Genomic DNA, 72,089 nt, shown 5'->3' on the forward strand with positions numbered 1-72,089 from the left:
TGTTGGCCCAGACAGATCAAATAATCAGATCAAACACACAAACAAACGAACGAACACGATATATTGGGGTGACAACCCGCGACTCTTTTCATATAACCAAACGAACTTATCAAACGAACATCACGAACATAACAAACTTACATGGAGAAGAGATTTCTTGACTCACACACATAAAACTAATAATCTAGACCCTATTTATAGACCTACTAAACTTGCTCTCCAAACCAAACCTAACTTGGAAAACAAGGCAATCTTATTCTAGAAAAATCCATAATATTCTTACCATACTAAACAAATATAAATATCAAACTTAACAAAACAAACCCTCAACTTTATTCACTTAACAAATCAAGATTAATTCTTCAAGGGTGACTCAACATTTTTGGATGTCCAAAGCGAGTTCTAAAATCTTGTCCTTTCCGTAGCACCAAATGTATTAATCAAATCTAAGTTGCAGATGATATTGTTGTAAGCAAACAACATCTGCGTATGCTGAGATTGTCTTTGTTAAATCGTGGAGACCTATATGTACATGTTTAATAATCATTAAGGCATTTTACCAAACACCTGGTGGGCATTCATTCAAAACATATGCAGACCATTCTGAGGATTGATTTGCAAGCGAACGTAATGCTGGTAGATTTCTCTGTGCATGAATGAGCTGTACCGAACTATCCTTGGCTTGATTTGCTGCTGATTGTGTACAAGTGTTGAAAGATTGAGGTGGCAAGATTGGTTTTCTAAGATGAGTGAGTTGAGGGTAGAATCAGAGATGACAAGGAAACATATGGGACAGGTATGGAATTGGGTGATATGCCCGTTTACTCGACCGGATTATGCGATAACACATACATGTTTTTCTTTTATACCACTAATATTCCTAGTTCCTAACAACCAGATTTATGCCAGTATTATATATCTGGTTGTTAGGAACTAGGAATATTACTGGTATAAAATAAAATAGCGTCAAATATAAAATTGTTTTGTCCATTACATTTCATTACTGTGTATGGATAGAAAATAGATTAGACCCGTGAATATACCAACTCCTAGGTAAGAAGTAAGAGCCGGAGTACACGGTGTAATTTTGTTTGTCAAGTAAAATTATAGTCTTTCAGTTAGAAACTTCTCTTTCAGGAAACTAACAAGTAAAACTCATGTCAGCCTGGTAAAAGTAGCAGCACCTATGCTGTATAACTTTATTTACCAAGTAAAGTTATATATTTTGTAGTTACAAACTTCTCTTTTTCAGGTAACAAACAATCATACCATCCTATTAGAAGTGTTAAAATTGAAAAACGTTGGAAACAATTAAAAATCATAAATATACCATGGGATAAGAAGTACGTTGCAAATGCATGTATACATACTCACGACATACAAGGCACAAAATATATATATATATATGTGTTACAAATATATAATCCTAAAAGAAGTGTTAAACTTGAAAAACGAGCAATGATAACATATAGGTGAATTACTTGCATTTAAGTGTTTCTATGTGGCTTCTCTTCCTCTCTTAGTCTTCTTAACTCTTACCATGACTGCACTGGCCACCTAGCTTGCCCATGGTCTCCTCAACAAACATGAATATCTTATGTCTCCACTTCTTCTTCAACACCAAAACTACAATAACACCCCAAAACCCTGTTGTAAAACCACATGTTATGCCCCAAAAAAACCATACCTTGTTTGACTCATCGGCTGCTTCATATTTGTTCTTCGCCATTGCAGTTGGGTCTTCATGGTTGGAGCAATTCGTTGGCAACGGATCGAGCTCCACATAGATCTTTGTTCCCACCATATATTGATGGATCGATGAGGGTTTGCAACTGATGTCCTGTTGGAATTCGCCCTGACAAGTAGTTGTCTGACAGGTTTAAGCTACTCAAGAAAGTCAAAGCAGCAATGCTTGGAGGGATCAACCCGCTCAACTTGTTTTCCTGAGAGATCGAGAGAATTTAATGCTTTCATGTCTCCAATGTTGCATGGAATGCCTCCACTAAGATGATTATTGGACAAATTGAGACCTATTAATCCATGTAGAGCAGTTAATTCTACAGGTATCTCTCCGACAAGTTTATTGCTTGAAAGATCCATGTTACTAAAATAATACCAATTGCTCGTATATTTAAGAAAATGCCTTTGATTATCTGAGTCAATGCCTCCTCAGTACCTTCACCAAAGTAAAAAAAGGTAACGATCGTTAACCATACCTTGCAATCCACCTAAGCAGTGAGGGATTGTTCCTCTTAAGTTGTTATGCGCAACATCCAAAATTTGAAGCTCTGAATTTGTGCACAAAGATCGAGGAATTTATCCTGTGAAGTTGTTGTTGTATAACCTAAAAACCTTCAATTCTTTGATTTTTTCTCCAATCCATTTGGGTATTATTCCATAGAACGCATTGCCACCAAGATCTAAGATAGCCAGGCTACTTAAATTCCAAATTCCTTTGGGAAGCTCACCACTAGAGTTATTATCATCTAAGTTTAAAGATAATAATGATGACATATTCCCTATAAAACTCGGAATAACACCGTGTAACTCATTTGAGCTTAATCTTAGGAACTGCAATTTTTGCAGATTCTTCAAACATTTGTGAATTTCCCCAGTTAACTTGTTATTGGAAAGATCAAGATAAAATAAATCTGTCCTCTTGCACAAGGGCCACGGAATCGACTCATTGAAAGTGTTATTTTGAAGAAATAAACTTGGTTGAATGAAATCTCCATCAGCATCAATATTAGGAACCCCACTAGGAAGGTTGGTTAAAGGCCCACTAAGGTTGTTGTGGGAGAGATCTAAGAAAGGAATGCTGGTCATCTTTTGCAACCATGTGGGCAGAGGTCCTGAAATGGTTGTATTAGACAATATTAATCTTTGAAGTTCCCTCTGACTTTGAAGCCACTGTGGAAGTCCATTTACAATCTGACAGGATGTGAGATCAATATGCATTAATAGGAATGGAGGAAGCCACTCATTTGAAACGTTGATTATCAACTTATTGTTAAAAGCTGCACTCAAGTCCTTTAACATCGAAAGGTTTGCAAAATGGGATTCGAAAACAACTCCCTCCAAAGAATTATGAGAGACATCAAGAGAACGGAGTTTAGAGAGTTGGCCAATAGAAACTGGAATTGAACCATTCAAGTCATTATAAGAAAGGTGAAGCTCAGTAAGTTTCTGAGGGAATGTCGGAACAGGACCTGTTAACTTGTTATACGATAGATCTAATACTTGTAATGATTTTAATTTTCTCACAGATCCTGGAATTGTACTTGTTAAGTTGTTTGAAGATAGATCTAAGTGCTGGATATTAGAAAGGGTTGTTAAATTATGAAGAATATGAGACAGATGTGTCTCTTGTTGGTTACAATATGACAAGTGGAGCTCTAATAAAGAAGGGATGATGTTTAGCAAGTTCGCAAAGTTTGATGCAAAGTTTCATGTTGCACTAAGAGGAAAGAATGAGAGATCTAGGGATTGTAGGGATGTCATGTTTTGAAAAAAGTGAGAGAGTGGACCTATGAAATAATTCCCACCAAGATCCAGGTGTTCCATGTTGGAAATTGTAGTGCTCAAATTATGAAGCAGGCCACGGTCGTCAATTACAAGACCACAATGTGACAAACTTAACACTTTTAATGATACAGTCTGATAAAGCACCATGTCAAGGATTTTCGTTTCATTAAGATTCACGTAACTTAAGTCAAGATGCTCAAGCGACGAAAGCCTGGAAAGATTTCAAATGTGATGAGAAATGATACCAGAAAAACTTGCATTGGAGAGACTGAGGTAGGTCAGTTGTTCAAAGGATCTAATGAACTCGGGGAATCGGTTTCCAACAAATAAATTCCAACTCAAGTCCATGTACTTTAAATGCCTCAAATCTTTTAAAGAAGTTCCTAGCTCTTTGCTAACCAAGTATTTTATGTCACCACCTCTGAGAGAGACTTTCAACATTTCCAGTTAGACTGCCACATGTGACTCTTTCCCAACGACATGTTGAAAAATAATTAAAATGTGTCACGTGTCTTTATTATTATTTTCATATTATGGTGTTTTAATTAGTTTGTTATGCTAAGTCATGTAATGCTATTCTTTAGGGATAGCTTAGAATAAGTCAGTAGGTTATGAAGTCCTGGTTTAGTGGGTTGTTTAGATCATGTGATCATGTGATAGTTGTTGAGTCGTGGGTCTTTGTTTGGCTGCTATTTAAGCAGTGCTTTTGTTATTGAATTATTCATTGAGTTTTCTAAGTATCTCTGCATATCTTTAACAGTGGTATCAGAGCCACATTGTGAGGAACGATCAAAAGAAAACGAGTGATTATGGTTGCTGCGAGTAACACCAATTCCCCTCAGCCCCTTCTTCCTGTCTTCAAGGGAGAAGGTTATGAGTTTTGGAGTATTTGAGTCAAGACGGTGTTGCGATCACATGATCTTTGGGAGTATGTGACATCGGTGTTTGATGCAAGAGATACCGATGCAGCTCGCCTTAGAGAGAATCAAAAGAAGGATGCCCGTGCTCTTGCCCTAATTCAGCAGGCAGTGCACGACAACATTTTTTCCAGAATTGTAGCGGCTGAAACAGCGAACCAAGCATGGATGGTGCTTGAAACTGAGTACAAAGGTGATTCGAAAGTTTTAACAATGAAACTGCAGGGGCTTCGGCGTGAGTTCAAAACCCTACAGATGAAGGATGATGAGGCAGTTTCAGATTTCTTATCAAGAGTGATGAGAATTGTGAATCAAAAAAGGGCATATGGTGAAAACGTCTCAGACCAGCTTGTAGTTGAGAAGGTACTACGAAGCCTGCCCACCAAGTGGGATCATGTTGTAACAGCTATCGAAGAGTCGAAGGATCTCTCTACCCTGTCGTTTGATCAACTCATGGGCTCGTTACAGTCCCATGAAGTACGTGTCAATCGAAGCGGGACAATTGTTGAAGAAGAAAGAGTCCTACAGGCTAGAGAAGTGGTCGGGTCAAGTTATCTCAGGGGAAGAGGGCGATCATGATTTCGTGGACGTGGTAGAGGCCGAGGTGGTCGACTTAATGGTCGAGGTAAGAGTGAGGTTCAATGTTTTAATTGTAATCAGATGGGTCATGTTCGTGCGGATTGTTGGTTTGAACCCCAAGTGAATGCGGCTGTTGAACAAGAAGATGAGTGTCGTTTGTTTATGGCGGTTAGTGAAGACACTCCGGCTCCTAGTGTTTGGTTTGTGGACAGCGGGTGCTCCAATCATATGACCGGGCAACGATCATTGTTCAAACGGTTGGATGAAACGAAGAAAGTGCAGGTTAAAATGGGGACTGGTAAGAGCATTCAGGTTGAAAGAAAAGGTGTGGTAGGACTGGTGACTCCCAATGGAGAGTCAAAAGTGTTGCATGATGTTCAATATGCTCCTGCACTTGGCTATAACTTGCTGAGTGTTGGGCAACTCATGAACACCGGGTACTCTCTCTTGTTTGATGATAATGCATGCGTGATCACACACAAACGTACCAATACAGTTGCCTATCGCGTTGATATGTCCTCTAACAAAGTGTTTCACTCAAACTGGTTTTGTTGCTAATACGGATGAGTCAAATTTGTGGCACCGCCGCTATGGTCATCTACATGAAGAAAGCCTTCAGCTTCTGAGCAATAAAGGGTTGGTTCGTGGGATGTCTCAGATTGGCCAAGTAACAGATTGCGAAGGGTGTGTACTTGGAAAGGCAACACAAAAACCATTTCCTCATAGCCTTTGGAGGACCACACTGTTGGGTTTGTGGAGGCTTGGGCTCGGGTTGGGCCCGGTTTACTTGAAGACAGATAAAATGGGTGTTATAAGATAGAAGACATGGGAGGTCTTGGGCCGGCCCTATATCTCTTTATTAGGACCCGTTTATGTTATCTTGTTCCCTAAGGTAGAAACCCTAACTAGTCTCTATATATTGTAATTATGTACTTGTAATTCCTCACGAGTGAGGCAGTAGCAATAATAAAATACCCTGGTTGCAGCCCGTGGACGTAGGTCAGTTTAGACTGAACCACGTAAATCTTGCGTGTTCTTTACTTTTCTATAGCTTGATTGTGTGTGTGTTTGTAAACCGATCATAACAAGTGGTATCAAGAGTCGAGATTACGTTACACACAGAAAACATTTGTGAGAAGAGTGTTGTTCGATCTAGGGTTTGGAAATTTTTGGCAGATTGAAGTCGTCAAAAGGGAGTCCTACCCAGCGATAGCAGGTTAAAAAAAATAAAAAGAGATATTTCTTCATCTTGTGTTTTTTGGTTTCTTTTGTTGGTGTTCGTGAGATCAACGGCCACCGCCCACTTTCCAATTGATAAAGTCAAATCATATTTGGGGCTTCTTTTGTCTTTTTTGTGGTTGTACCATCGGAGGAGCAGCACCTTTTTTTTTTTGGTCCTACTCATTGCACCAAAGACTAATAAAGATTAAGCACACTACAAAAAAAAGGCACCATTAGAAACTACACTTTTAGGGACTGATATATCAGTCTCAAATGCTTAGTATCTGAGACTGATTTATCTGTTACCATTACTATTGGGAACTGAATTTTTTACGACTGATGTTAGGGACTTCAGTCGCTTACATTATTTGAGACTAAATTTTAGTCACAAATAAATAATGAAAAATGGCACAAAAATTTGGTGACTAATCTTCAGTCTCTAACGTGAAAGGAACATATAAGAGACTGAAAATCAGTTCTTAAGATTTCTAATACATATCGAATTAGGAATTAATATTCAACATTTGACGTATTTTGTGTAAGAAAGGATCAAGGACTGATTCTTAGTCTCTATTTCTTAGGAGCAAATTCTACAATCTAAGGAAAAATGTTAGGGGCTAAGAATCAGTCTCAGAAATCATGTAATGTACCTTTTCCGAGACTGATTTTCAATCTCTAAATATATTTTTTGATGAATTAATTTGGGACTAATATATAGTCTCAAATAACCGCCAAATATTAGGGACTCATCTTCAGTTTTCCAAACATCATCGTCACTTCAATCATTTAGCGTCTAATCTTTTAGGAACTGCTATTTTAGTCTCAAGTAGATGGTATTTGGGACTGATTTATCATTTACTGATTAATTGGGCAATATTAGGTTTATGCGGGAAACTTATTGGAGACTGAATTTAAATCCCAAACCAGTGATGAAAAATTATTCGTATGGCAACTGATCTCCGGTCTCTAATATGATTTGAACATACAATATTCTACTATTTTGAGGTAATTATCAAAGACTAAAAATTAGTTCTAAGAATAGGAACTATTTCAACCACATTAGTTTTCACTAGTTATAATATAAAATATTGTTACGATTTCTACCACCTATATTTTTTTATTTAGATTTTATTACTAATGATTTAGTTCTATACAAGTCATGATTTCTATTCATAATTTATTTGAGATTTTTTTTTGTTACTGGCACACCCCAACTAGCACAATGCGGAAGCGTAAAACGGGAATGTAACAGACACCTCTAGTATCAACACATTGTTTACAAAGAAACATACAAACTAACTTACAAAATATTACAATTCATTGTTCTATCATTGTCTACAGTCTAGGTCATACAAACCAAACTAGTTCATTAACTATAAGATCTTACTACTAACGCCCTTGCTTCTATTCACATAGCATCAACCACACACCTTGAGCAAGTAACAGATCACCAAATCATTCTGATTTAGGTACACCTGAAAAGCAGTTTAAAACGGGTCAACTACCAGAGTTGGTGAGTTTCACGAGTTTCAAGAAAACAGTTATGAATATTCACAAGTTAACACTTGTAATCATGATATAAATATGTATGTATGTAAATGATGTAATTATGCTAAGCTACAGTGAAGCCTTAACTATTTGTGCTGCGTGCATCCATTTCCCACGTCCAATCAACCACTGTGGCCCCCTTTCCGCCCACAATATGCCCCAAGTAGCTATGTCTAACACTACATAGCGTGTTGTATAATTATGGTCATGTGCAAACGTGGTAAAGTTTCAGCAACACATGCCGGCTCCGTTTGGGTTTGTCAAACCAATAGTACTATTCACAAGCCATCGGCTCGAAGTTAATCAATGTGTTGGTGGGGACTTTCGTGTGTTAGCACTTAGATAATTCACATCAATACATGTTTCAGGTATGTATATGTAATCAAACATGCTTTTTACCCCAAAAGTTCGTAAAACAGTTTAGAAGTGGGGTCATGAAACTCACTGTTTAGTAGATAATCAGTAGCACGTCGGTTCGAGGTTTGTATAACTTCCAATCACGGTTTCCTATAATCAATATTATAATAATATTAATATTTTAATATTATTATAATCTCAATACTAAACTGGGCTGTATAACTAATCTGGGTATAGCTGGAACGCCCAAAAAATGGCAATAGGCTTAGGTTGTGATGTTGTTCAATGTCTAATACTTAAAACCGAACTTGACTCAGATTCCCGTTTTCCCAACTGGGCCAAGTTGTTCGTTTACACGTTCAAAAGACAGTTATGGGGAAATAAGATTAGGTAAATGTATTGGTTAATAAAATGATTAAGTTATAAAGAAAGATCAAATATTGGGGTCCCGGATTAGCTACGGGGCCCTTTTCGGTTTATTCAGTTTGATTTGAGAAGAAACACGCACAATCTATCCAAATTGTCCAGGTTTCTCAAGAAAAGTTCGTTTTTACTTACTTAACCCAAAAATATGATTTTTGACCACTTTTGGTGTTTTGATATTCCCGCAGGTTCGTTAGTCGCGAACTTGCCGGTTTTTATAAAAACTGAATTTGTTTAATCTTCAAATTAGCATAATTAATTAATCGTTAATCATTAAATTATGAAAATTTAGCCACTTATCAATTAAAATATGTAGATTTTTATAAAAATATTTCTAGAATTATTTACTGATTTATTAATTTATAAAAATTCATTTTATCAGCTATATTTCGCTTGAAAATCGTCCGTTTATCCCAAAATATTTCCAAAAATTCCACAAAAATTCTTGAATACTCAAATTATATCCCAAAACAACCTGTATCAATTCCAGAATGTAAAAAGCTCGTGCGATACTCTTTTCGGCCCAAATTCGGCTATAAAAACTCACACGAACGCATGTGCACAAAACACCCTAAAACTTTTCCAAATGATCCAAAAATTCATATATGATCAAATACATTAAATCTGAGTTCCTAGAAAAATTTCATAATTTTTGAAGCATTTTAACTAATTTTCCCCATTAAACGTCCCAATTCGGTAATAAATTCGCCAAATATTCTCGGATGGTCGAAAAATTACCAAATTTGAATAGAGACTCAATGACATGGTCCCTGATGTCTCTGAAAAATTTCAAGGCCTAATAATATGCACATCACAACCTTAACCTAAACATCCCGTAAGCGAGTGTTTCGGCATTACCTTAGCGGTTTTGGTTCATTTCCGCCTTTCTAATCAACTTTTCAAGCTCTTGTGCTCCTATGTAGGCTAGATACAAGTCCTATATCACAAAACAAGAAATTTTTCATCAACATAACACCCCTTAACTTAGGGTTTCGGCTAGTGCACAAAAACGAACTTTTGAACCGTAAAAACGCCGTTTCAACCCTTTAATCCGTGTTTATGGCCAAAAAAAACTATCAAACCAAGTTCCTTACCATGTGTATGATCAAAAAATGTTTATGGACCATTTTTAGGGTTTGTACATGGTTAGGAATGATTTTTGGCAATCAAACTATGTTTATATGGTATTAATCAAGTTTAAACGAGCCGAAATCGATTATTTATGACATTTTTACCTACTTTCTTGCTGGTTTTTGATTGAGAGCAGGTTGTGTCCAGATTATTCATGAAAATGATGTTAGAAAATATCTTATACTTAGTATATATTAATAGGAAAACTTAGGGGGGGGGGGGGTTTCCCCTATTGCGGCCGCCCCAAAAGGTGGGGTCCATGGGCCCCCCCCCCCTCATGCTCATTAATCTCGTTTCTCGTGCCCTTATGTGAAATCCCGACCCCAAATTTATTTTGGGTTCGTTTTTTGGCGCGAAAAACTTATCAGGTGCGACAAACAGCGCGAAAACGAGTGTTTTTCGGCTAGTTTTGTGTAAAATTATAAAAACATACTATATGTTTGTAAAAATCGAAAATATTTTCACAGATCGCTTAAAACATTTCAAATAACTGTTTGGTAAGTCTTTTTCGGCTTAACGGATGATACAATTCTTGGTTTATAGCTATTTTCGCGTTTAAATCCATAACTGGTAGTTAAACGAGCATGTTTTCGTTTAACTTGTTTGCTATCGAACTAAGGCCATATTACTAATATTTTAGCTTATATTAAACGTATAACACTTATAGATGGACCCCCGGAATATCTGGTTCTTAACCCCACCCGTTCGGTTAATCGTTCGATTGTTACACAAAAAGCGTTTATTTGCTTAATCGGTAAATACGTACTGAGGTGTACCTTGCTTTGGCTCAAATGTCACATTCTCCCCCCGTTAGAAGATTTTGTCCCCGAAATTTGATTATTCAACTTTGTCTTTATTTGGAAATAGGTGCGGGTATTTCTTTTTAAATTCGGATTTCCGCTCCCACATGAATTCGGGTCCCCGTTCTGAATTCCACCGTACTTTGACCAGAGAGATTTTGTTGTTGTCTTAATTGTTTTATTTTTCCCTCTAGTATTTCTCCCGGTTCTTCAACGAAATTTAGTTTTTCGTTTATGTTCAAGTCTTTTAGTGGCACGATTTCGGATTCGACACGATTTCAGGTTCGAAACATGAAAGACATCGTGAATGGAACTCAACTCCAAAGGTAATTTCAGTCGGTAGGCTACAGGATCGATCTTCGAAATTACTTCATACGGTCCAATGTATCGCGGAGCTAGTTTACCGGTTTTACCGAATCGAATGACGCCTTTCCACGGGGATACCTTGAGGAATACTTTATCGCCTATTTCAAAGGATAACGGTTTCCTACGAACATCAGCGTAGCTTTTCTGTCGATCTCGGGCGATTTTTAATTTGCTTGTGATTTTACGGATTTTGTCAGTGGTTTTTTGAATCAAGTCAGATCGTGTAATTTGGGTATCTCCCACCTCAGTCCAGCACAAGGGTGATCTACATTTTCTCCCGTACAACGCTTCATATGGTGCCGCTTGAATGCTACTGTGACAGCTATTGTTGTACGAAAATTCAACCAGTGGGAGATGTTGATCCCAGTTCCCACCGAAGTCTAGTACACAAGCACGAAGCAAATCTTCTAAGGTTTGAATGGTTCGCTCGGATTGACCGTCGGTTTGGGGATGGTAGGCGGTACTTAGGTCAATTCGGGTTCCCAAAGCTTCTTGTACGGCTTGCTAGAAACGAGAGGTGAAATGGCTATCACGATCAGAAATAATTGAAACGGGTACACCGTGTTGGGATACGATTTCATTTATGTACATGTGAGCAAGTTTTTCAGTTGTGTAAGTGGTTCGGATTGGAAGGAAGTGTGCGAATTTGGTTAGTCGGTCAACTATCACCCATATTGCATCGTTTCCTCGGGAAGTTTTAGGGAGGTGTGTTACAAAATCCATGGTAATTTGTTCCCATTTCCATTGCGGTATTTCCGATTGGTGCAACATTCCCGAAGGTTTTTGATATTCGGCCTTAACCCTCGCACAAGTTAAACACTTACTGACATACGTGGCTATATCCTTCTTAATACCGGGCCACCAATAATACTCCTTCAAGTCCTTGTACATCTTATCCATTGTATTTGGACTTATGGTCTTCGTCCATGATCAAGTCACGCAGATTGCTGAAAGTGGGAATCCAAACTCGGTTTTTGCAATATAAAATTCCGTCGGTTCTTTCTTCAAAATTTTGTTCGGTCCCATGTAAGTTTTCATCTTACAAGTGATCTCCTTTCAGAGCTTCGTTTTGAGCAATATGAATTTGTTCGGTGAGACTGGTTTGGACGATCATTCCAAGTGCTCGGACCCGTCGTGGGTTGATCCTGTCTTTTCTGCTCAAAGCATCCGCTACTATATTAGCCTTGCCCGGATGGTATCGAATCTCACAGTCATAATCGTTCAACAACTCTACCCATCTCCTTTGCCTCATGTTTAGCTCTTTCTGGTCGAAAATATGTTGTAGGCTCTTGTGATCGGTGTATACTGTACATTTGGTGCCATATAAGTAGTGCCTCCAGATCTTAAGTGCAAAGATAACTGTGCCCAGTTCCAAGTCATGGGTGGTATAATTCTTCTCGTGCACCTTTAATTGTCGAGAAGCGTAGGCTATGACTTTATTTCTTTGCATTAGTACGCATCCCAACCCTTTCCGTGACACGTCACAATAAACTACCAGATCATCAATTCCCTCTGGAAGACTTAGTATCGGGGCTTGGCATAGTTTCTGTTTTAGCAACTGAAAAGCCGCTTCTTGTTCCTCTCCCCAAGCATAAGCACGATCTTTTTGAGTCAAAAGAGTTAAAGGTTGGGCTATGCTGGAAAAATTAGCAATAAAGCGTCGGTAATACCCAGCTAATCCCAAAAATTGGCGGATCTCTTTCGGTGACTTTGGGGCTTGCCAATTTTTAATGGCTTCAATTTTGCTCAGGTCCACATGAATACCGTGTCGGTTAACAACATACCCTAGAAATTGTACCTCTTGTAGCCAGAATTCACATTTTGACAGCTTGGCATACAACTTTTCCTGCCTTAACAGCTCCAAAATGGTTCGTAAGTGCTGATCGTGGTCCTCCTTGGTTTTCGAATATATCAAAATCAATAAACACGATAACGAATTTGTCGAGGTACGGTTTACAAACTCGATTCATAAGATCCATGAAAACTGCGGGAGCATTAGTCAGTCCGAATGGCAAAACTAAGAATTCGTAGTGGCCATAACGAGTTCGGAACGCCGTTTTAGACACATCTTCCTCTTGAATTTTAACTTGGTGATAACCGGATCGGAGGTCAATTTTTGAGAAATAGTTTTCCCCTTGAAGTTGGTCAAATAAATCGTCTATTCGTGGAAGAGGGTATCGGTTTTTGATGGTAACTTTGTTTAATTCCCGGTAATCAATGCACATTCTAAAACTTCCATCTTTCTTCTTTACAAACAATACCGGTGCTCCCCAAGGAGAATAACTAGGACGAATGAAATCTTTATCTAACAAATCCTGTAACTGGTTAGATAAGTCTTGCATTTCTGAGGGTGCCAGTCGATAAAGTGCCTTAGCAATGGGGGAGGATCCTGGGATTAAGTCAATACGGAATTCAACCTGTCGGTTCGGTGGTAATTCAGGTAAATCGTAGGGAAAGACATCGGGGTATTCACGTACAACGGGAATCTCTTTTATGCATTTCTCATTAGGGTTCTTTATAGTCATGTTTGCAAAGAATGCCATACAACCTTGGCGTAAACATTTCAACACTTTGAGATGAGACACGAGAGGTAATATCAAACCGGACTTCTCTCCTTGTACCACAATCATCTCACCATTCGAAAAGGGAATTTTAACTGTCTTGTCGTTACACACAATCTCTACCTTATTCTTGGTTAACCAGTCCATGCCGACTATAACATCAAAACTTCCTAACTCTACCGGGAGTAGGTCAATAAGGAATAGGTGGTCATTAAGAATAATGGAACAGTTTTGGACTATTTGGTTGACAGTTATAGAGTTACCGTTAGTGAGTTCTATAGTATAGAGATTTGTTAGTTCACTAACTGGCATATTACCCAGGGATACAAAACTAGTGGAAATAAAGCTTCTATCGGCACCCATGTCAAATAATACAGAAGCATATTGATCAGAAACAACAAATGTACCTGTTACTACGTTCGGGTCTTGTCGTGCTTCTCCAGACCCGATAACGAACGCGCGTCCCCGAGGCGCCCCAGAAATCGATGCTTGGTTCCGACTGGTGACTGCTCCTTGATTCAACTTGGGCAGTCTTTTCTAAAATGCTCCGTTCTACCACATTCATAGCAAGCACGGCGGTTTGCTGGTGCTGTGATTTGTTGGATAGGTTGTTAACGAGCAGTTGCGGTCTAGGTGGTTGTGGACGACGAGGTTGAGTTGCTTGGGTTGGTCAGTCGACAATTCCCATACTGACTCTACAACTAGGGCCATTATGCCCCGTTCTCCCACACTTCTGACAAATTAACGGTCTGCACTCACCCACATGATGAAAACTACATTTATCACATTTTGGCCATGGTCCCTTGTACCTGTCTCGTTTCACCTCAGAACTGCTCATGACATAATTTTGTATTGTCGGGCGTGCACGCTTATTTGCTGGCCTTCCTTGTGATCCTGATCCATAATCGGTTCGCTTCATACCTGATGATTCCCCGGCCATTCTCAATACTCCACTTCTTACCAAGTCAAAAGTCACAATGCCAGCTTGAGTCACGGCATTCTCGAACGACGTGTGACCCACAGAGTTTACCAAACTCCTCACTTCTGGGGCTAAACCCCAAATATAACGTTCAATTCGTTTGTCTTCGGGAGTTACTAACCAGGGTACTAAACGAGCCAGTTCATTGAAGCGGTTCGTGTATCCCAAATGATCCGCTCCTTTCTTTTCCAGACTCCAGAGTTCGTGTTCTAACCTTTGTATTTTGTTCTTTGGACAGAAATGATCTAGCATTAATGTTTTGTGTTCAGCCCAAGTCATGCGGTTAACCGTATCTTGCCCTTTTATCTGAACTGTAGTGTTCCACCACATCAAAGCATGATCCGTAAAAGTAGAGGCAACATACTTGACAATGTTTTCGGGTGGACAATTGCTAATATTAAGAACAGATTTCGTCTTCTCTATCCATTTGATTAACCCATTTGGCCCTTCGATACCCTTGAATTCAATCGGTTTACAGGCCATAAAGTTTTTGATCGAATATTCCCTTCGAGGGGGATTAGGGTTGTTATTGTTATTATTTGGGTTCGATGGAGGATTATTGTTGTTGACATTATTTGTATCCGGTGGGGGATTATTGGCATTAGGAAGGGCATTTGTATTAGGTGGGGGATTATTATTTGTAACTGTTTCATTGTTGGTTGGGGGAGCATTATTGATTTGTTGATGGTTTGTTTGTATATTGGCATTAACACTTGCAGTTACTTGTGTTACAATAAGTGGTATTGCTGCCTGCATTTGCCGAGCAATCATCTCGGCCATTTCTGCCTTAGTCATAGCGGTTGCTTTCCTTGGGGCCATTCTATAATGATAAATAAATATAAGCCAATTAATACTAATTCCAGTCTACGGCACTGTGTAATAATAATCACAATAAATGTTGTATAGGTAAACCAGATAACATACTGACATTTCACAATTTGTTCTGTACATTGATAATAAAAGGTACATAGACTTAGCCTGATAAAGGCCAGTGCTTGCATGTATATATCAAAATCTGTCACTAAGTTACTGTTAGACTTAACCCTGCAAGGGTCAGTGCTTGTAATAATGTACAAAATTGTGCCCCATGTTAACATAACATACTACTATATACATGCATGGAGTACCAAAAGATCACATACACATATATGTAACATCCTGCATCTATCCATACAAACGATAGACTAACCACAAACATGAAAACAACAACACTGTAATCATCCAGTAACAATTCCACAGTCGAACTGTCACCCTATCCAAACACCAACGGTGGTAAGCATCTGACTGCTACAAGTTCAGTACTATCTGCTGTAACGTCGATAAGCACTGGGTCACGTCCCTTCTATCCTGGTTAATATTAGCTATGGCTATCGAGTGGTCTATCACACGGTCAGTCAGGACAGCCATCCAAGAGTTGTTTCCTGCATTTGGGAGGTCAGGGCGAGGAGTAGGTATACTCAATGAACGGGAAGATGAAGTATCCGCCCTAGGACGTGAAGGTCCTCCCCGGTAGTGGGTAGATCTAAATAGAATCGAGGTAGGGTCAATCGGGGTTACCCGAATACGGGCAGTCTGTCAAACTCGCTCAGTAACTGAAGTTGTCGGCGACAGGTGTATAGGTAGAGTGGGTGATCTGGCTACTCTAGCAGGTGAACGATACTGACTGTTAACTTCGTTTTGATCCATGCGTGGTGACCTGGGTGGATAACTATCGCATCTGTAGCCGGATAGATCAGGCACATTTCTGGGCAGCTCTCTACAAATAACTTCTTCTTCCATCTCTTCCTCATCCTCCTCCGGTTCCTCTTCTGGGTCCTCCTCCTCTGGATCCTCCTCCTCTGCAGAGATTACCGGTTCTTCTTCCGGTATGTAGTCGTTATTCCTTGACATGACTCTGCACAAAGGTTAGTTATAAGAATAATATCTATTGCTAGCGCTAATTATTGTCGAGGAGATTAATTAATTAAGCCAAATTTAATATTAATTATATTAGAATATAATATTAGTTTTATTAAAATTTTAATTTTATTATTATTAGAATTAATACTGAATATAAATGAATATAATAATCATAATAAAATTTACCGTCATTAACAGTATCGTACATACACGTATTTGTACACTTTGTTCCAAATAAGCACGTATGAGTGTTACATATATATATACTTACACATTACCTTTTATACACATATGTTGCCATTTTTACCTAACCACACGTTCCGCGACTTCTCCCCGAATTCCATCGTACAAGCAAGTCTGTTATTATGTTCTGGACCACAATAACTTACTTGCCCAACAAGTTCATCCCGACATCCATCGGTATATAATATTAAATTTATTATTTAGATATTTCCCAGAGTTAATCGAGCCTACGGTTATATTTTAGGTACCCTAAGGGATAACCTAATCCTTTATAACCAATGGCTCTGATACCAACTTCTGTCACACCCCGACTAGCACAATGCGGAAGCGTAAAACGGGAATGTAACAGACACCTCTAGTATCAACACATTTTTTATAAAGAAACATACAAACTAACTTACAAAATAGTACATTCCATTGTTCTATCATTGTTTACAGTCTAGGTCATACAAACCAAACTAGTTCATTAACTATAAGATCTTACTACTAACGCCCTTGCTTCTATTCACATAGCATCAACCACACACCTTGAGCAAGTAACAGATCACCAAATCATTCTAATTTAGGTACACCTGAAAAACAGTTTAAAACGGGTCAACTACTAGAGTTTGTGAGTTTCACGAGTTTCAAGAAAACAGTTATGAATATTCACAAGTTAACACTTGTAATCATTATATAAATATGTATGTATGTAAATGATGTAATTATGCTAAGCTACAGTGAAGCCTTGACTATTTGTGCTGCGTGCATCCATTTCCCACGCCCAATCAACCACTGTGGCCCCCTTTCCGCCCACAATATGCCCCAAGTAGCTATGTCTAACACTACATAACGTGTTGTATAATTATGGTCATGTGCAAACGGGGTAAAGTCTCAGCAACACATGCCGGCTCCGTTTGGGTTTGTCAAACCAATAGTAATATTCACAAGCCATCGGCTCGAAGTTAATCACTGTGTTAGTGGGGACTTTCGTGTGTTAGCACTTGGATAATTCACATCAATACATGTTTCAGGTATGTATATGTAATCAAACATGCTTTTTACCCCAAAATTTCGTAAAACAGTTTAGAAGTGGGGTCATGAAACTCACTGTTTAGTAGATAATCAGTAGCACGTCGGTTCGAGGTTTGTATAACTTCCAATCACGGTTTACTATAATCAATATTATAATAATATTAATATTTTAATAGTATTATAATCTCAATACTAAACTGGGCTGTATAACTAATCTGGGTATAGCTGGAACGCCCGGAAAGTGGCAATAGGCTTAGGTTGTGATGTTGTTCAATGTCTAATACTTAAAACCGAACTTGGCTCAGATTCCCGTTTTCCCAGCTGGGCCAAGTTGTTCGTTTACACGTTCAGAAAACAGTTATGGGGAAATAAGATTAGGTAAATGTATTGGTTAATAAAATGATTAAGTTATAAAGAAAGATCACATATTGGGGTCCCGGATTAGCTACGGGGCCCTTTTCGGTTTATTCAGTTTGATTTGAGAAGAAACACGCACAATCTATCCAAATTGTCCAGGTTTCTCAAGAAAAGTTCGTTTTTTACTTACTTAATCCAAAAATATGATTTTTGATCACTCTTGGTGTTTTGATATTCCCGCAAGTTCGTTAGTCGCGAACTTGCCGGTTTTTATAAAAACTAAATTTGTTTAATCTTTAAATTAGTATAATTAACTAAACCGTTAATCATTAAATTATGAAAATTTAGCCACTTATCAATTAAAATATGTAGATTTTTATAAAAATATTTACTGGAATTATTTACTGATTTATTAATTTATAAAAATTCATTTTATCAGCTATATTTCGCCTGAAAATCGTCCGTTTATCCCAAACAATTTCCAAAAATTCCACAAAAATTCCTGAATACTCAAATTATATCCCAAAATAACCTGTATCAATTCTGGCTATTGCGGCCGCCCCAAAAAGGTGGGGTCCATGGGCCCCCCCTCATGCTCATTTGTCTCGTTTCTCGTGTCCTTATGTGAAATTCCAACCCAAAATTTATTTCGGGTTCGGTTTTTGGCGCGAAAAACTTATCGAGTGCGACAAACAGCGCGAAAACGAGTGTTTTTCGGCTAGTTTTGTGTAAAATTATAAAAACATACAATATGTTTGTAAAAATCGAAAATATTTTCACAGATCGCTTAAAACATTTCAAATAAGTATTTGGTAAGTCTTTTTCGGCTTAACGGATGATACCATGCTTGGATTGTAGCTATTTTTCGCGTTTAAATCCATAGCGGGTAGTTAAACGAGCATGTTTTCGTTTAACTTGTTTGCTATCGAACTAAGACCATATTACTAATATTCTAGCTTATATTAAACGTATAACACTTATAGATGGCCCCCCCGGAATATCTGGGTCTTAACCCGACCCGTTCGGTTAATCGTTCGTTTGTTACGCAAAAAGTGTTTATTTGCTTAATCAGTAAATACGTACTGAGGTGTATCTTGTTTTGGCTCAAATGTCACAGTTACGAATATAGGGTGTAGTGAAAAAATATTTACCAAAATGGGGTATTTGGAACTTATTTAACAAAATAGGTGATTTTGTCTAGAGTTGTCTTTTCATATTATAATCTTATATCGGGTAAAAATCAATTCTATTAAAAATTTTCTCTTTGAGAAAGATAATAAAAAATAAATTAAAAAATAATGACATTTATATTTTTGTCTATCATCCTGATGAATTTCTTCGAAAATAATCCATTACGATTTTTGAATCAACTAATTATTTTTTTTCATGACCAACTTCAACTAATTATTTATATGTTTTTAATCAACTAGTTATTTTTTTAAAAAATAATGACATTTATATGTTTTTGAATCAACTAATTATTTTTTTTTTCATGATCAATTATAACATCTCGGGAATACCCTGTTCAATTTTGGGCCAAAAGTGACAATTCTGAAACTTATAGGGGTTAAAATGAAATTTTTGGTTTTTCAGACCCATCGCGCTACGTGATGGGTGAACAGATTAAATCATCGCGTTACGCGATGCCATTCCCAAGAAATTTTGAAAAAAGGGGGCGCCGCACTCTGCGATGGTCCAAGAACAAGTGGGCATCGCGCTACGCGATGACCGGGTTAAGTAATCAGGGCCACATGGCCAACCACGTGTCAACACGTGGCAACACCTCGTCAATTGCGGCGGCGCGCTACGTGATGGCCTAAGGAAAGGCCCATCGCGCTACGCGACGGTCCCCAAAACTTTGCTTGTAAAAGCGGGCTACGGGTTTGGAGCTCATTCTTCCCGCATTCACCATCACTTTCACATAGTTAACATTGGAGAACGTGCCCGAGTGTTGTGAAGTTCCGATGTCCCTTTTCTTGAAGTTCGTGCAAGTATTGGAGAAATAACGAGCCGTAGAGCAGTTAAGCGAAGTACTGCCAACTAAGCAATCATTCTGCCTTAGCATAAGTATTTCAAGCATTCACTAAGGTAGAATCTAAGTTTAATTATTGTTTATATTAAGCTTAGACTCAGTCAAGGCTATGGCCTTTAACCTTGAAAGTATTTTCAAAAGCATTCACATACAGTTTTCAATCAAACATTACTTTTATACAAACTATATTTTGATGGGCATGTAGTAACTGGAAAGGGAATATCATTAGTAGACTCTTCTTGCCCAAGGTAAGTAATTCGTACACATCCCCATTAGCCGTGGGACCTGTTTACTTACCTGGAGAAGTTTGCTAACATGATAGACTCTATTAGGCCAAAGCATGCTATACCAAACATCACACTAATACAATCATGATTTCAAAACATTCACAAACCTAATCAAGGTTAAAACCAGACTTAAGGTCTGCAGTCTAATCAAGAAGGTTTTTAAAGCAATCACACCAAAGATACATGTGAATACGTTAAACCTTTACAATCAGTCAAACATATTTATATGCTCTATACGAACATTTCGGTACCGTTACCGGTACCAACTATTTCCGATTTTCGGGATCGGTACCAGTCGGTACCGGTACAATTCCGAGTTCATCCCTGGTGGAGACTTGTATAATAATAATAATAATAATAATAATAATAGTTTAATAAAACTTTCAAAATTTCAATTGTAATCAACGATAATAATAATAAAGATAATAATAAATTATTATAATCATAATACAATAATAATCATAGTAATTTAGATGTTACAAGTAAAGATTTTTTTTTGTTTTTAATAGAATAGCTTTATCTATTTTAACCTAGAACATCAAAATTACCTTAAACTGCTCAACAACAAAATCGGGATGCCAATCCCTTCTATTCATCCCTTAATTACGCGCTCATTGAATTTGAAATCATCTGCTCTCCATTCCCCTCTTTGCTTTGAACTCTCTCCTTTCTGTGCGAAGAACAACAGGCGTAGTCAATCAATTGTCGGGCATATTTGAGGTACCAATTAAACTAATTTCTGGCTTTAATCAATAAATGCATCTTGTATATGTACATTTAGCCGATAATTTGAAAGTGGTTGTTAAATCCTAATTAGATTTTAGGTTAATTTTTTGATTCGTGTAAATACTGTTAGTCGGTCAATTCTGATTTCCTTAAGATTGTTATTAATTGATATTTGTGATTACTATTTTTGGATTTCCCCACTTTATTCAAAATGTGTGTTTGTGAACTGGATAAATATCGTTGAGGAAACTTGTCTTGTAGAAATAAATAACATTTTTTATCAACCTTTTGTCAAAAAATGGCATAATAATCCTTTTTTGTTAGTTTACGTTAATAATCGTTCGTAATATGCATTGGTAGAAATAAAATCCTTTATTTTGTTAGTTTACAGTAGTAGTCGTTTGTAATATGCATCTCGAACAAACATTAGAACTTGATGCAAAAATGAGCTTTACAGATGCACTAAGGTGTCAAATACAGCCGAGGCTAGATCTCTGGATAATTAGACAGCCTTAGAAATGCAAGTTCTGATCAAATGATTGAATGAAACCCAAAAAGCATAACAAAGTTAGTTTGACCGAATAAACAACAGAACAGACCATCTGCAACAACACAGGATATCCATATATTAAAGTTATGTAGACTACATGCTATTTGTGTTCTAGATTAGGGATGAGCTCTGGATGGTACCGGTACCGATCCCGAAATTCGGAAATAGTTGGTACCGGTACCGAAATGTTCGGTTTGGTATCGGTTCGGTACCGTATTTCGTGAAAAAATCGGGAAATACCGGTACCGTACCGAACCGACCGGTACCGGTACCGTACCGATACCGAAAACTCAAAACTTGGTACCGATTCGCTACCGACGGTACCAAATCGGTACCGAATTCGGTACTGGTACCGGTACTAATCGGTAACTGTACCGAAAACGCTCATCCCTATTCTAGATAGTACCCATATGGCCCTTTTTTATATTATATGATGGGGTCTTTTGGATTTTACATGGTATTTGCAGACTTTTTACAAAATGGTTTGATATTCGTCTTCGTAACGTCTTAAGTCTTGCCAAAGGCACACGCTTTTTGTCTGTTGCTGTAAGTTGCCAAATCTGTTATGCTTTGTTGCATGTTAATTGTTTTGTTCGGTATCGTCCATTAACCTTTTGATGGCTGGTTTTGCCCAAAAAAAACTTGTCTTCTTATCCCCTTTGTTGTATCTTTTGCTTCTCTGTGCCTACATCCGCCATTTACGAATATTATGAGACAAACTGCTTAAAATAAAAAAATACTCGAAAAATGGCGTTGGTAGATTGGACCGACTGTTTTGACCAGTGCTTAAAAGTACCGGTTCAACCAGTTACCCAGACATACATTTTCATGAAGTACCATAAATGGGAGTTGGTACCAAAAGATGTGAAAGATCAGATGTATGAAAAGTTACAAGTAAGTTGTTTATATCTTTACTTTCAATTATCTAGAAAATATTAAGATATTATATTATCATTTATATTATTAACGTATGTGTTTAATGTAGGTAAGATTCAATTTGTTGCGAGCAGATAAAGGTATTATGGAATATGTGGATGCTCGACTACATGCCCAATGGAAACGCACATGAGGTACTTTAAGTGACTACTGGAAGAGTAATGGAGGATACAACAATTTAGAACTAGCAAGATAAATGAAGCCTGGTTGTCGGAGTGAAGAAGATTGGACCCATATGTGCGATTATTTGGAGTTAGAATCAAATAATTCTTAGATCATTTATATATTATAGCTGTTCTAATAGTATACTTTATTTGGGCTCTTGGATTGCATTGTCGGGTTCCACGGTCTAGACTAGATTGCTTAGCTCAAATGCATCATAACTTTTTCTTAGGTTGTGAGTTTTAACATGTTTGTAAATATTGATTATATAGAAATACAATAAACAAATGGAAGTTAACAGAAGTAAACAAGTTATTACGATTAGAGGAGGCTCCCGCTCAATAGCTAATCATGTATTCCAGATGGTAAGATTTAAACCTTACAAGTTACAATTTTTTAAACTATCATGGGGTTGTATTCTCTATTATTACACTTTCTATTATTGTAGACAAATCACGAGACTCAAGTAGCGCCTACCCCATTTGAAGTTTATTACAACTTGCATTTCAACTCTAACAAAAAAGGATGGTTAAATGATCATGCACGTATTGAATATGTAAGTTACTCTCTTTTATGGTTATTTTGCTACTGTATGGGTTATCATTTGGTTTGTTCATAGTCTGGTTTCATTGTTTTTTTTTTGTCAAACTTTTAGTCAAACCGTTAGGAACGGTTTTTTATATTGGAAACCAAAACTAGACAATTGGGAATCAAAACCAAACTAGTCGAACCTTTACCAACAGTTCAATCAGGATTGGTTCGCGGTTTGAGCTTTATTGGGCTTTCATAACTGTTTTTCGTACTATCTCTTTTGCTAGGAAAACATTCTTCACCATAAAGACGAGGCTATGGCTAAGTTATCTTCAGAAGGAATGGTTATAACTGCTGATATGGAATGTGAGCTAGAGAAAGAGGCAATTAAAAGTGTTTGTGCTAAAAAGCAAACAATAAAATCTGCATGGGAGGTAGGCGTTGGACCGGTATTGAGGAAAAAGGATCATTGGATGATATCGGATTCGTCTCAACCACCTTCAAGTGAGACCGAAAAACTTCAAAATCAGGTTGTTGCACTCAAGAAGGAACTGAAACAGAACCAGGAGAAACTTAGACAAAGTAATTAGCTGTACGAAAAAATGTCAATGTTCATGAGTTCAAAGTTTCCAGATTTTGAGAATGTTGTAGCTGCATCTGCAAGTAATGGAGGAAATGGATCGAGTGGACAACTCAGTGAAAGTGGTAGCGAAGACCTGATCTAGCTAGCGTGTTAGTTAAGACTTATTCTTTATGGTTTGTTACTTGTTTTATTTACTAGCATATTAATGTTTGGAAACTAGCTTTTGTTTCTTTTTTATGTATAGCATTTCAAAGTTATGATATTGTTGGTTTAGCATTACAATGTTGTGATATTGACAGTCAAATGAAGATATATGGAAACTATTTTTAGTCCTAAAAGTAAATAAATTAAGACAATGCAAATACATATTAAGGACTGAATAAGATTTTATTGGAAACTATTTTCTAGTCTAAATTAGATTTAAAGATAATATCAAAGACTGATTTATAGTTACTGAAGGAGCGTATTAGAGATAGATTTTCAGAATCTGATTAAAAGTATTGGAGACTTGTAAATTTTGTTATTAGAGACTGATTTTTAGTCTATATAAAAAGATATTCGAGACTAAAATGACAATGCATTTGAGATTAATTTTCAGTCACTAAAAAAACATATTAAGGATTGAAATGACATGCTATTAGAGAACAATTTTTAGTTACTAAAACACTTTATTAGAGACTGAAATTTGCGATATTAGAGACTAAAAACTGGTCTCTAATATACCTTTTTAGGGACTGAACTGGTATAGAGCTACGAATATAATAAAACACATTAGAGACAAATAGACATGACTTAGAAGACTGATTTTTAGTCCTTAAAAAAATGCAATTGGGACTGAAATATGATAATACTAGAGACTGATTTTTACTCACAGAAGATATGTATTGGAGACTGAAATGACGTGGTATCATTGATCAGTTTAAGGACTAAATTTATGTGTATTGGACACTGAATATTAGTCCCTGTTGACGCCAAGCAATGGGGACTGATTTTCGGTTATTAAAACTACTATCTAGGACTAGGAATAGGGGACTGACTTGGGACTGGAAAAATCAGTCCTTGATAACCATTTGGGACTGATTCGTTAGTATCAGTGACTGATTTTTCAGTCCCAAATACCACTCTTTTTTGTAGTGGCAGGAGGCATTCTTTTTGTTGACCCCACCACTATTGGCATATTGAATTGTTTTTTATCAAGGAGAAAAGAAAAGGCAGAAGCCTTTTTTTTGTAGGATCTCTTGTTTGCATCGTCATCTTGCAACAGAAAAGTTCAGGCAATATTGGTTGTTATTGGTCAGTTTTGGAGCAACGGTTATCATATTTGTTTTTGGTTTGATTGAGTTTTTGGCATATTTATCGGGCAGTTTAGCCAGTTATTGTTATGGCAGAAGACGGAAAGGTTATGATATAGAAGTTTGATGGGTAGAAGTTTGGTTGGTGGAAGATGCAGATTGAAGCACTACTTTGTCAGAAAGATTTAGATGTAGTGCTAGATAAATGAAAAACCAGAAAAGATGTCAGAAGCAGATTGGAAGAAGTTAGACAAGAAGGCTAGGGCTTGCATTACTCTATCGTTATCGGAAGATGTGGCGTTTAACATCATGAAGGAAACCACAGCACGTGGTATGATGGATGCACTATCCAACATGTATGAGAAGCCATCGGCAGCAAATAAGGTCTATCTTATCCGAGAGCTAGTGACTACAAGAATGAAAGAGGGTGGGTCAGTTACAATGCATATTAATAATCTTAATTCGATCCTGTCTCGCTTAGTGTCGGTCGACATTAAGTTTGATGATGAAGTTCAAGGCCTTTTGTTATTATCCTCCTTGCCCGACAATTGGTCTCAAACAGTGACTGCAGCTTGTAGCTCGTCTACAAAAATTACTTTCGATGGGATTCGGGATCTGATTCTGAGAGAAGATTCAAGACGCAGAAGTTCAGGCGAATCTTCAGGTAATATGTTAGTCGCAGAAGGCAGGGGTAGAAGAAACGAATGAGGCAGTGGGAGCAGGAAGAGGAGTCAGTCTAAGACTCGTAAAGACATAGAATGTTGGGGTTGTAAAGAGATGGGACACTTCAGGAATCAGTGTCCGAATGGTAAGAAAGAAGTGAACGTTACAGAAGACGACATAGATGACGGGGTTACTAGTGATGAGGCTTTAGTTTGTAGTGTTGAGAGTAACGTTGATTCCTGGGTTATGGATTCTGGTGCATCGTTTCATGCCACTCACTGTAGTGAAACGATGAAGAATCTAAAATTTGGTGATTTTGGAAGGGTAAGACTTGTGAACGATGAAGTTCTTAACATTATGGGCATTGGTGACATTGAGTTGAAGACTTCAGCTGGTTTATGGACTTTGAGAGATGTCAGGGTTATTCCAGGTCTAAAGAGATTGTTGATTTCAGTTGGGAAATTGGATGATCAGGGGCATGAGGTTAAGTTTGGGAACGGACAGTGGAAGGTGGTTAAAGGTAATCTTGTCATGGCTCAAGGAAGAAAGAGAGGTTCGCTATACATGATCAGTTTACCATCTGAGGGAGTAACCACCCCAGTTTAGAAGAAAGTCAAAATCCGGTTCACAGAGTCTATTAGGCAGAAAAAGGTTTGTATTGCAGGAGATAAACCCAGAGCCACAGGTCAGATTCAGGTTGAACATGTATGGAAGAGTTCAAGAAAACCAGTTAAAGGTGTTCCTGACAGTGGGAGCACTGACAGTCAGTCAGTCAAAGCTTTAGTTACATCTACCAGACGACAGTGGGTTAATAGAACCAGTGTTCCATCTGATAAAGTCTCTCCAGAAGGTTACCTGCTACATATGGAGAGTATTGTTTGTTCTCGGGATATCTCAGGATCCGGCAGTTTATGTAAGTGGAAGCCGGTAGGGACAGAGAACGAGTTAGTGGCGGTTGTAGCCATGACTGATGTGTTGGAGCTCGGGGGAGCTTCAACGGGCCTTCAGGTTATATGATGAGAAGGCCGCTGCAACCAGGTGAGTCGAGGAGATTACTAGAGGTACAAGTATTTACAGCGGACGGCAGTTTGAAGTTCATCAAGCCTCCAAGTGGGAGATTGTTAGGTTTGTGGAGGCTTGGGCTTGGGTTTGGCCCGGTTTACTTGAAGACATATTAAATGGGTTTTATAAGATAGAAGACATGGGAGGTTTTGGGCCGGCCCTATATCTCTTTATCAGGGCCCGTTTATGTTATCTTGTTCCCTAAGCTAGAAACCCTAACTAGTCTCTAGATATTGTAATCATGTACTTGTAATTCCTCACGAGTGAGGCAGTAGCAATAATAAAATACCCTGGTTGCAGCCCGTGGACGTAGGTCAATTTAGACCGAACCACGTAAATCTTGCGTGTTCTTTACTTTTCTATAGCTTGATTGTGTGTGTGTTTGTAAACCGATCCTAACATACACATCTTTTGCAGCTTGTTCATGCTGATTTAGTTGGAGCAATGCCAACTACTTCCCTGGGAAGAAGTAACAAGTATTTTTTTCTATTAACTGATGACTATACACGTATGCTTTGGGTGTATTTTCTAAAAGAAAAATCAGATACCTTTGAGTACTTTAAACGATTTAAAGTGAAAGTTAGAAGGAAAGTGGAAGGCAGATTGTTAATCTGCGTACTGATCGTGGGGGAGAGTTTTTATCTAATGAGTTTATTGATTATTGTCAAGTTCATGGAATCAATCGTGATCTAACGGCTCCTTATACACCGGAGCAAAATGGGATAGCGGAGAGAAAGAACCGTACAGTGGGGGAGATGGCTAATTGTATGTTACAGGAGAAAGGTCTATCAAAGGTGTTTTGGGGTGAAGCAATCGCTACTGCAGTGTACGTGATCACCTTATGTTCAACGACAGCCTTAAACAATGCCACTCCTTATGGCTAATTGTATGTTACAGGAGAAAGGTCTATCAAAGGTGTTTTGGTGTGAAGCAATCGCTACTGCAGTGTACGTGATCACCTTATGTCCAACGACAGCCTTAAACAATGCCACTCCTTATGAAGTGTTGTATGGTTGCAAACCATCAGTAAGTCATTTTCGTGTCTTCGGTTGTATTGCTTATGCCTTAAAACCTGCTCAGTTAAGGAAGAAATTTGATGCAAAATCTGATAAATGTATTTTTATTGGATACCCTCCTACCTCAAAGGCTTACAGGCTTTATGACCCTATTAAAAAACGAGTTGTTATTAGTAGAGATGTTGTTTTTAACGAACAAGGCAGGTGGACGAGTGAAGACACAAATGACAATCCTCGTGAAGTTTTTGTTCCGAGTGGTGTATGGCCAAATGATGGGGATTGTTTTGCTCCCTCAAGTTCAGGTCCACGGCCCAACCAAAGTTCGAGCTACGGGTCTGAAACAAGTTCTGGTTCTGGTTCATCTTCTAGTCCAGACTCAGGTTCAAGTCCAGTTACACCACCACACTCAAGCGAACAAGTATCTTCCAACACAAGTGGTTCAAGTGTGAGTAGCGACTCTGCTCACAGAGTACGCTCTCTTGATGTCATTTATGAAGCCACCTCTCCTATGTCCGAGAATGATGAGGCATGTCAATTTGCCTTGTCATCCTTGGAACCGACTTCATATATTGGCGCCTTGGAAGTTGAAGAATGGATATTAGCTATGGAAGATGAGCTAGCATCATTAGAGAAACATCACACATGGACCTTGACCGATCTTCCTGAGAGCAAGAAGCCAATTGGTTTAAAATGGGTTTTCAAACTAAAAATGCAGGCTGATGGTCAGGTACAAAAGTATAAGGCCCGTTTAGTTGCCAAAGGGTACTCACAAGAAAGCGGGGTTGATTATGAAGAAACATTTTCGCCCGTGGCACGGTTCGAAACTATTCGTATTGTCTTAGCATTGGCGGCTCAAAAAGGGTGGACTGCATATCAGTTTGATGTGAAATCCGCATTTTTAAACGGAGTTCTCAAAGAAGATGTCTATGTAATGCAACCACCAGGGTTGGAAATTAAAGGAAAGGAAGAAAAGGTGTTCAAGCTCCATAAGGCATTGTATGGACTGAAACAAGCTCCACGGGCTTGGTACAGTCGGATTGACGGGTATTTGGTGCAACATGGTTATAAACGGAGTCAAAATGAGCCAACCTTATATGTGAAGCGAGGTACTAGAGCTGATTTTATTATTGTATGTGTTTATGTTGACGATATTGTGTACACTAGTTCATCAACTAAACTACTGTGTGAATTTAAAGAAAAGATGATCAAAGAATTTGAAATGACTGATATTGGGAAGCTGAGCTACTTCCTTGTGTTGGAAGTTCACCAAGGAAAAGATGGTACTGTTTTGTCACAAAAAAAGTATGCTAAAGATTTGCTTATGAGGTTTGGGATGGCTGGTTGTAAGGTTGCTGCAACACCAATGAACACTGCTAAGAAGTATCAATCTGATGATGGTGGAGAGCCAGCTGATGCCTATAAATTCAGAAGTGTAGTAGGAGGTTTGATTTATTTAACACATACACGTCCTGATATTGCTTTTGCTGTAAGTGTTATTTCTCGCTTTATGCACAAACCTTCAGTGTATTATTTTGGAGCTGCAAAACGAGTATTACGGTATGTTGCTGGTACTATAGGGTATGGATTATGGTATGGTAAAACAGAAAAGTTGCAGCTAACAGGTTATACGGGTAATGATTGGGCAAGCTCGGTTGATGATAGAAAAAGTACTTCTGGTAACATGTTCACGTTTGGAACTGGGGCTATTTCGTGGAGCTTTAAAAAGCAAGATGTGGTGGCACTTTCAACCACAGAGGCTGAGTATATTGCGGCAAGTGCAGCAGTGTGTCAAGCCTCATGGGTTAGAAAACTGTTAAGGGAATTGTTTCAAGAGCAGAATGAGGCTACACCAATTTTTTGTGATAATGTGTCTGCAGTGTTCCTGTCAAAGAATCAAGCATATCATGCAAGAAGCAAGCATATTGATATCAGGTTTCATTTCATTCGAAGTCTATAGAAAGCAAACAGATTGAATTGAAGTCATGCTACACACAAGAACAGGTGGCTAATGTGTTCACTAAAGCGCTGGGGCTGGAACAATTCGTTTACTTTCGAGAAAGGCTTGGAGTTGTGACACTTTGAATTATGGGGGAGTGTTGAAAAATAATTAAAATGTGTCACGTGTCTTTATTATTATTTTCATATTATGGTGTTTTAATTAGTTTGTTATGCTAAGTCATGTAATGCTATTTTTTAAGGATAGCTTAGAATAAGTCAGTAGGTTATGGAGTCCTGGTTTAGTGGGTTGTTTAGATCATGTGATCATGTGATAGTTGTTGAGTCGTGGGTCTTTGTTTGGCTGCTATTTAAGCAGTGCTTTTGTTATTGAATTATTCATTGAGTTTTCTAAGTATCTCTGCATATCTTTAACACGACAGCAGTCAGTTCCAACCCATGATGACAACATACCATTACGGTCCGTGACACTTTGTTTGAACTTGAGAAGAGCTAGTCGCTCATGGTCAAAACAAGCCATGGTGGTATTACGAGCACTCAAACCAGTGTTTGTGGCTGTAACCAAATATATAGTTACAAAAATGAAATGGAGCCTCAAACCCCACTTATTCCCCATAATTTAACCCCACAACCCTGTTTAAGCTAGTAAAATATTGAACTTTGAAGGTGGATTCTTATAATGAAAACTATAGTGTCATTTATAGATCTATAAATGAACAGAAACAATTATTGACGTGGAAGTCAATACAGCGATAGTTGTCCACAAACACATTGTATTTGGGGTCCTGGTCTGTTTTCTTTTCCTCCACACAAAACTTTCCAGTTATATAAAAATTTGGAAAATTTTCAAAATGAACATACTTTAGAATGAGATACTATATTTGTCCATTAAATTTTAGAATTCAAAAAATGGCACTTCTAACTTATTTTTGACCATGTGTTAAGAAGTCTAGCACTTCTTCGACGGCGTGTTAGTATAGCATGTCGTCAAAGACGTGCTAGACTTCCTAACATATGGTCACAGATGAGCTAGGTCTCAACACATGGTCATGCGTGTCAGCATCTAAACACATAGTCAAAGATATGTTAGCCTTTTATTTTTATTTTTTTTTAAATATTATATTACTATAACTAATTTCACTTACATTTGGTTTTTCTTTTATAACTTTTAATATATAAAGTTTTATATTATTTCAAGTATAGCAACAAGACATGCTTATTTTTATCTATATGTTGACATAAATTTTATTTAAAACCGTGTAGGGATTACATTTTATTGAACATTTCGATAATAATTTTGCACGGCTCGAGTTTCAGTAAGCTTATGTCGGTCCATAGATAAAAAAACATGTTTTCGTCGGTATATTCGAAATAATATAAAACTTTATACATTAAAAGTATAAAATAAAAACCAAATATAAATAAATTAGTTATAGTAATATAGCATTAAAAAATACAAACAAAATGCTAACATTCTTTGACTATGTGTTTGGATGCTAGCATATCGTTGATCATGTGCTTTGATACATAACTCATCTTTGATTACGTGTTAAAAGTATAACACGTCTTGGACAACGTGTTATAACACGTCAAAAACGTGTTATATTTTTAACACATGGTCAAAGATGAGTTAGAGGGGACATTTTAGAATTCTAAAGTTTGTGAGATAGAATGAAATCTTTTTTCAAAATAAGTTCATTTTGAAAATTTTTTCTTTTTTTTCCATCACTTTTACCTTATGTTTCACGTGAGAGTAAAACCACCAACTATTTGATTGTAAAGCCTACACTTTTCCATTACAACTAAACCAAGTTGGTGATTGTATATAAAAATATGAATTGATGATTTGATGACAACATAATTAATCTAATGAAGAGAAATGTGTTGTTACCGAAGACTTGAAAGTCAATTCGGCCATCTGTATTCACAAAGATGCATTCTTTGGGCCCCTCGCCCCCTCTAAATATATTTCTTTTCAGGAATTTAAAAAACACGTTGTTTTCAATTCAAACATTTTTTTGTTTTTTGTTTTTATATTTACATTTATAACATATAAATTGTTATGGAATCAATGCGTTCAAACAAGCATTATTTTTTTAACATTTTTACACATATAATCTGTTAATTAAGTTTGAATTTATTTAAAGAGGGTTTGAATTTATGAAACGAAATTTTGTGAACAAACTATGCTATAAAAATTAGATTATGATTATGTAAAGTTAATATTATTATTAAGCAATACAACTAGAGAATTTTTATTATTGTGATTGATAATATTATAGAGTTAAAATAGTCTAGGAAGATAAGTTAAAATAGTTTAAGAACATTATAGACTACCAACACCATCGATTTCAAACAACACGCGGTAGCAAATTTATAAATTCTTTTCATTCGTTTCCATTCAATTAACTGTTACGGTCTTCAACCATCGTACACCGATGCCATTGCAGACACCACTTCAATTGAACTGAAATTTGGAAATTGATTTCAATTGATAAAAGTCTAAAAACGTTTCATATTTGTTCATATGATGAAATTGATGACCAAATGGTAGTAGATTGATGATTAAAGTTTTGCTATAGAAAGTTTAATTCTAGATCTGAGCTTTTGAATGTTTAAAGCATTGTTCTGGGTGTTTAAAGTTTTGTTCTAAACTTCTTAGTTTTCTGTTTTGAATTTCTTAGATTTTTTGTTCTAAACTTCTTAGTCTTTTGCTTTGAATTTTTTAGATTTTTGTTCTGAATTTCTTAGTTTGTTGTTCTGAACACCTTAAATTTTTGTTATGAATATCTAAAATTTTTGTTCTGAACGTTTTAAATTTTGTTCTGAACTTATTAGTGTTTTGTCTGAACTTCTTTGATTTTTTTCTGAATGTTTTAAGTTTTGTTCTGAACCTCTTAGATTTTTGTTCTGAACGTTATAAGTGTGTAATTCTTTTGGTCATTTGTTCTGAGTGTCTTAGAATTTTGTCCAGAACGTTCAAAAAGTGCTAGTTTTAGACAGAACGTTTAAATGTACACAATGTCTTTAGTTTTGTTCAGAACGTTTAAACGTATTATATTGAACCCTAATAAGAGCTCAATTGAGTGTATTATTTTCCAATTTCATAATCGATTGATGATTATAAAGACTCCTACATATCAATTCGATTCGAGATTAAATCATCAATTTTTTTTTGTAAATTTGAAAATTCTTTTTGTTCAACGACGTTCTATTTTTTATTTTGGTTTTTGACTTTAGAGATTTTATACTTTAAGCTCTGATTAGGGTTTAGAAATTAGACGAGATAGAGCGCAGAATTCATAATTTGAATCAGAATCGATTTGTAATTAATGAATTTAATCAAGAAGTTAAGAATAGTTTTGGGTTATTTATGAAACTGCCACCGCTTGTTATGTAATCTAATGCTTTGGAAGGCCACGTACGATAAGCCATTATTATACAATAAATCACCCATAATCAGTACTAATGTTAGGTACTATTAAACAAAGTCGGTACACAGCGGACACACAAACACACACGCACAAAAGAAAGTAATAAATAAGAGACACGGGATTTTACGTGGTTCGTTCAAGGCGACCTAGGTCCACGTGCTGCAACTAGGGTATTTTTATTAAGCATGGTACAAAGGTTACAATACATGACTATGACATATATTGAGAATAATTAGGTTAAATGACTTAGGGACCAAGAAAACGTCAAATGGGCCTGCCTCCATAAATAAACAGGCTGCCCCCTTTAGTCTTCTAATTGTCAATCAACGAACCCAGCCCAAAGGCCTTCACTAATCCTAATAATCTCCCATTTGAAGGCCTTGCGATAAACTCCAGCCCACTATTCAAGTACAAAGCAACCCAGTCATCAGTAATTTCAGCAATCTTTATTAACAAGTCTTCCAAGCTTCCAGTTCTCATAAACAAGCTAAGACTTACCCCCTAGTTGCAGCAACCCCCTTCAACATCAAGTGCCAGAAGGGCCAGCTGAAGCTCCACCAAGCTCCAACTCATCAGCCAAAATTGATCCGTCCTCTATCTCAACTGATACGCACGATCCACCAATTCCAGAGATAACCCGAGAACCATTAGCATTCTCCTCTTTCAGTAAGAGTTCCCTCGGAGAGATTTTATCAATCGGAATAATGGTCTTCAAAACCCAACGTTGTTTTGTAACTGTTCCCGGAACACAACCTGCGCTCCCACTGTCACCAAACCCCTGACCTGTTTTAGACCTCCGACCTCGCTCAGCTTGAATCACATTGACACTCGGATCCACTCTTGCAAATTGAACCATATTTTGCCTCTTCGACTCAACGACCCCGACTTTGTTTTGAGAGACGATCATACTTCCCTCAGTAGGTACTTCAACCATGTATAATGAACCACACCTGTTTCCGCGAGCAATAACCAAACTACCTTTAGTTACCTTCCATTTACCTCCGCTGAACTTTACTTCCATGCCTAGTTCATCCAGTTGACTAACAGAGATAACCCTTCTCTTCAACGATGGAATAACCCTAACATTCTTCAAGTTCCAAACGGTTCCTAATGGAGTTACTAAACTAGCATCCCCCACGCCCGTAACATTAAGAACATCACCATTAGCAATACGTACCTTCCCAAAGTTACGAACCTTTAGATTCACCATCGTCTCCCTGCTGTGCGTAGCGTGAAACGAAGATCCAGAATCCATGACCCAAGAGTCCACCATGCTATCAACACTACAAAATAATGCTTCGTCATCACTGACGCCTTCATTAACTTGTTTAGCAGTGTTCACCTCAGCAGCCTTTCCCTATAATCTGTTTGGACAATCACTCTTAACATTTCAAACTTCATTACACCTCTAACACTTCACATTTTTCCGAGTTCTAGACGAACTCGTCCCCCGACTCCCACTGCTCATGCTATTTTCCCTTCCCCTGCCTGCATAGAACATATCAGAAAATGATACGCCACTTGTACTTTTTCGACGAACGTCTTCACCCAACACAATGTCTCGGACCCCCTCAAATGTCAAACCATCGGCCCCTGAAGAACTAGTGATGGCCGTTACAGTTCCAGACAAACTCTCAGGCAAAGAAGATAACAATATCACAGCTTGAGTCTCATTATCCAGCTTCATGCCCACTGAAGCTAAGTTGGACATAATCGAGTTGAAATCATTAATGTGACCCGTGACTAAACTTCCCTCGTGCATCCTTTTCATAAAAAATTCCCTCATCAAGAACACTTATTGGCCGCAAACGGTTTTTCATACATATTTGGCAGAGCTGTCATCATACCACGGGCCGTGGTTTCTTTCATGATATTAAAAGCAACGCTCCTCGTCAAAGCCAATATAGTTTTACCTCTAGCCTTCTTGTCCTTTGAGTTCCAAATTGCTTCTTCGGTGTTATCCATATTATCCGGCTTTTCCTCCAATACCATATCCAAATCATGTTCCCCAAGTAACGCCTCTATTTGCAGTTTCCACCATGCAAAATCAGTCTTGTTAAACTTGTCGATTCGAACCTTCCTATCTTCAGACATCGCAAACGAGAAAATAGAGAAAAAACCAATAAACAAAACTCTAACACAGAATACCTGTCAACAAATACCCGACCCACACAATCAAAGCAAACCCGAATAACAAACCGAATCTTGAGCACCCAACCTATGTCTAACAATCCCAAAACAAACCCTAATCAAAAAACAAGAAACGAGTAACCTGGTTTCTCCTGATCGACGATTGAAACAAAGATTGTAAACGACGGTTCCCGATGCGTAGTTAACGATTTTAATCTCGGCGACAAGAGACAGCCGTAACTGCTTCTTCCTTCAAATAACAGACGCACCCGACTGTAACCGATGGTATTGTAACACCCCGGCTAAAGCAGAAACGCTCGAGTGTGACGTACAGATTGCTCAAACACACGTGACACTATTAGGTGACCATAATAACATTATTTCATTTAAATCTTCATGTAACATAAGTTTATCACAAAATACAAGTTGTAACAAATAAATAAACAAATGACAAGTTGTTCTTAGAATATCTTATAGGCATGCTATGTGTCTTCTAACTTTCATCCTCGTATCTTTACACCTGTAACATATATATAAAATAATGTCAGCTATGAACATAGCTGGTAAGAATCCCACAGTTGGATATAGTACATAAAAATCATACAATTCCATGAAACTTGTGAAATTAGCACATAAGGGTTCTTTACACTCGATGCAATGGACCTGAGTGTAAAGAACAAACGAAGGTCCTTTCCGGTTGGGGCTACCAACGTACTCGGACATGAGGTCCCTTTTCCACTCGATACAAATGGACCTGAGTGCAAAGGGGGGCGTATGATCATACTTATTGAGGCAACCACTTGAAATCCACTTATAAAACAAATAAACAAGTAAGCACACAAGTTCATGATATGAATTATAGTTTGTAATCGAAATCATAAATACTTGAAGTTTTATAGGATACATATGCTACCCCAAAACATGGAAACGTTTAAAAAGGGGTTGTGAGAAACTCACCTCGAAATGGAAGATAACTTGAAATATACACCATAAGCACAATAACGAAACCAAAGCAACCGAAAGTACTTTAAAGAATCCGAAACGATCAAACTTCTCAAACTATAAATAAAATAAATACGAATTATTTAAGGACTAAACTAATGGGATTATTAAAGTTAATTAATGATTTGCTTAACGGATTTTGTATTTTAATATATTTCATGGCATTGGTAATATAATGTTATTTTTAAGCTTTAATGGATTTTTAACGATTTATATTATTGTAACTTTTATCACTAACATGAGAGTTACGATATTACAAGGTACGTATTTTAAATAGCAATCATATTACGAAGGATATTTATGTTAACGAATTAAAGAATTTAAAGGCTAATTATAAAGCCACCTTTAACGGTTTAATGGACTATAAGCTAACGAATTAATGTTTATCGAGAATATGAACGATTTAACGAGAAAGAATTATAATACTAGCATAAATATTATTTCATCTAATAACTTGTTAATGGAATGGGAATTTATTTACAAAGCCCGGATTTTAACGAGGTGATTTGGTCTCAAAAATAATTATGTTATAGGGTTAAAACTAACGAATTTTTTTAGAGTTATAAATTTAACAAAAATGGAACTATAAAATAATATTGTCGGGTTTCACGAAAATAATTACTTGGTTTTTGGATGAAAGGTTTATAAATAAGTCTTTTAAATTAAAATGATTTTATTTGATTTTTAATGATTTATTTTGAATAATTTAATCAATATATATGATTAAATATAAGGAAAATAGGCTTAAAAAATGAATCAAAAAGATACAATGACCCGGAACCCGGGTCTGGTGTATGGCATGTTACCGTGTTAACCAGTTGGACTAGGATGAATATTCGTTTAGGCTATGGTTTTTATTATGTAAATATATTAATAGATACAGTGATGTAGTAATTATTAATTAACAAAATTAAAACCAATTAAAAGATTGACCTGGGATTTTGAACCCATGTCTCGCCGTCCACCAGAACATGGCTTAACCAACTGAACTATGAAAGTCATTTGTTAAAAACATGATATCAGTTATTTATAATGTGAGTTTAGGTTTCATCTTCTTCATCATGTAAACCCTAATATTACCAGGGTTGATTTGCTCTATGATTCATCAAATTGACAAAGGGGTTTTGTTAATTGATTGTTAACTATCAATTTGCATATAATACTTACTTGGAATGGTGGTTATTTGACGGAGAACGGCCTCGTCAGAATCCGGTTGCCTCGGCTTAATTCGATCAGTTTAGAGATGTTTGAGGGTGATTAGAAGGTGTGAGCGAGTTTGGTTTGATGAAGCCATCCTATTTATACAGCTAATATGAGCGTATCGCTGTTAATTACTTTAATTACGTTGGCCGAAAAATCCGGCGAATGTTACGGGATTAATCGCACCTTACAGATCGTTATAATGCGTTAAATTGGTTGATTATTGCTTGCCGTTTTTAAATAAGATTACAACGAGCTACTAATTGGATTTAGTATGCGTTTGACGAGTTAAAATGAGTTCGTCGGAGTTGTTGCGGCTTCGCCGGAAACTCCGAACGGAAAAACGGGAATGGGAGGTTAGGGGCTGGGCATTTATTAATTAATATAATAATTTAAATATATTACATTTTAGGCCCCTCAATTTTCAAGTTTCTTTTAAATCAAAGTTAGAATATAATTTACAACTTGAACCTTGAACTTTAAAATGTTATAAAAATGTATTAAAAGTGTTTTTTTTTGTTTATATATTGAATTGTAAATCGATTAAGTAAAGACTTAAAACCTTGGAAGTTCGTTAATTGCACAAAATGCGTAGAAAGCGAATGAAAAATAATCGTAACTAATTGTGAGTACTATATTAACGATAAATGATGAACATAAATATATTGAACGATAAACCGGGTTGGTTTAACGAATAAACATTGACGAAAGCCAAACGAAACTTGAGAATTTAATAATATATATATATATATATATATATATATATATATATATATATATATATATATATATATATATAAACAGTTGAAAACAAAAAAAAATCCGAAAATTCGAAACGTGCCGGGTTTTCATGTTTGAAAAATAACGAATGCTACAGGTATCTTCATTGACAGCGGCAGCTCGGAAACAGAAACGAATGACGTCTCCAAGGATGCCACACCAAACAAATAAAACCTAATTGTTTTATATGGCTTGATTTTTTTTTTTGGCTTGCCGGTCACGACAAAAGGAAAAAACAAACCCTTTGACTAGCAAATTAATTATCTTGAACTCCTTCCCAGGAAACGTGCCACACCAAGAAAAAAAGTTGCAAGGGTTACAAATAAGATTAATAAATCGGAGATAATTCTTCGTCTCACCAGAAATAATTCTTCGTCTTAGTGCACCCGTGTGTTCAATAAACCTTCGGCTCTGATGCCACTTGTTAGGTATTAAACAGAGTTGGTACGCAGCGGAAACACAAACACACATACACAAACGAAAGCAATAAATAAGAGACACGAGATTTTATGTGGTTCGGTCAAGGCGACCTACGTCAACGGGCTACAACTAGGGTATTTTTATTAAGCACGGTACAAAGATTACAATTTACAATACATGACTATGACATATATAGAGAACAATTAGGTTAAATGATTTAGGGACTAAAAAAACGTCAAATGTTCCTTTCTCCATAATTAAACGGGCTGCCCCCCTTTTGAAGAGGTAGGTCCCAGCAGAGCTCAGTTGAACCCGCAAGACTCACCTTGAAGAGGGACGTCTGCGCAAGGACCAACTGCTTCCGCATGACCCACCATGCTCAGAGATGAAGACCTTACGCGCAGTACGCCAGCTGTTCCCGCAGGGAAAGCCTCCCAATGGTGAAGTACCCCGCCTGTTCCCGCAGTTGCGGGTACAAGCCATCAGGGAAGGCTACCCGCATTAATAGCAAGGCTACACGCACAGGGCACTAACTCGATACTTCAGTAATGTCACCTGAAGGAATGAGCAAGGCGGAATACTCCCGCCCAAATGAGCTAGTCCGTATGCTTATGGAAGATCTTTTGTACAATACCTGCCAAGGTATGGACAAAATAAACAAGATCTGACCAAAGCAGCCCATGAACCAATCACAGGGTGACAGCTCACCGACAACAGTACGAGGAGGAGCACCCTCTAGTACTATTTCACTATTAGCCGCTGCCTACTCACCAACCCTTACTGTGGGACGTGCGCAGCCTACAGTTGGTGGAACAGTGCATAACCGGCAGCAAAGGAACAGTATACAGCCGACCTTGTCACTATCAGCCGCAACCTATCCACCAACCAGCATGGCTTGTGCGTAGCCCACTGTTGGTAGAACAGGAATACTATTCAGCAGGCTGTACCTTCTTGGAAACCTACCTTCGGCTATAAATACTCCAACACCTTGGAATGGTATGGACACATTATCTTACATCATCTGATATATCATTATCTTATCTTCTCTAGCAATCTCTTAATATACACTTATATTCAGAGCAATCTAGTCTGATTCTCACGCCGGAGGGTGGTCACAAGGAGGAACCCCCCCTTCTCAGTGACGAGCTTACGGTGTCTGTTTTGCAGGTCACCTGAAGAACAACCTTCTTGGCTGGACCTCATCCTCGTGGGAAACATTACTTAACCCCCAGATTATCCGTAATCTGCCCAGGGTCGATTAGTGTTTCTTCATTGGCGCCATCCGTGGGAAAAAGCTAGAACAAATTCTTAGTTTTTTCAAAATTTCTGAAGAAATGGTTAACGTTACTCCGGTCCCAAAGCCAGTAAGTGACCAAGAAACCCCGGTAACCACAACCCCAGGAACTGGGGGGAACACCGGCGGTTATACAAATTTTACGAACACTACCCCGGTTACCCAAGCCGGGACAAGTGCAGTAAACAATATTTCACTGGGGTTCACTGATGCCCAGTTGGAGAAATGGACGAGGGTCCCTCGCCAAACACTCGATCAAGTTAAGGCGTGGGCCGAAGCACGTCAGAAAGAGTTCCAAGCTGAGTTGGATGAACGCTTGCGTTCACTTCAACAGGCTGACGAATTCGGCAGTACTCGCCAGCAACTCAACATGAACAGTGAGTGCGAGTACTCGGACGATGAGCGGGAAGAATACGATACCGACGCAAACCCTCGCCATAAGGCAAAAGGGAAGCGTAGGGAAACGGACTTCCAAACGACAAGGAATTTTGGAGAAACCTTTAAACCAACGAACGCGGGGAGAAACCTGCGTTACTTCTCCAAAACCTTTAGACCAACTGCTGCAAATGCGGGAAAGTCCAAGTTTGCAAGGGACATTGCGGAAGCAATCGCCCCGAGAAGTGCCAAACAAATGTCCAACATCGGCACTTATGATGGTCTATCCGACCCAGACGATCACTTGAACATATTCATTGCAGGGGCAACCGTCAGCAACTGGACGGAACCCACGTGGTGTTATATGTTCCAGATGACACTGGTTGGAGCGGCCAGGGCATGGTTCGATCGTTTACCGGTCCACCACATCTATGATTGGGCGGACTTTCAGAACAAGTTCAGCCAACACTTCAGTCAACAGAGGAAATATACTGAGGAACAGTGGACGATCCTCAACTGCGTTAGAGGGGAGGATGAATCTTTACTAGACTTCATTACTCGCTTCAACTCCAAAAAGCTGAGTCTGGGCAACATAAGTGAAGATCTTGTTCGCGCCGCTTTCATCCAGGGCGCCGAATACCCAGAGCTTATCCGCACATTGACGGGTAAGGACGGCATGCCATCGACATGGGATGCCATCATGACGGCGGCCAAGCGCTTTGCCGAGACGGAGAAGCAACTGGGAAGGGATCTTCCCCAGAGTACACACCTCTACACGCAGAGGACCAGGGAAAACAATGTTCGGATCGCCCGGCAGAACAAAAAGAGGAAGCTAGGTATTTGGCAGTCAAGGGTAAACTTTGACACCTCATCCAGCTCTCGCCCTCTTGTCGGTGGAAGGGATAACACACACCCTTCAAGCCGAAAACACCGGTGGACGCCACTCACCAAAAGCGTCACAGAGATATTTGCCACCGAAAAACTCCCCTGGCCGAAAGCTCCAATGATCCGGCAGCGACCTAATGCGGATCAAAGCAAATTCTGTGATTTCCACGGGACAAAGGGTCATAGTACGGAGGAGTGTACATCCTTGAAGGATGTTGTTGAAACATTCGTCAAGGATGGAAGACTTGCACACCTTGTGGCATCAATCAAGGGAGGAAGGAATGATAACCGGTACAGGGGCAACGGACGAAAGCCCGTTGACATCAGCATCAACATGGTTCATGGCAACATCAAAGGAAGAAAAAGGCGATCGACAGAACCATGCGCGTAGAAGGAAGCTGAAGTGCGCTTCCCGCGAGTGCCAGGAGGACCCAGCAAAGAAAGCCCTATCGTCATCAAGCCAGCTGGGGCACTACATCACTTCCCGCACTCTAGCTGACAACGGCGCCTCGTCAACGGTGATGTACAGGCAGTTCTTCGACAAGCTAGATGACGAAGACAGGGAACGCCTAGAAACGGTCTACGCCTCGATGGAAGGGTTTGACGGCAGCACAAACACCCCCTGGGTATCCTATCTTTCCCCGTCACTCTTACGGACGGGAAACACTCCCGCACAGAAGAGGTGGACTTTGTCGTGATGAGGAAGCCACACCACACATACGACATTCTCTTCGGGAGAGATGGGATGGCAAGAGTCAACGCTGTGGTATCTTCAGTCCACGGCATGATGGGATGGCCAACAGCTGAGGGTGTAGCGATGATCACCGGCATTCCCCAGGTATGCATCGCATCTGTCTCATCTAAATCCAAACCAAAGATGGCTAAAGCAACCATCACCGAACCAGAAAAATGGGTCCTCAATGGCAGATACCCTGACCAGGCTGTTACAATTGGCCCAACAATCGTTGATCCTATGCGCACCTTACTCAAACGCTTACTACAGAGAAACGCTGACATCTTCGCGTGGACACCAGCTGACATGACTGGTGTACCTCGAAGTAAAGTAGAGCATAAGCTCAAGTGTGACCCGGCTTTTACGCCAGTCGTACAAAAGCGCAGAGTAATGGGGGCGGAACAAGCTAACGCGTGTAGAACCCAAGTCAAGGAGCTCCTTGACGCGGGCATCGTACGCGTTAGTAGATATCAAACATGGGTTGCAAATCCCGTTATGGTACCGAAGGCTAACAAACAATGGCGCATGTGCATAGATTTCAAAGATTTAAACAAAGCATGCCCCAAAGATTGTTACCCGTTACCCGAAATTGACCTCAAAGTGGATTCATTAGCACCGTTTCGCCTTAAATGCTTCCTTGACGCATATAAGAGGTACCACCAAATCCACATGGCTGTATTTCGGACAAAACCGCATTTCGGACGCCCGATGGCACATTTTGTTATCAAATGATGCCATTCGGACTTAAGAATGCAGGGTCCACATACCAACGCCTGATGGACAAAGAGTTTCATGCCCAAATTGGGAGAAACTTGGAAGTCTACATGGACGATTTGGTCATCAAAAGCCCTGAGCCAGAAGCGATGTTGAAAGACATCGAAGAAACTTTCAACACGCTCAGAAAGATAAACATGAAGCTCAACCCGAGCAAGTGTTCCTTTGGGATGGAAGAAGGGAAGTTCTTGGGAGTCATTGTTACTAAGGATGGCTTCAGAGCGAACCCTGAAAAGGTCGAAGCCATTATCAAAATGGAATCACCTACAACCATCAAGCAAGCTCAGACACTGAATGGACGCTTAGTCGCACTTAACCGCTTTTTGTCAAATCATGCGGATAGGTCGTTCCCATTCGTGTCAACACTGAGAAACTGTTTAAAGAAAACGCACTTCCGCTGGACACCAGAAGTGGAAGCAGCTTTCCAGGAAATTCGGTCACGATTGATTGAACTCCCAACGCTCACATCACCTGAAGCGGGGGAAGAATTAATCATATACCTTTCTGCCACAGAGAGAGCAACCGGGGCAGTCCTGCTAGTAGAGCGTAAAGGTATCCAGATGCCTATTTACTATGTTAGCCGTGTCTTAACAGACGTAGAAACCCGGTACTCCACCCTGGAAAAATTAGTCTTAGCACTTGTACAAGCTTCACGCAGACTAAGACGATATTTCCAGGGTCACCCAATCACCATTCTCACCAACTTCAAACTCGCAAACGTTCTAGGCAAACCCGAATTATCGGGACGTCTAGCCAAATGGGCAATTGAGTTGGGGGAATATGCGATTAAGTACAAGCCAAGACCAGCTATAAAAGGCCAGGTCCTGGCCGACTTTATTGCAGAAGTCCCCGCTTCGCGGGAGAGAGAGTGCCAGGAGGAGGCTCAACCCTCCCCAGCACAGGACATCAATGATGTCTGGCGACTCTACACTGATGGAGCAGCCAGTAACGAGGGTTCAGGCGCAGGGTTGAAATTAACCAACCCAGTAGGCCAAGAATATACTTACGCTATTCGGCTGGATTTTCCAAGTATGAATAACGAAGCCGAGTATGAAGCATTCTTGGCCGGGCTGAGAATTGCGCGTAAGATGGGAGTGAAAAACTTGGAAGCCCACGTGGATTCCATGCTAGTAGCCAACCAAATAAATGGGACGTACACGGCCGTGAACGACACAATGGCCCTGTACCTCACACAAGCAAAAACCCTTATGCGCGATTTTAATGATTGTAAGGTCATACACGTCAAGCGTAGCGAAAACAAATCTGCGGATGCGTTAAGCAAGCTTGCATCACTAGCCTTCACCCACTTGGGAAAGGACATCCGCATTGAACTCCTTGAAGCACCATCAGTCCCGCACAAGGAAATTTGTGTCATCCAAACCGGTACAGAAACGTGGATGACACCAATAATAAATTACCTTGCAGCGGGTATACTACCAGAATCAAAAACACAGGCAAGAAAACTACGCTGTAAAGCACTGAATTATCAACTCATCGATGACATCCTTTACAGACGTAACTTTCTTGGCCCACTCTTAAGATGCGTGGACAACCAAGATGCTGACTACCTCCTAAGGGAAGTACACGAAGGCATCTGTGGAGTACACGCAGGTCCACGCGCTGTTGTAGCTAAGCTAAACAACGCGGGATACTTTTGGCCGGGGATGCATACGGATGCGCTGGCATACATCAGAAAATGCAGGTCTTGTCAGCTCTACGCACCCAACACGCACCGCCCGAAGAATGAACTTGTTCTAGTCACCTCTTCATGGCCATTTCAGAAGTGGGCCATCAATGTGACAGGCCCATTTCCTACAGCAGCAGGAAATGTTCAGTTCCTAGTGGTAGCCATTGACTACTTCACCAAGTGGATAGAAGCAAAACCTTTAGCCCAAACAACCGCGAAACATATCAAAAAATTTATTTGGGAATTTATTATTTGTCGTTTTGGACTTCCACAGAATTTGGTGAGCGATAACGGCACCAACTTTGCTGACAAGAAGCTACAAAAGTGGCTGGAAGAACTTCAAATCACCCACACTTTTACCTCAGTGGCGCACCCACAGGGTAATGGTGAGGTAGAAAGGGCAAATAAGAGCATCGTCGAAGGCATAAAGAAAAGACTCTTGGAACACAGATCCGGCTGGGTGGACGAGCTTCCGCACGTCCTTTGGGCAAACAGAACGCTGAAAAAGGCCAGTACGGGAGAAACCCCGTTCAGTCTCACTTATGGCACTGAAGCCATGGTCCCGGTCGAAATTGGTTTACCCTCACCAAGGGTCTTGATTCAGCCAGAAGACAATGATACGGAAAGACGGTTTGACCTTATGCTAACCGAGGAACGCAGAGACTTAGCCGCAGTGCGTGAAGAGAACTACAAGCGACAAATGCAAAAGTACTACAACACGCGGGTAAAACTCTGCAACTTCAATGTAGGAGACTACATACTGCGTAACAACGAGGCTTCGAACCAACAACGCCCAGGAAAACTGGCCCCGGTCTGGGAAGGGCCATACATTATCAAAGAAGTTCTGGGAAAGGGCGCATACCGGCTTGAAAGGCTCGATGGCACTCCCATCCCAAGAACATGGAATGGAGCTCAATTACGCAAATGTTATATGTAGATCAATTCCAAACTTGTAAAGAAAAGGCCTAGAGCCACTTCTAATGGAAATGATTCTCCTTTCACAATGTGTTGATAGCCTTACCTTTATACTTATGAACTTCCCACACTGATGTGCCGGTATTCACCGCATAAATATGGGAAGAAGTAAGTCGTTACGTGTGGAAGGCGGCAAAACCCGCATAAACACAATGGTAAAAATTTAAAGTTTTAAGGAAAGCCTCCACGCAGGTCAGATGTAGGCAAAGTTTAGCCATCCTACTAAGTGCAAGTGACGGTCTTACCCGCACAATCACGAACAAGGAGGCAAAACTTCAACCTATTATCTACCACGTGCAAAGGTTAACTTATTCTAAACACTTAGAAAATTTCAAAGGAAAAAGATGAGGAAAACTTCCATGCAGGTCAGATATAAGTAAAGTTAAGCCATCCTACTAAGTGTAAGTGACGGTCATACCCGCACAATCATGAAAGAGGAAGTGAAACAAACTTATAATTTGCCACGTTAAAAAGTTAACTTATCTAAGTACTAAAGAAATTGCTAAGTTAAATCAAAACATGCGTAAAATAAACAAGGCAAGGAATTAACACAATCTTTATTCCATCAAAATTCAAATATTACAAAGATTGCTGGGTGCATACCCGCATACAAAAGAAGCTATACAAAAACAAAAATCTATGCTAATGGTGGAAAGGGATCTTCAGGATCAAGCTTCAGGACCACTTCCACTTGGACCCGCACCATCAGTAGTGCGTGGCGGTTCAAGGAAAGCTTTAAGGATAGCTAGCCCATCATCAGCAGCAGCAATTTCGTCCACCTTCTCCACCACCGGATGCGGGAAGGCGGCATACTGGTTCACTGCTTGGTCATAAACAGCTTCAGTATCCACATTGTACAAAGGGAAGTTGGAAGGCAGGATGCCTTTCTCAACGAACCCTAGACCAAGCAGGAAGCCGGCCTTTTCCCCAACCTCATGAGAAGTGTTGAGGGCTGCGCTCATGGCATCGTCGTATGATGTGTCCGTGAAGACTCGATACACAACCTACAAGAAAAAATACAAGTGTCAAAATCTTCCATGTGCAAAGAAAAGAGTAAAGATATGAAATTACGCATACCTGAGACAACGCTTCTCGAAGAAGCCATTCCTTGGTAACCAGAGCTTCCTGGAGGGCAGCTTGAGCTTGGTTATGGGCCCGTTCGGCTTCACTTTTGTTGAGGTTGGCAAGCAACACTTCTTTAGCCGCAGCCTCTTCAACGCCCTTTAGCTTCCGCTCAGTCTGGTCAAGCACCCCCCTCTGGTCCAGGATCTCTTGGAGCTTCTTCGCGTCTTCCATCGCCAAGGCATCATGAGCCTGTTGGAGCGCCTCTAGTTTGGCTCTAAGTTCCTCATTCTCGAGGCGTAGAGGCTCAGCAACAGCTTCAGCCTTGGTGGCCCTTTCAGTTGCGTTCCGAGCAGTTTCCTTAGCCAGCCGAAGCTGTTCATTAACAGCTTGGGCAGCCTTGGAACGGGCCTCGAGACGGGCCTGAACTTCAACTTCAAGGGCCTTGAACGCCTTCTCCTTCTCCGCAGCAGCGGCGGAGAGCCTCCTATTCTCCTCCCGGACAGCCCGCGCCTGAGCTGCTTCTTGGATACGAGCTGCTTTTAACTTGTCGTTTTCACGACAAAGCAGCTCGACGCGCGGCTGCATCCGGGCCAGGAGAACCCGAAGCTCATTGGTTAGCCTACCCTCCTGGTAGCTAGCCATGGCTTCCCCCAACGCACCACTGGGAGCTGCGTGACGAGCCCACTCCACGCACTCCACAGGTGTGCGAAGGGTTGTTTGTCGGCGGATGTTCCATCGTGAAACATACACTTCATTGGAATCCGACACTGCAAAAAACAAAAAGCAGTTAGGAAAAGATGATATATATATATAAAAAAAAAAAAGAAGAGGCCAAAAGAACCCTACGCACCTGTAGGGTCAACAACAGGCCGATAGCCACCAAACCCATCACCTGAACCCAAGGGAAATCCGTCCAAGAGATCAGGTAGATGGGAAGGAGGCAGAGGTTGGCGAGAAGCCCCATGCATACCTGAAGGATCGGCCGTCGTTGCCGATGACGGAGGAGGCATAGTGAAGGCCGCCGCGGTAGTAGAAACCAACGGAGGTGAACTCACCGTAGGTGAACTCACAACCGTGGTCGCCGCTGCGGAGTCCGCAGAAAAAGTAACCGCCGGCTCAGTGAAAGATGCGGTAAATATGGCACTGACAGCCGGCGGTGATGTCATCACAGTTGGAACAGTTGGCTCAACTGGGTGAGCAACTGAACCAACTGAAACAGGCGCAGCCGCCTGAGTCGTCGCCTCAGGTAGGCTGACCAAGCCTACCGTCATGGGTCCGGAGGTACTCCTCCCCGCTCCACCCTGGAATGCGGTAGCATCCACGCCTGCACAAGGAAGATAAGTATTAATGATGGAAAGCTATGAAGTTAAAGATAAAGGAAATTTGTACTTACGGGTTTTCTTGAGCCTAAAAGTGCGGACAGGCGGGGACGAACCCGATGGAGCCGGCCTCTTTGCGCCGCTCACCGTCGTCATCATGGGCTCTCCGGAGGTGACAGTCGTCGCAGCCTCCGGAGCAGTGGTCTTATCACCACCAGGGTTCCCCGCCACCTCCTCGCTCTCGGTCTCTGAATCAGACCGAGGCACCGGATCGGCAGTGGAGGCTACCTTCGCCTTCCCCTTCCCGCCGGCAGCCTTCTTCTTCCGCACCAACGGAGGACCATCTGCGGATTCCTCATCAGAACACAAGATTAGAGGAATTCCAGCAGAGGTTTCAACATTGAGGGGTCGAGGGTTGAATAACGCCTTACCTGGCCGCCTGGCGCTCAGGATCTCGTGGCCTGGCGGGTAGACCTCCACGAACCGATCCGCCGTCTGTTCAAGGATGGGCAACTCGTTCTCATCTAGAGCACGAGTTCCCATCCGAGCGGGACTATCAGCCTCCCGCGGATACAGGAGCGACTGCAAGTCGTTCCCCTCTGAAATAAAAGAAAAACAGTTAGAAGACAAACATATATAAACAAAGAAGACAGAGCATACCGTAAGGGACAGAGTTCAAACCGTATTCAAGGACGATCGGGATATTTTGCGCCTCCGCATCCTTCCACACCCGGCTCATCCCGAGCATCACCATCCCGGACTCCGCAAAGCGGTAAACCGGAGATTGGACTCGGGAGATCTTTGAGAACCATTCCGCCTCCTGGTAGTTGGAGGCGTGAAGGCTGGGGAGTGCTTGCCCATTCTTGAACTTCATGGCAAGGGGGATGGCGCGAGCGGAGATATAAAAGAACTCCCGCTTCCACGTACGAAGACTGCGCTCGGTTGCGCAAATCTTCAAACCCTTGATCCGGGTTATCAGAGTATACCACCCCTGGATGCACCTCCAAGAGTAGAAGGTCATCAGGCGGTCGACGAAGGGCTCAAAGCCCAGAATCCGGCACACCCACTCGAAGTGGCGAATCTTTGCGATCGCCATCGGGTGTACCTAGGTCAGGTGTACACCGTGCCTCTCCAGGACACGGTACACAAACTTCGTCAATGGGAAGCTAAGATTCCCATAGACAAATAATGCGGCATATACCCCGATCTTGCCTCTGGGGGCATCATACACCGTCTGATGAGGTTCAGGAAACTCAGGCTCGAGAGACTCGAGCATGAACTTCCTGACGATGTACTGATATAGATCGACAGGCAGAGCACACTGGCACTCGCCAGCAGTACTCTTGTCATCCTTGTCGGACGTGGATGACAGGTTCTCGGCATACACCCCAGCCTCCTGGGCTGTAGCCTCAAGATCGTGAATAAAAGACATCTTGCAGGTATGAAAAAGAAAACGATTTCAAGAGAATGCTCGACTGAAAAGGTGAGTATTCGCCGGAATTCGTTTTGAAGATGAAGAGAAAAGTGAAAGTGTGGATTGCAAAGGACCCTCTCCCCCTTTATATACTAATCGCAATTAATGCGATGAATTTAATGCGGAAGAGAGAGAAATCGTAGGTGCAATGAAACTATGACACGTGGCAAAAAGCAAGCTGGCAACAGCTGTTGAAAGGACGCGTGCCAGTAATTTCGCGGCCACGCGCCCGAAAACTCGCGCCCACGCGCCTGAAAAAGCGCCTGGAATGACCATATACTGTCACGTCGCCATAACTTCCTGCACGTCCTGACACTGTCAGAAGAAACCGTCGGACGACGTTTCAATAGTTTGGACTGTTCTTATCCTTTCACCAACTCTTCGAATTTCAAAGAAATTCAAAAAGATTCAAATACTCAAAAATAGGAGGGAATATATCCCCTTACCTAGGCAACCAACTATGAGACAGGTGCGGGTACAGTGTCGAGGTAAAACCCTTCACATACTTAGCACCTGCAGAGAATGGACGCCAAGAATACCTTGGAAGTAAACTAACTATAAGACGAGTGCGGGTACGGTGTCAAGGCGAAACCCTACACATACTTAGCACTCGCAGGGAATTGAAACCAAGAAGGATCTTCTGGGCCATGCTCGCGGAAAGGGAAAAAACATCCCCGCATAGCGGGATCGTTGACAATTAGATTGTTTGAAACTCCAAGATGGAATTGGTTGTTTAACATAATTGATCACTATGCTTAAACTACCAAAACTTCATGGAGATTCTACAAGTAAAACTCAACGCTCCTGACTTGCGAGGAGGTAACAAACCTACCAGCATCATACCCAAAGATCAAGCAGAAAAGACGGGAATTTCTGCGTGACATTAGGAAAACCGCGGGAAGAATCCCCACGGAAAACCTTAAAACTAAAAAACCCTTTTTCAAAACCCTTTGCTAAAGTCCAAAAGTTCACCTCACTTATTAATAATTCATGAGAAGAACATTGGACTGGGGGGACTTGAAGAGGTAGGTCCAAGCAGAGCTCAGTTGAACCCGCAAGACTCACCTTGAAGAGGGACGTCTGCGCAAGGACCAACTGCTTCCGCAGGACCCACCATGCTCAGAGATGAAGACCTTACGCGCAGTACGCCAGCTGTTCCCGCAGGGAAAGCCTCCCAATGGTGAAGTACCCCGCCTGTTCCCGCAGTTGCGGGTACAAGCCATCAGGGAAGGCTACCCGCATTAATAGCAAGGCTACACGCACAGTGCACTAACTCGATACTTCAGTAATGTCACCTGAAGGAATGAGCAAGGCGGAATACTCCCGCCCAAATGAGCCAGTCCGTATGCTTATGGAAGATCTTTTGTACAATACCTGCCAAGGTATGGGCAAAATAAACAAGATCTGACCAAAGCAGCCCATGAACCAATCACAGGGTGACAGCTCACCGACAACAGTACGAGGAGGAGCACCCTCTAGTAATATTTCACTATTAGCCGCTGCCTACTCACCAACCCTTACTGTGGGACGTGCGCAGCCTACAGTTGGTGGAACAGTGCATAACCGGCAGTAAAGGAACAGTATACAGCCGACCTTGTCACTATCGGCCGCAGCCTATCCACCAACCAGCATGGCTTGTGCGTAGCCCACTGTTGGTAGAACAGGAATACTATTCAGCCGGCTGTACCTTCTTGGAAACCTACCTTCGGCTATAAATACTCCAACACCTTGGAATGGTATGGACACATTATCTTACATCATCTGATATATCATTATCTTATCTTCTCTAGCAATCTCTTAATATACACTTATATTCAGAGCAATCTAGTCTGATTCTCACGCCGGAGGGTGGTCACAAGGAGGAACCCCCCCCCTTCTCAGTGACGAGCTTACGGTGTCTATTTTGCAGGTCACCTGAAGAACAACCTTCTTTGCTGGACCTCATCCTCGTGGGAAACATTACTTAACCCCCAGATTATCCGTAATCTGCCCAGGGTCGATTAGTGTTTCTTCACCTTTAGTCTTCTAATTGTTAACCAATGAACCCAGTCCAAAGGCCTTCACTAATCCTAACAACTAACTCCTCAAGGAATTTTTAATACTATGATTGATAACATTATAGAGTTATAAATAGTTTAAGAAGATAATCCATGGATCATGCTTTATAAACAGTCATGGTTTCTTCGACTCAAATCGTTAAGAAATAAACATGGTTTCTTTTGCCTTGGCATAAAGAAACTCGAGTCAAATATCAAAATCATCCACATATACAAATCAATAACTTATCCAACGAGTTTTGGCCATTTAGTTTTTCATAATAGAAATTTTAGTTTTTTTTATAACTACCACCTCCTCGTTATGCTTCTAATCAGTACACACTCGGGTCAATATGGCGCGGTTAAAATTGTTATATAAACTGAAAATTAAACCTGGGCTACAAATACTGACTCCTCTTTTAAATCAGTAAATAACTCCTCGTTACACTTCTAATTATGACTAGTAATCACTATTTAATCTAACCTAGTCTTTTTATGGAACCGGGCACTATCCATATTCATATGAACTGTTATTTATATAAAAGAAATTACCAAACATAACTATGCTTAAAATAAACCACTTTTTTATTTTCAAAAGAACCCGGTGATATATGGTTTTCAAAAGAACCCGGTGATATATGGTCTTTTCTTATTATTCTGAAGAATTTCATTTCATGGAAATTAATATCTTTGTTAATTGAAAAGGTTTTCTATTATTATTATTATTATTATTTACTTTTTTTATCTCATATAACAAGCATATATATCTTGAAAAAAATTATATTATTTTCATTAAAAACTGTTGGAAAATTTGCAGTGAATTGGAGCCATTTTGACTTATTATCCAACTCATTTTACCGATAAATCATAAAAGAAGCTGTTTTGACTCATTATCCAACCCGCTACCAGCCCACAGTAAATGTAAATGGTCAGCCCAAAATTTTTATCTAGAATTTAATATTTGTTACTTGATTTCTAGCACCACTAATTAAAGTATTAAACAACCATTAATGGCATGTTATGATATTTATAACACTTGATGGAGGAACATACTCAGTCACACACACTAACTTCTTTTGCAACTTACATATTAGGAATCACTCTAAGAAGACATGAAAAAAATATAACATGACCAAAAAAAAATGGTTTTATATTAGATGGTAAAGTATGGTGCTGAAAGACTTGCTAATTCCTCAAATTTAATTTAAAAAAAACTTGTTGTTTAACCCAAATAAAATTGTCGAATCCAAATCTTATTTTGAGGCCGGCCTTCTTGAGATAAGAACTGGTTTAAACTAAGTGAGGCAAAATGAGTGGGTCGGGTAGGGTCATGTAATGGGTCAGGCACGCTTTAGTCGGAAACGGATCAGTTTGGTTTGGGTCAAAACTGAGTTTAATCATAATGAAATTCGGAGTGAAATGAGAAGTTTTAATAAAAAGAAAGTCACAATAGAGTAGAAGGAAATTATTGCAATTTTGTTCATACTAGCATGCCAACATAGTAACATGATGAGCGCGCGGCTGCAAATCAACCATATCCCAAGACAATCAACACCACTCACCACCGTCACGCTTTCTAACTAATTTTTGCTGAAGCTGATGATTCTAAATGAACACCTGGTAAAATCGTTCGGTATGGTTCCTCTTTTATTTCTTTTATTTTTTTTTCCTCAGGCCATTTGATGCATTCAAATTTCAAGAAAAGAAGTCCTATTGGTTTTGAAACCAGATTAAGGTGCTGTTTGTTTTTTCAGAGGTAAAATGTCTACAGTTTACGGAACATATTTGCAGACATCTGCAGCAGAAGAGGTGGACCAAATCTCTGTAGTTTGCAACAAGAAGACTGTTTGTTTTTTAACGTCCGCAGACTGCTATAATAAACAGAAAATTAAATAAACCGATTTTTTTAAACTTAAAAAGGTCTTCAACATTGAAATTTAAATAATAATCAAACAATACTGAAATAATGTTCATAAAACCACAATAACAAAATTTCTTCAACCAAAAATTAATAATAATCGAACACGTGCAACAATAAACAAGCAACAACTACATCCATAAGCCTAAAACTTCTACAAACTTTATTCAACAACAAACTAGTAATAATTGTAACCCTTCTACAAACTTTAATCAACAACAAACTAGTAATAATTATACAATTTTAACAAAAAATCAAACAACACATTCATAAATTAGCAACTCTTGAGTTTGTAGCTTCCTTTTCAACATCCCACCTTCTCGTAGCATCTTCAATCTTCTTGTTTACACTAGATCTGAGAGCACTAGCAATTGGTAAGTCTCTTTCAAGTGTAGTCATCCTATCTCCAAGTCTAGTGTGATCAGCTCTTAGATTAGCGTTCTCAGAGGCCTCTCGGTTCATTAACGCTTGTAGATTTTGGATTCGGGTGTGGAAGGTGTTTTGTCAACAATCTCTGATTTTCAGCAAGAGCATCACTTGCCTCTTTATGCTAACACCCTTATCCTATCCCTCAGAGCCGCCTTTTCTGCCTCATCCTCCAATGCCTTCGGCTTCATCTCCTTAATGAACTTGAGGTGCACTATTTCTCTTTCCGCCCGTTTAGCGTTGGATTCTTCCTGTGCGACGATCCTATCAAGGATAGAATCGGCGTACACTGGAGGTGTCGAAGACTTCCCTCGGGAGATGGGTTTGGGTGAGATAATGGTGGATGGTGGGGTGGTGGTCGTAATGGGTGGTGAGGTTGTAGGCAAAGGTAAGGTGATGGCTTGGGTAAGGATTGGTGAAGTTATGGTGGTGGGTGGAATTGGTTGCGTTGTAGATGGTGTGACGGTTTGGGTTGGGGAAGTTATAACGGTTTTGTTCCATAAGCTTGTTGTTTGTATTAGTGAGCTGAAAACCGATGAGGTGAATATGGATGAGGTTGGTTGGGTAGGTGGTGTTGAGCTTGAGAAGACTCGGGTTGGGTTTGTTGTTGTGGTGGTGAGTGTGGTAAGGAAGGTATTTGGGGTAGGAATGTTGAAATTGGTTGGTCTGTTGGTGAGGGTTGAGGTGAAAATTCTGGTGAGCCATGAAGTAGGGTCTTGGTTTTTTTTGCTTTGGTTTTCTTTCTGGTTTTAGGTGGCTTGTAGGTAGGGATTTGTATCTTGGTTACGTCTAGTGTTTTGAGGGCTTGGGCCAGGGCTTCTTTAGTGATTTTTGGTTGGTCAGACGGTTTGTCTTGTGAGGGAGACTTGACATGAGACTTGGTTGACACCTTGATTTCGTTCATATGATGTGGCTCGGGGTGTGACTTCTTGTCCTTTGCTTTCTTGAACCCCATCATTTGAACATTTGGTAACATATCATCTAACAGAAGCTGCACAAATCTCAGGTACATAAGCCATGTAGCCCCGCTCTTTATATTTCCCAACATACACAGAAATATCCTTCGAGAATAGTTGAACTTCTCTTTGGTAGTCAATGCAGACATAACACGCACCCAGTCAGAGCTCATGCTGTCAAACCCTCCACGAATATCGGAAAAATAGTGTGTGATGATGTGAAATAGGAATTTCCAATATGGTGGTGACAAATGACTCTTCTCCAAACTTTTCCATTCTATGTCATATCCCATCTGTGTGAGAAAGTCAGCCAACTTCTTCTTGTTTCCTCTTTCATACTTGTACTCTAGCTCATCCTTCATCATCAGCTATTTTTGCAAATGCCCAAAAATCCAAAATCCACTTGTAATACACAGCTGGATTGGCTATAATAGCATATGCAAGGGGTGATTGCTTTAGCCCCTTGACCATGGACGTGAACACCTTATCTGCCTTTGCCTTAGGCAACCCGAGAGCACAAAAGTTGTTATGCCCCTGAAGTTAAAAGCCAAGAGATCATGAGAATCATCATTAAGACATAAACAAACCAAACAAGATATACATAACCATTAAGTATCTACATATTAGATAATTAGATTTAATACTAACATTATGAACATTTTAGATTTTATAAGTTAATAAGTTAATTTTAGTTAATCTATAAGTTAATTAGTCCATAATGTACAAAGATCAAGTCTAAAACAATCCAAGAGTCCAAACAGTTCATTTGTTCAAAAACAGTTTAGTAGCATTAGGTTTGAGATTCTGAAAATTTTGCTAAGTGTTGGTTTTTCGCATGAGACCTTGTTTCGCTTCGCATGAGGTCAAGCGAAGTGAAACAGAAGCATGTTTCGCTTCGCATGGGGTCAAGCAAAGCGAAACATAAAGATGTTTCGCTTCGCATGAGGTCAAGCGAAGCGAAAGACCCTTTCATGCGAAGACCTGTACTTAGCCCTTTTTGATCCTCCCTTTTCTTTTCTCACGGTCGCCTAGATGCGAATCAAGTTTCTGGAAAGTTTGAGCTTGAATCTCCTTTGTTTATTTGGTCAATTTGTCCTTAGAACATTTGAACAAAAGCTTAAATCTACAAACTTTACACAAACAACCCTAATTCTAATAATTAATGATGATAATCAAGATCAATAAGTCCAACAACAGATTATACACGACATATTAATCAATCTCATATGAAGATCAGTCATGGATCTAGCCGACGGTTCATCTGAACCGTCGTCTCGATCCACGAGAACCCAGAAACATGAAGATGAAATGATTTATGGTGTTCTGATGTTATACCGAGGGTGGATACTCCGGATTCAACGGCATGTTTGTGATTATGAGAGCCGGATTCTTTGAAAAGTAGAAGAAGAATAGAGTTTGAGGGTTTGAAGATGTGAGAGAGAAGAGAGTAAAAGTTAAAAGTGTTTGGTGAATAGTGAAAGATATTTTAGGTTTCCCTTATATATAGGGTCATCCTATCTCATGATAAGGTCAAAACATCGCGAGTATTCACCGAAGATACACTCTCAATCCTCGGTCCTTAACAATTTGCATTTTCAAACCCGGAAAACATTTACCCACCGAATCCACACACTTGATTGTTTATAATGTTTTCTTTTGTTGGTCTATAAGCATGAACATTTGCACGATCGATCTCTTTTGTCAAAACAAAACATAATAAAAGAAGACACCGAACTAAAAACAAAAATAAAATTAAAATTTAAAATTAAAGATAAAATAAAATAAATAAAAATAAAGTTTAAGATATTAAACTATGCAGATACTTAATATTTTAGAAAATACAAACAAAAAAAAAATTTAAGACATTTTAAAGTTAAAAAACAATAAGATTAAATTAATTTTCATAGTTCTTTTCTTTGGTTAATTTATAAAGAACGATCACGACATGGAATCATATTAATTTGCAAAGCCCTAGATCGCGTTTCCATTTTGAAATTATTGTGACACAAGTTCATCATTGACTGTAGATATTGTCCTCCTTTTTAACTTGACAATTGTTTTGATGCCAGAAATGATACGTTTAATGTATAATTAGGCACGGTGCTTATGTGGTCTCCACTTAATCAGACATGTTACTAATTCCATCATATCTCAGGCCTACTTTGTGTTAACATATCACCTCAACTTGACTTAGACCTTTCTTAGTTGATCACAGTACTCTTATTAACAGACTGACTTACTGTACACTTTACACATGACACTTTGTGCTTTGCACACTTGACTCGATCTAGAAAAATTAAAATAAGGCAGAAGTTCAGGCCATAACAATCAGGTCGGATAATACCATATTATCACGCAGAGAAAGTCTAAGGCTTGAACAAAAGAAAGAAAATAAAACAAAGCAGAAGACTCAGGGCCTTAACAATCAGATCTTGTATGACTACAAATGTAGAAAGTCCAAGGCTTGAGTCGAAAATAAATGAAGAAATAAAGCAGAAGTTAAAATTCCTAGGACTGACTCCTTTTCTGACTCTTTTTCTTGAATTTTCTTTTTCTTTTCTGACTCTTCTGTTTTCTTTTTCTTGCTTTTCTTGACTTTTTACTGGACTCAATAAAAATAAAAACTGACACTGACTTTCATAAGACGACTGTGATCAGGTAAAGAGAGGCTTGGGTATGACATGTATAGTTACATTTTTGCCTTCATGAATATGACTTTACGGAATCATGCAACCGCTTCATAATCATATATCCACTAGTACCGGCAGGAATTTTGGTTTATATCATCCGACACTTGTTTGTCAAGCCTACCTACACATCTATGAATGACCTTGTAGCCTTTTGTTCTATTCTTTTAACACGCTAGAATCATTACAAACCAATGTACTATCATTTTCCATAAAAAAAATCGGATCAAATTCTAGATTGAAAATTTTAAATATCCGACTCCCTCTAAACAGAAGCTCCCTCTAAACGGGATAATTCTTTTTTTGAATTTTCTTAGATTTTACTTAAATAGGAGTAAAGATGAAATCAATATTATATATTAAAATAAAACCTTTTTGTTAAGTCAAGTGACTCGATTTTTGTTTTACTAAAAGTAAATTTAAAATCTTTTTGGTGAGTTAAAGTTAACTTATTTTCTCCCTCTAACATTGTGACATATTTGAAAAATATTTACAGTTTTAAAACCTAAAAGATAAGATTTACTCAAAAGAGATCATGCCCAATGACTCAACGAGAAACAAAAATCGGGCACGACTGAAAGCTTTTGTAAAGAGATCTGCAAAGTTAAAATCAGTATGGACCCGTTTTATGTCGACAAGCTTACGATCATAATAATCACGAATAAAATGTATCCGGATGTCAATGTGCTTAGTCTTTAAGTGCTGGACCGGGTTTTTGACAATAGCAACGGCTGCCTCATTATCACATTTGATCGTTGATCCATAGAAATTCAAACCGTAATCCAACAGCTGATGCTGGATCCATATCACTTAAGAGCAGCAGCTGGATGCAGCAATGTACTCGGTTTCTGCTGTGGAGGTGGACACAGTGACTTGTTTCTTGCATTGCCATGAGATCAACCGATCTCCCAGGAGTTGATATCCACCAGATGTAGACTTTTTGTCCAAGTTGCATCCCCCATAATCACTGTCGGTGTAAGCATGAAGTTCCAAGGGAGATTCCTTTGGATACCAAAGACCTAAACGCGGTGTACCCTTCAAGTATCTGAAAATACGCTTGACAGCCGTCATGTGGGATTCTCTTGAGTTTGACTGATATCTGGCACACTGACAAACAGGGAATATGATGTCTGGTCTGCTTGCAGTGAGATACATCAGGGAACCAATCATTGACCTGTAATGGAGTTGATCGACTGGTTTTCCTGATGGATCAGAAGCTAGAACAGGTCGCGTGGCGATTGGCGTCATGAAAGATGATGAGTACTTGAAACCAAATTTCTAAACAATGTCTTGAACGTTCTTTTCTTGGTGAATCAAAGTCCTGTCCTTCTTTTGCTCAACTTGTAAGCCCAGGAAGAAGGTCATCTCTCCTAAGGAACTCATCTCAAATCGCTGTTGCATAACCTCAGAGAACTCATTGCACAGATCCTCATTTGTGGTCCCGAAAATGATGTCACCAACATAAACTTGATCCAGAATCAAATCACTGTTGACCTTCTTGACAAAGAGAGTTTGATCGATGATTCCTCTCTTGTAACCATTTTTCACCAAATGATCAGCCAGTGTGGCATACCAAGCACGAGGTGCTTGGTGAAGACCATATTGTGCTTTGTCAAGGCGGTAAACATGATCGGGATGAATTGGATCCTCAAAACCTAGAGGTTGACTGACATAGATCTCTTCTTTTACTTTCCCGTACAGGAAAGCAGTCTTCACGTCCATTTGATACACTTTGAAGTTCATGTACGAGGCGTATGCCAGAAAGATGCGAATTGCTTCCAGTCTGGCCACCGGTGCATAGACTTCATCGTAATCAAGACCTTCAAATTGCAAAAAACCTTATACAACAAGCCAGGCTTTATTTCTGATGGTCACTCCCTTGTCATCCTTTTAATTTCGGAACACCCATTTCGTTCTGATCGGCCTTTTATTTTCTGGTTTCTTTACTAGCCTCCAAACATTCAGCTTCTGAAATTGTAACAGCTCTTCTTGCATGGCCTCTACCCAGGAGTTGTATTTCAGTGCGACTTTGTAGTCCTTGGGTTCCACATGAGAGATAAAACAAGCAAGAAGACATCTGTTAATGTTACTGGAAGTGCTGCGTGTTTGGATGCTAGCGGATGGATCTCCAATGATGTTCTCAGTCGGATGTTGACGATGAATTGGCAGCTGTGGAATTTGGTCGACATGCTCGACTGGTGTGGCCTCAAGTTGGATGGTTAGGCCCTCTATGGGATGCAAGACAGTGGTCGTAGGGACAGAAACACTTGGTTGAGGATCAGTTCCATCTTTTTGTGGTTCAACCAAATGTTCTGCAGCAATGGGACCTTCCCAGAGGTTGTCATAGAATGGAACAGCAACAGTTGGAGCATAAGTTGTGTTGGTGTTATCAGAAGTTTCATTCGGACTAGGTTCAACCTGCACACATGATGTATCAACCTCCATTGCAGGATCTTGATTGTCTTCTTCTGAGGGAGGTGTGGGGATTGATTCCACCATACTTGGTTTTGCAGGAGGCAGATCTGCTTGATCGACTTGAACATTTTAGTTGTTGTCTGCTGACATGTGTGAGTCAGAATCTGAATCAGTCATGTCTTCAACAACTTGCATTTCAATGGTGTCGGCAGAGGGCTGCTCATCACCAATCGGGACTTGGTGGTTAGCCATTGGTTGTGCATTCAGTACGGGTGCAGCAGCAGCTATGTCAACATGTCCAAGATCTTTCAAAACAGCATGCATCAGGATAGAATGATCATCATCTGGTTGAACAAGCGGAGAAGCAGCAGGGGAAACCATTGGTGCAGCGGGTGTCATATACATTCCACGAAACTGCTTGAACAATCCTTCATAATCAAACATCCAGTCCGGACCATTGTGTGCATCAGTATGGTTTAACTCTTGCCAATCAATGTTGAAGGATTCCAAGATTAGTCTTGATTTCTTGTTATACACACGATAAGCACTTTTATCAGTAGAATAACCAATAAAGTAGCACTCATCCGCCTTTTCAGCAAACTTGGAAGTCGTTCCAACATTCGTTTGGAGTATGGTACAGGGACATCCAAATGTTCTGAAGAAATTTACCCTTGGCTTCGATCCATAGAAGACTTCATATGGAGTCTTGTTTAGTCTTTTGTTCAGCAGTACATAATTCTGGGTAAAGCAGGCAGCGTTGATGGCTTCTCCCCAGAAAATCAATGGTAGTTTTGAATATGAGAGCATTGTTCTAGCGGCTTCCACCAAAGTACGGTTTCTTCTCTCAGCCACCCAATTTTGTTCGGGAGTGTAAGGTGCGCTGAGTTGATGAACAATTCCCTTGTTTTGACAGAATTCATTCACCACCTTGTTGCAGAATTCTATGCCGTTGTCACTTCTGATACATTTCACCTTCTTATCAGTTTGATTCTCAACCAACACAATAAACCTGAGCAGAAAATGTGACGTCTCGTCTTTGTGCCCTAACAGAAATGTCTAACTGAAACTCGAAAAGTCATCAGTAATAACCAGTGCTTTTCGACCTATTGCCATTGGTTGAATTGGACCAAAAAGATCCATGTGCAACAACTGAAGAGTGGAATTGATGGAATTGACAAGCTTGGGCCTATGAGGGAGTTTGTGCTGTTTGCATTTAGAGCAAGATAAACATTTTTCAGCATAGTGAAAAGATTTTACTGGCAAACCCCTCACATGGTCACCTTTAACCAACTTGTTCAAGTTCTTAAAGTTGACGTGACCCAACCGTCGATGCCATAAGGATGAGTCGTTCTCCGAGGCCTTGGACATTATGCAAGAAGCATATCGCATGGAATAATTGCTTCTCATGTCCAGAATGTAGGCATTGTTGTGCCTCGAAGTACGCATCATAATCCACTCCTTAGGGACTTTAAAACCTGGTTTCAGAATGAGACATTCATTTTCAGTAAATAGGGTTGAAAAATTCTTATCACAGATCTGAGAGACGCTTAGCAGGTTGTGGTTGAGCTGTTCCACCAGATTGACTTCATCAAATGTCAATGTGCCATTCGAGACCTTCCTTTGTTTCGTTATCTCTCCTCCAATATCACCGGCAAAGGAAACGTGACCACCGTTGAATGGTTTGCCGTCCAGGCTCACCCTACACACGAAGAACCAGTTAGTGGAGGGTTTCCCGAGACACTCTTGTCTCGGGAAGGTTAATCACAAAATCACCAAGTTTAATTTTAAGATTTCTAAAAATGTAATCCTTTGGTGAATCAGAATCTGAAGAACAATCCCTTGAGGAATTTGAATTATGATTTCCTCGGTTTTTGAAAAGTTTTCTGGATTGCCTATGTTTTGGTTTAGGCTTGACCATAAAATCTTCTTGATTAGCCTTTGAGAAAACCTTTGAAGGGCTTTTGGGCTTTTCAGCTTCAGAACCCTTAGCTAACCGCTTTCTTTCTCTTTGGATTAGCCAAAATGGTTTCTTGGGTTTTTCGGTTCTTTTGGATCTTAAATTTGTCTCACTAGCTGAAGTGTAAGTTTGGTGAGACATTTTCTTGGTTTGAACATTATACCCAAGAAATGTCTTACCAAACTTATAGTTGAAGTCTCATTGTTGTTTGTGCCAGTTTTTGCAATGTCTTGCAAGATGAGACAGATTTCCACAAATGAAGCAACATTTTCTTTGGTTATATTTATAGACATCTTGCTCGCTGAGATATGTGTCATGAGGTGATGTTGTTTGGTTAACATGTTGGTGACCTCTATCTGATTGATAATTGTAAGCATTTGAATGATTAGTTGCAAAACAATTTGACTGCCTAGGTTTCTGTCGAGAGTAGTAAAAGGTACTATCAAACTGATCATAATATTGAGAACTATTGTTATAATTTATATTTTGAGAAAATGAAGTTTTCTTGGGTGGCATATATTTACATGAAGTGCTCGATTTTTCATTTTCAAAGCTAACTTTCTCTTTTATTAAGTTCTCAATTTTATTATCAGTAGATGAGCAGCTTTGACTAGTCTGTTCATTAACCTTGACTTTGACAGTTTCATCAAATACAGTTTCACATTCTGAATCAGAAGAGGAACATTCACTTTCATTGCAAATTTTTATACAACTGTCATCACTTGATGATTCACAAAATACACCATTTGATCTAGACATTAAACTTCCTATCAATGATTCACACACTTTGTTACAAACAGGATTGTTAATTGTTTTTGTTAGACCCACACAGGATTCAAAACGTGGTTCTAACTCTCCCTTTGATTTACAATCCTGGTTAACCTACCCACCACTTACATCACCTGCTACACAAGACTTGTTGACGTTAGAATTATTAGATGACGAAATTTGAGCAGTTGATGGAGAGGCGGCTGAAACAAATTTCACTGGTTTTGGTATTTTATCAATACCATATGCCATCTCTTCATCAGGAGAAGTATTATAGCTAAAATGGGGTAGGCAAGTGTAATTATCATTCATTGGTGGAGGCACCGCTGAGTAATCACATCCTAGTCCCGTTTTAACTTTAGTACTTCTCTGAGCTTTGATAAGATCATCTAATTGTTCAGAAGATGCCTCAAATCTTTCAACTTGTTTTTCTTTTTCTTGTTTATCAGAAAATCAAGTTTCAACTTTTCAATTTCATCTTTTAATTTATTTACAATGTCTTTGTAACAGATGACATTGTGCTCTCCTTGAAAGATTTTAAGTTTAAGATTTGCAACATCATCGTGATGTGTTTTGATCTTTTCAACATATATCTTGTCAGTCTTTACATATTCAGCATTTAGTTGACGAAGTTTTGCGTTTTCTTTCAAAACTTCGTCCTTAAGATATCTATAATATGTAACTTTATTTACGCAGGCTTCAGTGCATAGATTTCTTTTTACCTCGTGTGATGGTAACGCATCAGAACTTGCAGCAGCAGATGAGGAAGCTTCATTGTCTGTGAGAACCATACCAGCCATGTTAAGTGGATTTTGCAGCTCTTGGAATTGATTATCCCAATCCACACCAACTTGGACCTCCGATTGGGAGACAAGGGCTTTTGAGTTTGAGCTTGAGTTGCCCTTGTGTGAATGACCTCCAGCTCTTTGTGATAAGCTGCTTGGTTTCTGCATTTCATGCCTTTTTCCTGCAGCCTTGCTGTTCTCCTCCTCTGTCACCTCAGTCACACGAATATCATTGGCAGGTTTTGAAGGATTCGTGCATTTTTGGGAAAAGTGACCCATCTCACCATAGTTGTAGTAAAATAGCTTTGACTTATCAAACCCGATCCTTTTCCTGTCTGAATCATTAAAGCTATCCTTCCCGTACGTTTTCATGAAGTTAGTAGCCCTTTGTACCGCCATTGCCATCTGGTATTTGATATCCATCTTTTCAAGATCTTTCTGATTGATATCCCTCAAGTCTCCAGCTTCAAACTGTGGTGGCAATAGATTTCCTTTCATCAACTCTTCATGGCTTAAGAGAAAAGCGTGAACTATTGCGATGTTGGAGTCATTTAGCAAAGGTAATGCTTCACAGAAACTTGAAGGCTTGCTTGGTTGAGGTTTTGAAGATGATGAAATCCCTTGAGCTTTTAGGGCTTGGGCAACTGCACTGTCGACAGCCTTTTGGAACGAACTTGTATTGGAAGAATCTGATTGATTTGTTGTTGAGATGAATGCTGTTGGTTGTGAAGGAACACATGAGGAGTACTTGGGAGTGGTCACGGGATACACATTCGGTTGAGCTTTGCTTATAAAAGCAGTTGGCATCGACGAGGCAGTACTCACTCCAGCTTGATTCAGTGAAATGAGATGATTGTTCATTCTCATCTGCTTATCCATTTCAAATGACTTGATAGTGGATATCAAGTCAGTGTTTGTCATCATGTTTAGATTGGTAGTTCCCTTGATCGTGACACTATTGATACTCCAGCTGTATGGCAAAGAGTTCATCAACTTGTGGTTGACCTCAGCATTTGCAATGTTGACACTTGCAGCCCTAATTCTTACCATCAACTTCTCAAATCTCTTTACCAACTCCAAAACAGCTTCACATTGACGATGATTAAACATATTGAACACTTCTTTTAACAGGGACCTTTTGTTTTCCCTGATTTCGGCATTGCCCTCAACCTTCTCAACAAGTGCTTCCCATAGACCCTTTGCACTTGTGTGTTCACGAAGAGTTTCAGAGATTTCGTTTGAAAAACAAACAGTCAATATGAGATAGGCCTTCTTATCTTGTGCTAACGGGTCGCTGTCTGCTTGATTATAGTTTTCTGGAGCCTTAAGTTATTTCCCAGCATCAGTGCGAGTCATGGGAACATGAGGACCTTGTTCAAAGCATCTCAACAAATCAGTCTCAGTCAAGGAGATATAATTCATAAATCTCCATTTGAAATCTGCAAAGTTATCGTCTAAGGTCATATATTTTGGAGGCTTTGTAGGGTTTCTACTTGGTTTTCCAATAGCAAATAACACTTCAATAGCTCTGATTCAGTGCTAGCCATGGTCTAAGTAGTTACAAGCCTTCAACAAAGCTTAATCTTCAAAACAGTCAACTTTTTCGCACAAAATAGCTTCAACCGAAGCGAAACAGCTTCAAGCGAAGCGAAAGAGTCTCTTGCGAAAGAGAAATTCCTTTAAGCGAAGAGAAACAGTTTTTAACTTTCTGAAAGAAATCTTCCTCGGGATCTGTTTTCACCTAACCTTATCCGTACTAGGTCAAAGGTTGTTGCACAAACTTTTATGCCATGAGAAGCGAAATTGTTCCTTATCAATTTTGACCAACCTTTTGAACCCATAACCCAAGCTTTAACACCTTTTGACCCAAAACTTCTTAGATCTAGACTTGATATTTTTACCAAGAACACTTTCTATGACATTTTTATGAAGATTTTGCCCAATTCTTTTTGTATTTTTGTATTTTTCTTGTTTTTGTTGTTTTTGAAGTTTTTCTTGTCAAGAACACTTGAACACTTGTTTTCTTCTTCTCAAGATCAAAAACCCAAGGTTGTGATCCAAAAACCCTCAACTAGTGAGCCGAAGCTCTGATACCAATTGTAGGTCCCTTTTCGGGTGGATCTAAAAACGTCTTTGGATAAACCTAACTTAGTGCTAGCGGAAATCACACTAAGCAACCAAGAGATCTCAGATCTTGAGTTTATTTTCAGTTAAAGAAAAGTGAGCGAGAGAGAGAGGGCCGAGAGAGAAAATAATGTTAGAGAGATGGAATTTTTGCCAAAAGGTTTTCTATTAATGTACAATCAATCACTCTTCTCATGGCATGCTTCCTATTTATTGGGAAGCATGCATGAGAAGTAGAACACATCAAATGCCCAATGGGCTTTACAACATTATTTCCCTTGGGCCTATACATTTAACATTAACAACTAAAGCCCAAAACATATATATACAATAAAAAAGACTAAAACAAAATGGGACTAACACTAGTAAATCCATTTTTTTTCCTGTTAGGCCATGACTAGCTTTGGCAGTACTCAGTAGTCTAGGTTTATTTGATTTTTATTGCTGGGATGGTTTGCTAAGAAACAAAAATAATAATATATATTGGTTTTATATATATTTTGGGTGATCATATCTTGCAAAAGACAAGAACGGGCCAAGCAAGATCCTATTTTATTGAAGAACAGCTGTGAAGTCGGGAGAAGCGTTAAAGAAACGGAGAACCATCGCCAACCGCGTTTGTCAGGTTTTATCGTTTCAGTTTAAGGTTTCAATTGTTGATTTTCACTACGTTATTCCGTTGCGTTTAAGTAGGTTGAATATTTAACAGAGTTCGGTAGTACAATCGTTAAGCTCAGGCCCGTTCCATTGCTGTGTTTGTCTCTATTTTTATCCAGGTTTTCGTTTTAGTCATTGTTATGGCAGAAGACGGAAAAGTTTCGATACAGAAGTTTGATGGACAAAGTTTGGCTGGTGGATGATGCAGATTAAGGCACTACTTTGTCAGAAAGACCTGGATGTAGTGCTTGAGGATGAAAAACCAGAAAAGTTGTCAGAAGCAGAGTGGAAGAAGTTAGACAAGAAGCTAGGGCTTGTATTATTTTGTCAACATCATGAAGGAAACCATAGTGCATGGTATGATGGAGGCACTACCCAACATGTATGAGAAGCCTTCGGCAGCGAATAAGATCTATTTTCTCCAAGAGCTAGTTACAACAAGAATGAATGAGGGTGCGTCAGTTACAACGCATATCAATAATATTAATTCGATCCTGTCTTGCTTAGTGTCAGTCGACATTAAGTTTGATGATGAGGTTCAAGGCCTATTGCTATTATCCTCTTTACCCGATAGTTGGTCGCAAACAGTGACTGCAGTTTGTAGTTCATCTACAAAAATTACCTTTGATGGGATTCAGGATCTGATTCTGTGAGAATATTCAAGATCAGGTGAATCATCAGGCACTATGTTAGTCGCAGAAGGTAGAAGTAAGAGAAAACAGCGAGGTAGTGGGAGTAGGAAGAGAAGTCAGTCTAAGACTCGTAAAGATATTGAATGCTGGAATCTTAAAGAGAAGGGACACTTCAGTAATTAGTGTCCGAATTTGGTAAGAAGGAGGTGAATGTTACAGAAGAAGACACAGATGACAGGGTCAGTAGTGATGAGGTTTTGGTTTGCAGTGTTCAGAGTAACGTTGATCCTTGGGCGATAAATTCTGGTGCATCTTTTCATGCCACCCACTAAAGTGAAACGATGAAGAATCTAAAGTTTGGGGATTTCGAAAAGGTTTGACTAGCGAATGATGATATTCTAGAGGTTACGGATATGGGAGATGTTGATTTGATAACTTAAGCCGGTACTTCTTGAACTTTGAAAGACGTGTGGCTTCCAAAAAAATCATTTCCACTCAAGTCCAAGTATTTTAGATGCTTCAATTCTCTTAAAGAAGTGCCAAGCTCATTACTAACCAAGTATTCTCTAAAAGAACTACCAATATCACCTTTGAGATGAAAACTGTTTAGCATTTCCGGTTACACCATCACACGTGACTCTTTCCTAGCTGCAACACTCAGTTCCAACCCACGATGACAGCATATCATAGTAATCTGCGATACTTTGTTTGAACTGGATAAGAGCTAGTCGCTAATGCTCAAAGCAAGCCACAGTGGTATTACGAGCACTTAAACCGGTATTTGTGGCTGTAACCAAATACCGGTTTGAGATTAACTTGTTCCCCATTATAAATCATAGTTACGAAAAAGAAATGGAGCCTCAAAGCCCACTTGTTCCCCATAATTTAATCCCACAACCCTGATTTAGTAAAATATTGAACTTTGAAGGTGGATTATTATAATGAAGTGATGGGTTCTTGAGATTAACTGAACCGGTTCATTTATAGATATAGAAATGAATATAAAAGTATAATGCCATGGAAGACTTGAAAGTTGGAAATCAACGTGACATTTTATATCCACAAACTAGTTGGAAATCAATGCCATGGAAGTTGGAAATCAATTGAAGACTTTGGGTCCTACTCTGTTATTCTTTTCCTCCACGTAAAACTGTTAAAGTCAACAAGGTCTCCTAGATATTTCCAATTATATAGTAACTAGTATTTTGACCCCCGCAACGGTTGAAATCGTAAGCGAAGCTCAAATTTCGGTGATCAAAAGTTAATCGAACCTCCTCGAGTCTGATCATCATAGCTTCTAAAAATGACACAAACCCAAAGTTAAAAGATCCAAACAATATGGTGTCTAGTCCCATCGGATGTTGTTGGATGACTTGGATCTATAAGAAGTAATTGCAAAACAACTCAATAAAGTTTTCAATAGCAAACTATATCAGCCAAAAACCATGCCCTGTTAAAAATAAACTAAACTAAAATATGATTATACCCTCCTTTTTTTCGAATAAAGCATATCCATCTTGGCCTTTGGGTAGTAAAATGGTAGGTGATGAGAACACCTATTTAGTATAGCTGCATGATAAGTTGATAACAGGTTGCCATGTGAAATAAAGACTACCTTTCACATCGCCTTTTAGCTAGCTAGCCAAGATGCGATCATTTAAAGTTTAGACAATTTTTTATTTATCATCATAGGCTCAAAAATAATAGACCATACCAACAACACCAGTAATAGTTTGAAACAAAAAATATGTTTATAAAGTGAAAACCTGAATGTGTCTAGAGTTCATACTCGGAATTAAAATCTGAACTGTATCACCGGCAAAGTTCAATCTCTACTTGTTGCAACCTGCAATTGGTCGAAATATTTAAACCCAAATGAAAGCTGCGATTCCTACATAATACATAACAAAATTTTTTTTAAAAAATTACTACATAATTCCTACATAAGTTAGTTGTTAGCCCATGAGATTAATCAACCGAACTATTAACAGATTTGTGATTCTATTAAGTAAATTCAATACAAATATAAATTTTTACTTATTACTGTTGACCCTTTAACTACTATTATATATATATATCTTGATATCACTAACTTCAAGATAATTAATAGTTGAACAAACGTTTTCTAATGACCAACAAAAAAAAAACTCTTATTAATAGAGGATTAGCGAAGAATGAATCCAAATTTACACAACTAAGTATACACCAAAAAAAGGAACATAACCAACCACTCATGTAACTTCTATCAAGTAAATTCAATACAAACAGAAGCTCACAAAGAAGTCTCAGATCAGAGGCAGATCTTAGCTTGGGCCAGGCGGGCGTCGGTCCACCCAAATTTTCTCTCAATAGTGTAATTTTTCCGGAAAAAAAGAGTTATATGTATTGAGTCTGGCCATCCAGATTATTTGTTAAAACTCCTCTGGCCCACCTAGATTATTTGTTCAAGATCTGCTACTGTCTCAAATATAGAATTTAGTAAGAGTGGGCAGTAAGTCACAAAAAGTGGTACCAAATGATGACGACTACACTCACAAAATGGCAACTAATTCACAAAATGAATACTAAACCTCACCTAAAATTCACTAATTTTACAGCCACTGTCAATACCTAAGTTTACTTGAACAATAGGTATTATGTGGCTTAACAATTAATTTGGAAATGCTATGAAAGAAACAATACCTTTGTGAAGTTCGCTAAAGCAACTCCTTCAAAGTCAAGATTTGTTTTTCACATAGCCTAGCCTAAAGCCAAACTTTGTTATGGTAAGATGATAGTTGCACATAATTATGTTGAAATAAATTATAAGCATTTCATCAAACACCTATGAGCACTCTTAAAATAACATAAATACATGTATTTTTCTTATTTCACTTTTAAAGAAGATATGAACAGATTAAATTCATCAAGATTACCTTTTCATCATATTTGAGTATTCATAGTTCTATTTACGAGAGACACCTGAAATGTTCCTAAAACACATTTTGTTAACATTCAACAGCGTTTCAAAATCATTTGTGAAAACACTAAAGCATTACCTCAGCCTTCTCAACTGGAATGACTCAGCGATTAATCATCCCCTGCTCTTTGTATTGACAAATTATAAAGAACAATTAACACATTTGATGCAACGCAAATGCACATAAATAGGAATCTAATTAGTCATAGAGTGGATGTCCTAAGAAGCTTACGTTGAGATAATGGATGCATGATTTTAATGGTGTGTTGTTGAGTGATTCAACCAAAAAGGCTTCAGCATCATGTGATACTTGGATGTAATAAGGACAATCCCAAGCTGATTGCCTTCTACAACTGTTTCTGCCAAAAAACCGATTGAAGAACATTTATATTCGCTTCTGTATCAATCAACCATCGACTTAATAATTGAAATGTCAGGCCACCTAACCTAATTGAGATCATCACAGAATTGTATTTGACAAATTAATTGAATATTTGGAAAATCCAAGGTTGCTAAGAGAAACGAAACTGAAGATTTGTTGATTAACAAAAACCCTGATTCGAGCGATTTCATGCAATGACAAGACGGTCGTCGCTGGATCCGAAGCCTTAAGTCTCAACAGCCAGCACATCTACCAAGGCCACCGCCACCTAGGTTACGAAATGTAACCCGGCAGCAATAACCGGTGACTACAAAAGTCGCCCCACCCAACCAACGCTACATGGGGTTCCGAAATTGAACTCGGCAACGATGGCGAATGATGATGGTGGTCGTCGTTCGGGTCACAAATTGGTGAGACTTAGGGTTTTCCGGCGATGGAACGAAGATGGTGAAGAAGTCTACGGCAAACTCAAACGCCTCAACGCCATCATCGTGTCACTCTATATCTGGAAAACGATGTTTCTGAGGGCGAAAGGTATAGTATAGGGTTGAACAATTAGCAGTGCAAACATTTTTGAGAAGTCGATACAGAAGGAATCTGCCATGGAAGAAAACTATTGGAAGGAGAAGCGGTGATAACACGTGGAGAGGTGTACTGCTATAAATCGGAATGCACAAGTTATTATGCAGCAGAAAGTTTCAAATTGTAATATATATAATTTGAATTGATAAGGAAGACGTTGCTTCAGGTCAGTTTGTTTTTATTTCTAAGAGTGGACGAAGTGAGCGGGAGAAGGGATGGTGTTGCATCGGTACTGGTGTGAACATCATCCTCCCTCATGTGTATCATTCAAAATTACGCAGAAACCAGGTCTCCACGCCGCTCACCATGCCGGACAAAATAGAAAAACATGCCACAGGAAAGATGATTGGATTGGATTTGGGGTTTGGATGTAGTGGGAGCACAACGCTGCCCATCTATGTACCAAAGAAAGATGGTCGGGTGGGAAACTCACTCCGTCCACTTAAGAGACTAATTACAGATTTAATAAAATAACAGCTAAAGATGGTCAGAGTGGGAAACCCATTCCATCCACTTAAGAGACCATTGTCACCATTGCCATCACTACTAGCTTACGGCAATGGTCCCAAGACCATCTCACTTCCCTAATAATCATTTTTCACTACTTTTTTCACTCTCTCTTATTCACGTCAACGTCACTTCATTTCATCTCTAAACCATCACAGTTCATCTTTCAATCATATTATTATTTTTCCGTTTAAATGAATTAACTCAATTATTTTCAAATTAAAAACATAAATGTAATATAATTAAAAATAACCTTAAAATAATATTAAATAAAAAAAATTAGGGCTAAAAAACCTTAATACATAACATTAAAATACTAAATTAGAAAACCCATAAAATTAATCCTCCAATTTTCATACGCGAGTGTCAGAGTCGTCTTGAGCCGGAGCCAGAGCCGGATCCTCACCGGTAAGTCGGTAACCAAAGACACAAACCTGAGATGATTTCTTGAAACAACCCACACTTCAATGTGAAAAGAACCGTTGCGAGTGACATACTGAAGAGGTAGGTCCCAGCAGAGCCCAGTTGGACCCGCAAGACTCACCTTGAAGAGGGACGTCAGCGCAAAGACCAACTGGTTTCGCAGGACCCACCATGCTCAGAGAGATGAAGACCTTACGCGCATACGCCAGCTGTTCCCGCAGGAAAAGCCTCCCAATGGTGAAGTACCCCGCCTGTTCCCGCAGCCGCGGATACAAGCCATCAGCGGAGGCTACCCGCACTAATAGCAAGGCTACACGCACAAGGCACTAACTCTCAATAATTCAGTAATGTCACCTGAAGAAGGAATGAGCAAGCCGAGAATACTCCCGCCCAAATGAGCCAGTCCGTATGTTTCTGGAGGATCTTTTGTACTATACCTGCCAAGGTATGGACAAAATAGACAAGATCTGACTAAAGCAGCGACAGCTCACTGACAACAGTACGACGAGGAGCACACTCTAGTACTTAATGTCACTATCAGCCGCTGCCTACTCACCAACCCTTGTCGTGGCACGTACATAGCCTGCAGTTGGGGGAAAAAGAATAGTACAC

The 72,089-nt window shown here is 39.4% G+C and overlaps 1 pseudogene; it reads right to left on the reverse strand.

The window, feature by feature from the left end:
* Window positions 1-1,497: 1,497 nt before the first annotated feature.
* On the reverse strand, window positions 1,498-30,383 carry LOC143610859 (receptor-like protein EIX2; annotated as a pseudogene).
* Window positions 30,384-72,089: the final 41,706 nt, after the last annotated feature.

This window comes from Bidens hawaiensis, unplaced genomic scaffold (assembly GCF_021521415.1).
Source record: "Bidens hawaiensis isolate Kalapana, Puna unplaced genomic scaffold, B.hawaiensis_p1.1 tig00028528_1, whole genome shotgun sequence".
Classification (NCBI taxonomy): domain Eukaryota; kingdom Viridiplantae; phylum Streptophyta; class Magnoliopsida; order Asterales; family Asteraceae; genus Bidens; species Bidens hawaiensis.